The sequence below is a fragment of the Helianthus annuus genome, chromosome 6, assembly GCF_002127325.2.
Source record: "Helianthus annuus cultivar XRQ/B chromosome 6, HanXRQr2.0-SUNRISE, whole genome shotgun sequence".
Classification (NCBI taxonomy): Eukaryota; Viridiplantae; Streptophyta; class Magnoliopsida; order Asterales; family Asteraceae; genus Helianthus; species Helianthus annuus.
Window position 1 is genome coordinate 94,933,713 of NC_035438.2, and position 72,089 is coordinate 95,005,801.

Here is a 72,089-nt window from a genome sequence, read left to right on the forward strand (position 1 = left end):
GCAAACCCCTTCGGCCCACACGAACATGATATCCTAGACTGAATTTACATGGGCCCAACCTATAGTTAAAGCACAAAACTAAACACACCTCACACACTGAATTTACGAGTGGACTTGGTTGAACCCTTATTTGATTGGGGCCGGCTATGGGTAATAATTGGCACATGTGGGCCGATATTCACAACTGGGAGCCCAAGTAAATTCTGAATCTTGCATTTGGAACCGGCCTTTTTGGCTTAGCTTATGCACACACAAGTTACGTATTATGTGTAACCCCAATCATATCCCTGAACCCTAGATTTCTCAAGATCACGCATGGCAGTAGACCTACCCCCCCCCTCGAGTTATCATCTTATTCAGATCAAATCCGGTTAGTGGTTATTGTCTATGGTTGTTCATATTTGCATAATATTACTCATATGTGTTATTGAATAAGATTGATGAGTAGTTATTTGTGATCATATGTAATGATATTATACTGTTATATGATTATTACGGTTTTGTAGTTGTTTGGTAGCGATCAAATTGTATACATATATAGTGACAAGATCCATATGGTTAGTTGTAGTCATGCGAACTGTAAATGGAACCATGTCTATATTGATCCCTATTTAACAACCTTGTTTATGTGCTGTCTGATGTAGAAACTACATATGTATGTGCATACATCATGGAAATAATGTTGGTAGTAAATGGAAAGCATGATGATCACGTATAAGTGTATAACTACTGATTTTATTGAACCACGCAATCTCTTTAATTGAACATATGACCAGATGGTGCAAACTATGTGTGAACAGATTGTATTATTAGGAGCATGTTGATGAATTATTCGTTTGATATTAGAATGTCCATATTATGTGATGTTTTGATAATGTCATGGATAAAACTTGTGGAATAGAACAATGATCAGGTCTTGGCAATTCAAAAGGGATAATGATTGAAATCATTACTATACTAGGTTGCTTGAATTGATGGGTTATGAGCCACATGGAATTGTCAGAATATGTTGGGATTGTGGCATAGGAATAAGCAATAAATTGATTGGATAAGGATGAGTATGTGTGTTGATAATTATGTTAATTGAGTAACTGATTGTTTGAAATCTTTGGGAGTTACGGAAACTTGGGATGGTTACGGGTCATGGTTGGATCGCACAAACATGTGGGCCCGTTACTTGGGGAGGACTTTGCTTGTTATTAATTCACGCTAATTGGGCTTTACACAACATTATACCTTGGGCCACACACACAGATGAATAACTAGTTAATGTTACTGGGCCGGACAGCCCAAGACCTCACTCGCACAAGGCTTATTAGTCGCACAAGGTTAACCGGATCGCACAAGATATTTTATGTTGTTATTTGGGCCGATTACCATTAGACTTATCTATTCGCACATTGTTTGATTGTTAAAGTGTTGCCATGACCTATACGTGTTTGTAACGTGTTGACTCTGTGTGCTTTACTTGAACCAAACCTGACTCGTATGGTAACCCTGTTAGGACGTGGTTGACCATCTTTAATTCAAGAACCTTTTGTGTATCTTACCGAGCAAACCAAGGTGAGTTCATTGCATTTTCTCAAGCATGCGTCCCGGTGGTTTGGGACAACTGGTAAACATTTGGAAGGGAAACTTGGGGTAAACAACTGGAACATAGAAACAATCATCTACCGGATTGCCTGTAAGGCAATGGGGTAATTAGTTGATAGCGCTATTAGGTTTGGCACCCTCACACCGGGCCGTAAGGACGGGCGTGAACTAATTACTGGGACAACTTGTGAATACATCGCGGATATAAGACCTCCTATAGCTTGTCAAGGTTGTTTGATACCTTGACTTTGACCAATGCCTGGTTACGGGCATTGGGGTTAGGCATTCCCATCATTGACGCTGCATACGGTACAATAATCAAATCGGTCGTTAAGGGGTACCCACTCCCCGGATACATATGGGCACACTCCCTAGGGTATCTAACGTGAACGACATCGTAACGCAACATTGAATCGCATTAACATACATCTGGTAACAAAACACGTTAACAAAACCTTGAACTCACCAGCGTAGTCTGACACACTTGTTTGCATGCTTGTAGGTCATTAACGTTCGGAACATGGACTTGCTATCTGGGAGTGCTGGAGTGGTCATGGATCGAGGCTCTTGGATTAACTTACATTTGATACATTGGTTTTAAGTATTATTATGAAACATTTGCTAAACGATATTTATATGCTTCCGCTACACAACACTTTGGGATTTGATATTATGTTTTATTTAAGTATTTACCATTGGTTCAATGTGATTGGTGGCTCGAACTCTGATGCGTAACACGCCTCGCGGGATTTCCGCAGGTGGGATTTTGGGGGTGTTACATGCAAGGAAAAGATAGTTCGCATTCCTCGTTCTGGCTAGGAACCTCTCGAAATTCAGGGCGACAAGAGTGGTGCTGTGGTTGGCATCATCTCTTTCTTGAAGGCTCGGAAATGTTTACGAAAGGGGCACAATGCCATCTTGGCACTTGTTACTGATGCATCAGCGAAAGAAAAGAAGTTGGAGGATATTCCAGTAGTACGCGACTTTCCTCAAGTGTTTCCTGAAGAATTACCTGGTCTACCGCCTCATCACCAGGTCGAGTTTCAAATCGAGCTAGCACCAGGAGCAGCACCAATAGCTCGCGCACCATATCGTTTAGCTCCAACAGAACTGGAAGAACTGTCAAAGCAGCTACAAGAGCTCTTGGAAAAGGGCTTTATTCGACCTAGCTCTTCGCCTTGGGGAGCTCCAGTACTATTCGTAAAGAAGAAGGATGGTACCTTCAGGATGTGCATTGATTACCGTGAATTGAACAAAGTGACAATGAAGAACCGCTACCCTCTTCCACGTATTGACGACTTATTCGACCAGTTGCAAGGGTCGAGTTACTACTCCAAGATTGATCTGAGGTCAGGGTATCAACAGCTGAGAGTCCGGGATGAGGACGTCTCAAAGACAGCATTCAGAACTCGCTACGGCCACTACGAGTTTCTAGTCATGCCATTCGGGCTAACGAACGCGCCTGCAGTTTTCATGGATCTCATGAACAGGGTGTGCAAGCCTTATCTAGACAAGTTCGTGATTGTTTTTATCGACGACATTCTGATCTACTCCAAGAGTCAGGAGGAACACGAGCAGCATTTACGATTGATTTTGGAACTCCTTCGAACAGAGCAGTTGTACGCTAAGTTTTCAAAATGTGACTTCTGGCTTTGTGAATTCCACTTTCTAGGCCATGTGGTAAACAAGGATGGGATTCATGTTGATCCATCCAAGGTAGATTCGATCAGGAATTGGCCTGCACCGCGTACACCAACGGAAATACGCGAATTCTTGGGTTTGGCGGGTTACTACAGACGGTTCATAAAAGACTTCTCCAAGATCGCACAGCCACTTACGTTATTGACACAGAAAGGTGTCACCTACCGTTGGGTAGATTCCCAGGAAACCGCTTTTCAGTACTTAAAGGATAGGCTTTGCAGCGCACCTATTCTCTCATTGCCGGAGGGCACGGATGATTTTGTGGTTTATTGTGACGCGTCGATACAGGGTTTGGGTTCTGTATTGATGCAACGGGATAAAGTTATTGCCTACGCTTCTCGTCAACTCAAGGTTCATGAACGAAACTATACGACGCACGATTTAGAGCTGGGAGTTGTTGTTTTTGCGCTTAAGATATGGCGACACTACCTGTATGGTACCAAGTGCACAATTTACACCGATCACAGGAGTCTCGAGCATACCCTTAAGCAAAAGGATTTGAACATGCGTCAACGAAGATGGGTCGAACTTTTGAACGATTACGAATGCGCTATCAAGTACCATCCAGGCAAAGCCAATGTTGTGGCTGACGCCCTCAGTCGGAAAGACACTACACCTAAGCGCGTACGAGCATTGCAACTCACCATTCAGTCTAGTCTTCCAGCACAGATACGAGATGCTCAGGTGGAAGCATTAAAACCAGAAAACGTTAGGGCTGAAGCGCTACGCGGCTCAAGGCAACGATTAGAACAGAAGGAAGACGGCGCCTACTATGTAACGGGGCGTATTTGGGTCCCACTTTTTGGAGACTTGCGCGAGCTGGTAATGGATGAAGCTCACAAGTCTCGCTATTCGGTACATCCAGGGTCGGATAAAATGTACCACGACCTCAGAACAACTTATTGGTGGCCTAGCATGAAGGCCCACATCGCTACCTATGTCAGCAAGTGCTTGACCTGTGCAAGAGTTAAGGCAGAGTATCAGAAACCAGCAGGCTTACTTCGGCAACCAAAGATACCACAATGGGAAATGGGAGGAAATTTCCATGGATTTTGTTACAAGCCTACCTAGATCCCAGCGTGGGAACGATACTATTTGGGTGATCGTGGATCGACTCACCAAGTCTGCTCACTTCTTGGCAATCAAAGAAATAGACAAGTTTTCCACATTAGCAGACATATACTTGAAAGAAGTAGTCTCAAGGCACGGGGTGCCCACCTCTATCATTTCGGATCGCGATGCACGATTCACATCAGAACTATGGCAAGCAATGCATAAGGCTTTTGGCTCGCGGCTAGACATGAGCACGGCATATCACCCTCAGACGGATGGGCAGTCTGAGCGCACGATTCAAACACTAGAAGACATGCTTCGGGCATGTGTTATTGATTTCGGCAACAACTGGGAAAAGCATCTCCCTTTGGTGGAGTTCTCGTATAATAATAGTTATCACACCAGCATTCAAGCCGCTCCATTCGAGGCATTGTACGGGCGTAAATGCCGGTCACCTCTCTGTTGGGCAGAGGTGGGGGATAGTCAGATCACGGGTCCAGAACTTATAGTGGACACCATGGAAAAGATTGCACAAATACGACAACGCATGGCGGCAGCTCGCGACCGTCAGAAAAGCTACGCGGATAAGCGTAGGAAGCCATTGGAATTTCAGGTCGGGGACCGGGTTTTACTTAAAGTCTCACCCTGGAAGGGTGTGGTTCGTTTTGGCAAACGAGGCAAACTCAATCCGCGGTATGTCGGACCATTCGAAATTGCAGAAAGAATAGGCAAAGTGGCCTACAGACTAAACTTACCAGCTGAACTCGGTGCAGTTAACAATGTTTTTCACGTGTCGAATCTGAAGAAGTGCCTGTCAGATGAGACCCTCATAGTTCCCTTGAAGGAGCTCACTATCGACGAGCGGTTGCAGTTCGTCGAGGAACCTGTTGAAATCACGGACCAGGATGTTAAGGTCCTCAAGAACACGAGAATCCCTCTTGTTCGAGTTCGTTGGAACTCCTGTCGTGGCCCAGAGTTCACCTGGGAGCGTGAAGATCAAATGAAACTCAAGTATCCCCAGTTATTCGAAACCAATGCAACCACTACTGAGGCTGAAGCTACTACTGCAGAATTTCGGGACGAAATTCCAAATCAACGGGGGAATGATGTGACACCCCAGGAAAACCAGTGAACGATACAACTCATCTAGCTTCCTCAGTAACCGCATGCTAAATTTCGGGACGAAATTTCTTTCAAGTTGGGGATAATGTGACAACTCGAGTTTCCGACTTTCACTTTCGCATTTATTGCACGTTGACTTTGACTATTAGCTGTTGACTTGTTTGACTTGTAACAATACACGTGTTATAATGAAACGTATTATGATTGTTGGATATGTTATGTTCTATATGATAAAACGTATTGTGATGGTTATATGTATATGTGTTAACGATATAGTGTGAATCTGTTAGTAAACACTTGAACTGGTTAAGTCCTGGATAACCTTCACAACGAAACAAGTGTGTCTCGCCAAGTTCACCTCGACGAAACAGAGTTTCGTTTCGTCAACAACCTACTCTACGAAACAGGATTTGTTTCGCCGGCCCAACCGTTTCGCCAAAGCCCATCTCGGGCCCAGAACATTAATTTGTAGATATTAACGTGTAACGACTTTTATTTCACATCTTTGGCAAAAGTTTCAACCCTAGAACTCTCTGTGACGGCAGCAACTATTTTCACCATCACTTTCCTGTCTCGAATCCTTATTCATCCCGAATCGGTTAGTGTAAACCCTACTGTGTGTATACCCACTAATTGATGCCTTTGTGTGTCTTTAGACTAGGGTTTGTTATATATATGAATCCAGAATCATGGTGTTGTATTGTATGTGGTGTTGTTCTAGAGTGCTTGATGATTTCTATGAATTAGTTACTGTTGATTATGTATGCTTTCGGTAGTATTTCGATTAAAGGAGCATGATTATCGGGTCTGCGTGTGTCATGAGTTAGGGTCATCTCATGATCTAGGGTTCATGTTAGAGATGAGCTATTATAATATGAAATGGTTAACGATGTTCACATGAATGATAATGACTAAGTGATTATTGTCTTGTATCAGTAATTGGATAATGATGTTATTCTAAATGATTTCCGTATGATTGCTACTCGATGATGACGGCGATTAGGGTTTTAGTGTAGTGTTTATAACTGACATGTGCGACGTAACTGATGGGTTCACGAAACGGGATTTTTGGCGAAACAGAAGGGGTGTTTCGCCAAGGGTAGTTGACGAAACAGAAGGGGTGTTTCGCCAAGGGTAGTTGACGAAACAGAATGTGTTTCGCCAATTTGTGTTTCGCCGATTTGGATAATTTTGCACAGTAACCTGAGTTAACTCTGTTAGAGGTTAACTGGATTTGATTAACTGCTGTTAAGTGATATGCATGACTTATATGATATTGGATACATGTTAGTACTTCTGTGGTTATACCTATACGTGAATAACTTGGATATAAACTGATCATGTATACGTGCGTACCTTAGGACGCGATTGATTAACTGTGAGCACATACTTAGCATACCGAGCAAACCAAGGTGAGTTCACACAGCCAAGGCATGGGGTTCCCATGGTGGGAATGGGTTTGGATTATTTACTTGTACTTACCTAGCTTATGGAACTTAGTTATATGGTCCTCGGGTGAGGAAGGGTTATTGATAAGATACGACTAGACTAGTGATACTTATAGAACTGATCTTCGCACACACGCCGGGGTTGGCCGCGATAATATGACTAATCTTCGCACACATGCCTAGGAAGGCCGCGAACTATACACTAAACTTCGCACACATGTCGGGTGGCCGCGATACAAATATACCTAGTCTAGAATACTTGGGGAATTTTCCCTAATCTTCGCATACATGCCTAGAGGGCCGCGATACGAACTAATACGATACATGACTTAATGAACGAACACAAGGCTTATTATACTATTACAATTACTGAACTATTAACTGTGAACTCGCTCAACTAGTTGTTGACTCTCTGCTGCATGCCTTACAGGACCTTAGGTACTTATGGAGCTTGCACAGGAAGGAGCATGTCGTTGTGGAGCATGGATCGTGGATGTTATGTTAAACTTTTTAACGCTTGAACTTATTACATACATGGGGTTTTCATATTATGCTTCCGCTACTTAAACTATGTTTGTTTTGAACATCAATTGTATTGAATTGGGTTTTTACGAACTACTTCGATTATTATATACTATGTTCAATATGATTGATGGCTTGATCCTGGTCATGTCACGCCTCCAAGCGGTGTTACTCCGCGTGTGGATTTTGGGGATGTGACAAGAATGGTGGAACACTATCCTCCAATCTAGGGGAAGTGACAGGGTTTATAATATGGAATGGGAGGAATTTAAGAACATGGTGGAGAGGAAATTCTGCCCTCCTAATGAAAAAGAACAGATAGCAAATAAGTTCTTAAACCTTAGAATGACTGGAGTGGATAGTAAAGGTTACACCATTACATTCTTTGAATATGCTAGAACCGTGCCAACCCTTGCATCCCTAGAACCAATATTAATCTCCCGTTACATATGGGGATTAATCAGTGAAATTAGGCATGTAGTCAAGGCAGCTAGACCACAAACCATAGAGGAAGCTGTAGAACTAGCAAATACCTTGACTGATGAATTAGTGCGTACACGAGAAAAGGACTAGAGGAGAAACCTAGCTCAAAGGTTTACCCGGGAATTTCGCTACGGTAATTCCAACCGTGGGAAGAACGTAGGTTCTACCTCTGCACCTTATTGTAAGGCCTCCAAGAAGAAGCATTCAGGAAGACGCTCCACTTATTGCAATTTTTGCAAAATCTCTTGACACAAGGAAGAAGACTATAGGAAGAAACCTAACAATAGGATATGCTACAACTGCGGAGAACAAGGTTATATCAAGCCGAACTGTCCGAAATTAGCTCCAACCATGAACAACAAGACTACCAAAAATGCTAGAGCATTTGTTCTGACTACAGAAGAAGCCAAGATGATTCCGGACGTGATTGCTGGTACGTTTTTAGTTAATGATGTTTTTGCTAAAGTATTATTTGACTCTTGTGCAAACCAAAGTTTTACTAATACTTCGTTTTGCAAACTTCTCAACCAACCATTAACTAAAATCCCACAAGAATGTCTAGCAGAGACAGCAAATGGGGAAACCATTAAGATTACTGAAATCTTGCAGGGAGCAAGAATAGAATTTTTAAAACAAAAGTTTATTGCAAACCTTTATCCAATGAAACTGGCAGGATTTGATGTTGTATTAGGAATAGATTGGTTAATAGCCAATAAAGCTAGTATTTTATGTGATCAAAAGTCAATCCAAGTAAATTCACCAAAGGGTGAAAAGATCACAATTAAAGGAGATAAGCCGTCTAGATCCATAAAATTCATCTCTGTGATGAAAACGGCCAGTTATGTAAGAAAAGGATCATTAGTGTATTTGATTTCCATAATCATTAACACTAAAGGAAAAGAACTGAAAGATATTCCAGTAGCATCTCAGTTTCTAGATGTATTTCCAGAAGAGCTACCAGGACTACCGCCAGACAGGGAAGTTGAATTTAGAATCAACCTGCTACTAGGGACAACACCAATCGCCAAAGCCCCTTACCATTTGGCACCAGTAGAAATGCAAGAGTTAAAGAAGCAACTGGATGAACTGTTGGAGAAAGGATTCATACAGCCATGTTCATCGCCATGGGGAGCACCAATATTGTTTGTCAAAAAGAAAGACGGGTCAATGCGTATGTGCATTGATTACCGTGAATTGAACAAGATCACGATTAAAAATCGGTATCCATTACCAAGAATCGATGATCTATTCGATCAATTACAAGGAGCTCGATTTTTCTCTAAAACAGATTTACGTTCAGGATATTATCAATTAAAGATACATGAAGAGGACATTCCTAAGACCGCATTTAGAACAAGGTATGGCCACTATGAATTTACTGTCATGCCATTTGGTTTAACCAATGCCCCAGCCGCATTTATGGACATGATGAACCGAATATGTAAGCCATATTTGGATAAATTCATAATTGTCTTTATAGATGTAGGATCGTTTGGTGACCCGAACGAGTCGTTCAGAGGTGTTTTCGTCAATTACAGGTGCGGAAAACAAGTAAATGACGTAGGAATAGCTTGTATAACACTTTAAACTACGTTTCTATTGATTTGACAATGAATACAACCTGTTTTCGATCCGGCAGCACTTCGGTACGAAAATCAGGAACCGTTACAAATGAACTCGCTCTAGAGGTATATATAGGACTTTGGGACCGCTTATTGGACAGGCCCAATAAGCGGCCCAACATGACATATAAGCGATCCATCATGTTGTCACAAGAGCGGCCCAAGATAGTGTCATATGAGCAGTCCACTATCACCATGTACCTATGAGCGATCCAAACACTATAAACCTATACAATCTCATAATTTCTCGTATTACGTGCCTAGATCTAACGTTCTAAGATAATGACTCGATACAAGACGTAATCAGCAGATGTAGTGCACTAACAGACTCCCCCTCAGATGTTGATGGAGTCGACTATCGAGTCACATCATGCTGTATCTTCACATCTTCAGTCTTGATCAGTCTTCGAGCTTTTCTTTCGCTATCTACAGACTCCCCCTCTCGATTTACTGGTATTCTCATCTTCAGTAACATCTTCAGGATCAACGTCTGGCTTTCCTGCATAGACTCTACCTCAAAGTAAATTTCTTTTACAAATTGATTTCAACAACTAAGCATCAGCATTTTACTCCCCTCAAAAACAATCTATGATGAACCACTTGAAGAAGGCTCGATTTAACGAAAACAGTTAGATTTACATAAACACTCCCCCTCAAATTCTGTTCATCATGTTTAGCACACGGAATTTTGAAAATCAGTTTTCCAACATCAGTTGTCGAAAATCTTTTTGACTTTTTCAAAAATTTATGCTAAAACACACTAAAATCTTTTTGGATTTTGAAATAAAGAAACTAAAATGCAGAAATAAACTATTTACAAACAATATTTTTGTGAGTTCGTGCAAGAGGATCATATCAGTTTATGAGACAAATCACCAACACCGTTAAGTTTGATTTCATATTCAGTTATAAACAATTTACCTAGATTGTCAGTATGTTTGTCCACTTAAATCTTCACACAAATTTCAATCGATTCGAGATACGATATTAATGTTTTAGAAACTTAAACTTAATTGTGTATCACTCCACTTGAATATACTCCCGTATCCAGATCCCAAATATTCAGTCTTACAGGTGAATATACCACAGCTGATATCTGTAAAAGGGTTAGATGCGAAACCGTGAGAGCTCAGGTCAGAACTTCCGTTCAGCAGAGAGATGACGGCTCGACTTTTGGTGGGTCCCCTTTAGAGGATCTTTTTGCATTTCAACAGCAGCGACTATCAATTTTATTGTTTCATCAGCATGCTGAGGGCGAAGCTTATGTTTCAAAGCTTTAGCAGAAAGTATTATCCGGGGACTAGGTCAGAACTTCCATTCAGCAGAAGTCCCGGGATAATACCCCAGATATCACTGAGTATAAAGACCTAGTATCTCAGAATATGGGACCTTTCAAACAAGATTTCGGGGGTTACCCATATATCCAAGAATAGTTACCCACGAATTAAGCAAGTTTGAATTAGGTTTATATCTCGTTTCAATTTACTAAATGTGCGAAAATCTACTGACATATCCGCAGTAAGATTGTTTATCACATTTAAACATTCCAATTCTTTAGCGTGCCGTGAAAGTCCACTGATGTACTATCATTTCCTCTTTTTCGCAACAAAACTCATTTTTGAAGTTTATCATGTTTTTGGCTTTCTCAAATTTTCAAATGTTTTTGGATTTTCTGAAATTTCCCTACTCCCCCTAAAATGCAAACACATTTTAAAGAAAATTTGAAAACTTCTAGATATTTGACCTACTAAAAACATAAAAAGCAACAACAAACTGTACAGAAACTTGACAACTAACACTGAATCACATCAAATCGCCATTCACTAGACATAAACAATCTGAACTCCCCCTTTCACAAATCATTTTCTCATTTAGATTTCAAAACACTTAAGTTTGTTTTAATCGAAATGATTTTTCCGGAAAATGAATTTGTGTTGATAACAACCACTTGTAAGTTTATCATTTTTAAGTACGGGGATGTGGTTCATCATCTTGTCTATCTTTTGTCATAAATAGTAAATCAAGTACAAATTAATGTCCCTGATTTACCATTTGCATCTAAGAATCTTCTGTATCACTTGTAAATGTAATTAACTCAATGTATCCAAGCATCTCAAAAATTTAACCACAATTACCACTTGTGGGATCAAGATTACCACTTGTAGATACCCAAAAACTACCACGTGTAGGAATATTACGTCTACATCACCATTATATAAATCAAAATGCCGATTCCTGCTTCGCAATTAACCACCTGGAAGCTCCGGCATAGTCCTTTCACCTGCAAACATTCAAACATTAATCACAATCATTCAAACAAATACATCAAAAACTAGAATGATGCCGATTCCTGATCCACGATATAAACTTGGGATCTCCGGCGTAGTCCTTTGACTATTCTGGGAAGCAAACCTCCCTCCAAGTCTTCTCAGACTTGAGGACTTTCAACTCTTCAGCTGTAGGGTTGTATGTCGCCTTTTTAGTTGCGTAAAAATCTTTTACCCCTTTAGCTTTTCCACTCAACATTTTCCCAAATATCTTCTTAACATTCCCGTTAAATGTTTTCTCGACATCAAATTCTTTTTCATCATCATAAAATTGATTTGAAATTTCAATTTTTCCAATTTTCTTTTTAACCTCCTCAAACTTCAATGATGGAAGAACATCATCATTTTCTGAAATTTTCTCCATAACTTGTGGCTCTTCTGGCTTTGTGGAACCAGATTCATCACCGACTTTTTCTTCTACCTTTTTAGCAACCCACACTTGGTTGTCATTTCCTTGTCTTTTGTAAAAATTTGTCCTTTTCTTTGAACATTCTCCAACTTCATTTTTCGAATTTTTAAAAATTTTTGATTTCTCAGATTTTTCTTCAACTTTGTCTTTCATCTTCTGAGAAGCTCCCTGTTTTGCTTTGATATCTTTCGAACAATCCGATGCAATGTGACCAGCTTCATTGCATTTCAAACAGGTTTGAGTATTTCTTGGATGAAATACTCCAGTTCCATTCTTTCTCTTTTCAGCAAGAAACTCTTTGTTAGTTTGTTTCCAAAATGGTTTCTGCTGTTCATCTTCCGAGCTTCCACCTGTCACAAATTCAGTGTTTGAATTAGAATTTTTCTCATTTTTATGATTTTCTTGTAGAACAAAACCTAAACCTTTCTTTTTGTAGCTACGATTTTGGTTAGGTTTCTTTGGAAAACCAGGACCAGAATTGTAACCTTTTTTCTTGTTTAGACGTTGTTGAACTCTGGAGGTATATTTTTTAGGTTTATCAAAATTTTTCAAAACTTTTAATTCAGGAATATTAACCTCTATTAGTTTAAAAGTTTTGTTGATTAATTCCGGTTTGATACTCATTATCGGAAACTCTTTGTTGTAATATAATTTGTCAGAACCATTCAAAGTATAAACAACTTCGAAAGTTTCATCATCCAAATCTGCTTTCGATAACAAAAATTCTTTACTGTAAGACCGTTTAACCGAAGAATTTTGACTTTTGACAGACGAATTTGGCTTTTCAGACTCCGATTTTATTCTGTCTCCTCATCAGTATCCAACACTTGATCGACCATCTTTTTGATTATTTCAGACTCATGATCAGTATCGGATGAGGTAAACGTCACATCAATGTTTTCTGGTAAGACATCAGTTGTATCTGTTTTAAGCTGTATATTGACTGCTTTTGTAAGTTGTTCCTCATTTGGTTTCCTAGGTGAATACCCATCCCAAATTGGAGGCGGACACTTGTTATAGCTAACGGTCGGTTTCTTACCACAATCTTTCTTTTCTTTTGGCTTCTCAGCTTGAAAAGCTTCCATACCTGCAACAGTTGGGTAAACACGATCAATAACATAATCAGAGGTAGAATAGCTCAACAATAACCTCCTAATTCTCTCATTTTCAATCTTTCAGTTTCCAACTCTTGCTTCCATTTGGCACTTTCTTCAATGTAAAAATTTATAGCTTTTTGCTTCGACATTAAAGTTGCATTCATAATCGTCAGCGCCTGTTCTCTTTCTGTATTTGTCTTTTGAAGACCAGTTACTGTTTTGTTCAACACGTCGTACGATTCCTTCACATAATTGAGATTGAACAGTAACTGCTCTTTCTTTTTCTCGTACTCAGAGATGATGTCATCTTTTGCTGCACACTCTTTGCAGGCTTTCAAACACTTCTCACAGGGCTTGATGACTTCAACAATTTTTTCAACTTCGACTGTTTTCACAACTTCAATCACTTTTTCTACTTCAATCACCTTTTCTTCTTCTTTCACAACCTCACCAATCTTCTCAGCCACATTTTCAGAATTCTGAACATCACTTTCAGATTCAGATTGTTGTTCTTTAGCAGCTTGTTTCTCTTTTAGCTTCTCCATTTTTTCTGCAAAATAAAAATGAAAACTTTCAGGAGACATATGAGATTTTGCAATATTTATATGTTTCTCTTCCTCATCATCATTGCTGCTGTGATCAGGTGATTGATCAAAATGTATAGATTTTTCAGAATCATCATCAGATATACTAGAATCAGATGGTGTTTTATCAAATACAACATCCTGTTCTTGAACAGTTTAATCTGAATTATCTGAAACATCCCCAGAGTGTTCTGAGAGTCTATCAGTACTATCTGAACTTTCATCAGATGACACAGATTTTTCATCTCTACTTGATACATTCTCTCCAATAGATCTCATCCAAGTAGCAAACAAATTTGGCTCTCGGACGATCTTTGCAATGAAAGCTTTAAAACCTCCCTTTTCATCCACAAACATATCCCAACTGAAACCTTCTGGTAGTTTCTCATCATCTTGAACGATAACTCGTTCTGCTGTAGCTTCAGATGATATGTAATCACTCCAGCTGAAATCTACAACACAAGCTCTTTTGGAATCTTCAATCTTTCTCCCATGAGCTGTCTGAGGTTCTTGGGATTGACCAACTTGTTGATAGATTGCTTTGCGGTAGTAATCATCTTTCCCGAATGGATTCTGTGCTCCGCTAGCTTCTCTTCCTTTGCACTCCCGCTTGAAATGGCCTTTTTCCCTGCATCGAAAACAAGTAACTTTAGATTTATCAAAACCTAAAGTTGAAACATGAGCATCTAAAAAGTCATTTCTCCCGGTAATGGTTTTGAATTTCTCAGCCCGGCGAAGAACACTTGCAAGACACCATTTGATATCCATAAGTTCCATTTCCTCAGCGTCTATTTGATCGTAATCCTCTTTGGTGAGCATAGGATTTCCGATCCGACCAGCAACTAGACCTTCATAAGATAACAGAACTGAACCCAGAAGTGCCATATGGTCTTTAGTAGTGTCTTCAGAGAAGCTTTGACCTTCTGGAAGATTGAGAGCTATGTTGCACTGAATTATGTATCCATTTCCGGTTTTTGTACTCTGAGACTGAAAGCTTGAGTTAGTCTCTTTCGGATTCACACTCGGAAATGATGAAAACCCGCTGCTACTCTTGTTCGAACCCTGATCAGCTTTCTCAGATGAATCACCAGCACTGAAAGCAGTTTGAATTTTCGGACTTCTTTCATTTTCAGAAACTGGAATACTACCTTTATAATACATTTTAACATCTTGTTGACCACTAGGATTATTCATCCTCGCGATCTTTTGCTGCTCAAGATCCTGACTCTCAATTTTCTCAATAAACTGACCAATTGTAAGTTTGTCATAAACACCCGTGTTTTTCAGTATCATCAAATACGTTCCCCACTCTTTCTGAGGTAACGCGTCAGCCAATTTATCAACCCATTCCTCACGACCTTTTTCAACTCCCAACATCGATAACGAACGCACTAAGTGGCAGTATCTCTCAATCAGTTTTTTAGTATCCTCTCCCGGCAAACTGCTAAACAAATCAAATTCCTTTTTAAGCAATGCCTTCTTGCTTTTGATCATACTTTCACTTCCCTCGAATTTCACTTTAAGAGCATCCCAAATTGACTTCGCAGTTTTGTCTTGTTGTAGCAGAATGAATATATCTTCTTTAATCGCCTGTTGTAACAAACTAATCATCATTTTCTCTGCTCTGAACATTGCACGTTCTTGTTCTGAGAATTCAGATATCTGTTTAATGACTTGCAATTCTGTTCGAGGTAATGTGTACTTTTCCAATATGCATTCCCACGATCTGAGATGATTTGCCTGAACCCAGTTTTCAAAACGATCTTTCCACCCATAGTATTCTTCAATACTCATCAGTTTCGGGGGTTTCTGAGTGGTTCCAGTCTCATTTTCCAGGTTCATAGCTTGAGCAATCGCGGCTGGAGTACTCGGTGTTGCAAAGGCGTTGTAAAATTCAGAATTCATGATGATTTAACACAATATACAATGCAACTGACAGAAAAACGGTCCAAATATAGTTCCTTGGAGCGGTCCAAGATATGTCGTTCGAGCGATTCAAGATGTGTTGTTCGAGCGGTTCACAAGTGTGCTGTTCGAGCGGTTCAAGATAGTCCAAATAGGCGATCCAGGTAATTGTTCGTACGAGCGGTTCAGGGTGTGTTGTTCGAGCGGTTCACACTTGTTTTTGGGGCGGTCCAAGTCACTCGACCGAATAAGCGGTCCTAAACACGTACGGATGAGCGGTTCACAGAAATTAATTTCGAGCGGTTCAAGTCAGAACGATCGAATGAGCGGTCCTAAACACGTACGGATAAGCGGTTCAAGCTAGGTCCAATAAACGATCCAGAGTTGTTCCAGAAAAGCGATCCAACTTCGGACAACGATTTGACCCACTATTTCTTCGAATTTCAACCCCAAACTTTCAAGGGTTTGTCTTTATACCATCGCGCACAATCCCTGAGATTTTGAGCAAGTTTCGACCGGGAAAAATATCTGAAACTGAAAAAGAATGAGTAGAAGACAAAATTTTCGACAATTTTCAGCTATTTCCTGTAGAACTCCTCCTCCTGAAGCTCTGATACCACTTGTAGGATCGTTTGGTGACCCGAACGAGTCGTTCAGAGGTGTTTTCGTCAATTACAGGTGCGGAAAACAAGTAAATGACGTAGGAATAGCTTGTATAACACTTTAAACTACGTTTCTATTGATTTGACAATGAATACAACCTGTTTTCGATCCGGCAACACTTCGGTACGAAAATCAGGAACCGTTACAAATGAACTCGCTCTAGAGGTATATATAGGACTTTGGGACCGCTTATTGGACAGGCCCAATAAGCGGCCCAACATGACATATAAGCGATCCATCATGTTGTCACAAGAGCGGCCCAAGATAGTGTCATATGAGCGGTCCACTATCACCATGTACCTATGAGCGATCCAAACACTATAAACCTATACAATCTCATAATTTCTCGTATTACGTGCCTAGATCTAACGTTCTAAGATAATGACTCGATACAAGACGTAATCAGCAGATGTAGTGCACCAACAATAGATGATATTCTTATTTATTCGAAGAGTAAAGAGGAACATGCAGCGCATCTGCATGCACTCCTAAATTTGCTGAGAAAAGAAAAGCTTTATGCTAAATTTTCGAAATGCGAATTTTGGTTAGAACAGGTACAGTTTCTTGGACACTTAGTTAATCAAGAAGGAATTCATGTAGATTCCACAAAGATTGACGCAATTACCTAATGGAAAACCCCTGAGTCACCAACCGAGGTTAGAAGTTTCTTCGGATTAGCCGGTTATTATAGAAGATTTATTCGAGATTTTTCTAGGATAGCAATTCCCTTAAATAAGTTAACCTGTAAATCTGTTAAGTTTGAATGGGGACCAAAACAAGAAGAAGCATTTAGAATTCTTAAGCAAAGATTAACCAACGCACCCATACTCGCGTTACCAGAAGGAACTGAAGACTTTGTAGTCTATTGTGACGCTTCTTAGTAAGGTTATGGATGTGTGTTGATGCAACGTCAAAAGGTTATAGCCTATGCATCTAGACAACTAAAGAATCATGAAGAAAATTATTCAACCCATGATCTGGAATTAGGAGCCATAATTTTTGCCCTTAACATTTGGAGACATTATCTTTACAGTAGTAAGTTTACCATTTTCACAGATCATAAGAGTTTAAGGTATGTTTTTGGGCAAAAGGAGTTAAATATGAGACAAAGACGCTGGATGGAGATACTTAGTGATTATGATTGTAATATCCAGTATCATGCGGGAAAAACTAATGTAGTAGCCGATGCTTTAAGTTGAAAGTATCACGAAAAGCCAAAAAGAGTGCGTTCTCTTAAATTAAATATACAAGTAGATTTAAATGAACAGATCAGGAAAGCACAAGAATCAGTAATCAAGAATGATACTGAGAAGTTGAAAGGAATGATTAAGGAATTAGAACAATGAACAAATGAAATTTGGAGATTCCATAAGAAAAGAATGTGGATACCTAAATTAGGAAACCTACGCCACCGTATATTAGAAGAAGGCCATAAGTCTAAGTACACGATGCATCCTGGAAGTGATAAGATATATCAGGATTTAAGAAAGAATTTTTGGTGGATAGGAATGAAGAAAGATATAGCAGCTTATGTTTCTAAGTGTTTAACATGTTCATAAGTTAAAGCTGAACATCAAAAACCTTCAAGTTTGTTGCAGTAGTTAGAAATGCCAGTATGGAAGTGGGAATTGATAACAATGGATTTTGTTACCAAATTACCCAAAACAAGAAAAGGTAATGGTACAATCTGGGTGATTGTAGACAGGCTAACCAAGTCAGCTCATTTCTTGCCGATGAAGAAAACTTTCAGTATGGAACAGTTTGCTAAGTTGTATGTAAATGAAATAGTTTCATTGCATGGAATTCCTTTATCAATTGCTTCTGATAGAGATAGTCGTTTTACCTCTCATTTTTGGACAAGTTTCCAAAAATCCATGGGAACCAAGTTGAATTTGAGCACTGCTTACCATCCTCAAATGGACGGACAAAGCGAAAGGACAATTCAGAGAATGGAAGATATGCTTAGAGCTTGTGTAATTGATTTCGGAGGTAATTTGGACGATCATTTACCATTAATAGAATTTTCTTACAATAACTGCTATCACACAAGTATCAATGCTGCACCATTCGAAGCACTTTATGGACGAAAGTGCCGAACTCCAGTCTGTTGGGCAGAGATTGGAGAAAAGCAACTATCTTGGACCAGAAATAGTACAAGAAACCACAGACAAAAGCAACTATCTGGACCAGAAAAGCAAATATCTGGACCAGAAAGCAGCACGTGATTGTCAAAAGAGTTATGCTGATAAGAGGCGAAAACCGTTGGAGTTTCAAGTAGAAGACAAGGTGTTATTGAAAGTTTCTCCTTGGAAAGGAATGGTGAGATTCATCAAAAGGGGAAAGCTAAGTCCCAGGTATGCTGGACCTTTTGAGATTCTTAGAAGAATAGGACTTGTAGCTTATCAGCTACAACTGCCAGAGGAAATGGTAGGAATACATGATGTATTTCATGTATGTAACCTCAAAAAGTGCTTAGCCGATGAATCACTGGTAGTGCCTCTTAAGGATATAGAGGTAAATGAAAAGTTAAAGTTTGTTGAGAAACCGCTACAGATTGAAGACAGAAAAGTCAAGAATCTCAAACACAAGAGATTGATTCTAGTCAAGGTAAAATGGGACTCCAAAAGAGGACCAGAATACACTTGGGAGCTTGAATCAGAGATGCAAATGAAATATCCATACTTATTTCAGTAGACCTCGAGAACAAGTTCAAAAACAAGGTGGGGAGGATATAACAACCCTCCAAAATTTTTTCAGACACCCCTAATATGTTTAAAGTTTCCGTATACGTCCTAAAATACGCCCCGAATACAAGAAATGAACCTAAATACCTTTAATTTTATAAAAATAAAATAAAAACAAATTATGTGGGTCGCTCGCGGGCCGCAAAGCCTTTGCCTACAGGCTACGCGGGGCGCGACAGCTGGTCACCAAAGCGCAGCCCGGTGCTGCCACGTGTCGCAACACTTGTCGACCCTACGTCGCGGGCCGCGAGGAACCATAGATAAGCTCCAATAAATTGGGAGCATCGGCAGTTCATTCCAATTGCTCACACGCAACTTTCTCTCTCAGTTTCTCTATAGCCTAAGTAATACCCGGGCATTATACCCACTAAAATAACGAAGTTCTGCCTCGTTGTAAGTATTTGAACCCCCGGTTACGTATTACATACGCTGCCCAATTGATTTAGGATTCCGTAATGGCTGTCGGGGTACTGTCGGGGTTCTGCCCGACGTAGTCATTGGAATTCTGTCTCGGGGAGGGTATTACTAATGTAAATATTCGGTTATTCTACTAACGCGTGTGCATTGTGTAATTAATAGATAATCACCAGGAAATCACAAAGGAAAACCCTAAGATAGCAATGTGAGTAATCCTCCTTTTTGCAAACTGTTTTTACAAAACCTCAAATGATTTACATTATATTAAACAGTGATTGAGTATTTGTATTCTACAATTACCATCGTTATGTTGGGGTTTTGTATACAGAATTTGTTACTACACTGTGAGTAGTAACATGACCACAAGTCGGGTTGACAGTACCGTGGGTGGTAATTAAAGTAGAAAATAAACAAATGTAATTGCGCGACCGCCCTCAATGCCGTAAACGGTTTTACCTGTCTTGATTAAACTGGGATTCACTCACCAGTATTTCCCACTGACAAAATGTTTTTAAACGCGTTTCAGGTAACAAAATGTGAAAGCCAAATAGAAGCCAGTTGGACAGCACTGAAGGCTTGGAAAAGCGGCTCTAAAAGTTACCTAAATAAAGAGATGTTTTTATTTAAATAAAATAGGGTTTATCCCTATGAAAATGTGTATACTGGAAACTTGGGATTTTCCCATGTGTTTAATATTATAAAAGTATGGTATTTTACTCTGATAAAATATTTCCTAACTACGGTCCTAATGTAAATTCCGCTGCCAAATTGATAAACACCGATACCACCGAAACTGGCCGCGGCCGCCCGTTCCCGGGTAATTAGGGGACGGGGGTTGCGACATTGGACATGGCGGAATGTGCTCTCAAGGCTCTCAAACCATTGCAGGAGCCCAGTTGCTCCATCAGAACCACTGAACTTGAGTGGTTTAGCTGAGTTAAATTGTTTATAGCTGCACGAAGCAGGTGCATTGTTGTTGTTGTTGGCTTGGTTTATTTGAGTTATGAGATTAGGTAGCACAACAGCAATTTGCTTAGCTATTATGGCAGCCATTTCGTTGTCCTGGGCAGCATTTCGACTTGACCTTGTGAGAAGTGATTGAAAAATTACAAGAAAATGGTTGTCATAGGTGGATTTAAAATGTTTAACAAATCATTGCCATTATTATTCACTTTAAATGTCAAACTAGTGGTTGGAGAAAGATTTGGTGTTTCTTGTGACCCAGGTTCGACTCTCACCCTTTCCATTATTTTCTGCGGCATCCAGGTGATTGGCGAATACGGGTGGCGCCGATTCGTCTTGGATGGGAGCCGAGGTTTTACCGATTATTCCACTGTCGTTCCTTCAGGCGGGTGGAGGTTGGGTTTCCACGCATCTGGGAGAGCCAAGGGACTAGCGGTGGTCGAGTAGTCGACCTTAGCCACAATGCCCGGTGTCACGGTGGTTGGCACGTCGTTCCTTGCCGTAAAAAAAAACTCTATTAAAAGGATCATTTGTTCCTAAAAGCTTTAAACATATAGTGTTCATTAATATAGAAAGGAATGAATATTCACACACCCCTCCACTCTATCTCTCTATACATACATAGATATTTATAATACATAGATATATATAAAGAGAGGGGTTAGGATCAAATACAAAGGATAAAATAAATAAGAATGGTAAGAAGGATTCTAGTCCATTGATATTAGACTTGGAGGGTTGAGATTAGTTATAGGGAAAAGAAGATAATAGAAGGGCATAAAGGGAATCCTATATTTATGGATTTTCTCTCTTCACATGCAAGGCACATGCCAATTCCCCCATCGATTTAAAACGTCCATAACTTTTTTATACGACATTTAAAAAAAAATCACCATAATAACAAGCGTTTTTTTATCTTTAATATGAGTACCATATTATCATATAAAAATAAAATAAAAAAATTCATTTTTACTGGTTTATTTTTTGCATTGTGTTAAAGGTTTAGGTCATTGTGTCTTTTAACTGGGTTTTGGTTAGTAGAGTTTCTATACATTGTGTTATTATCAAACCCTATAACACAATGTTAATTTGGGTTCTATCCATTACGTTTTTATAAGAACCTATAACACAATAAATGACACAATGAAGATGGTGTTATATCTGGGTTTTCTATAAGTTGTGTTATTAGTTCAGGTCATTGTGTTTAATATGCTATTCATTGTGTTTTAATCTGTTGTCCATTGTGTTTTAATAATTTGTTCAATTTTTTTTATTATCTTTGTTCATTGTGTTTTAGTTTGTTGTGTATTGTGTTTTTAGTTTTTTTCCATTGTGTCTTCATCTGCTCTTCATTGTGTCTTTTATCTGTTGTCATCAATTGTCTTTTTATTTAGTCTGATACTTATTGTGTTATATGTTATCGCCATTGTGTTATACGTTATGGTCGTTGTGCTTTAGTATGTTGTCCATTGTGTCTTTATCTGTTGTCATTGATTGTGTTTTTGATATACTTTACATTGTGTTTTACATCATGTCCATTGTGTTATTATCAAAACCTATAACACAATGTTAATTTGGATTCTATCCATTGGGTTACCTATAACACAATATAGACACAATGAAGATGGTGTTATATCTGGGTTTTCTATAAATTGTGTTATTAGTTCAGGTTATTGTGTTTAATATGTTATTTATTATGTTTTAATATGTTGTCCATTGTGTTTTAATAATTTGTTCAATTTTTTTATTATCTTTGTTCATTGTGTTTTAGTTTGTTGTGTATTATGTTTGTAGTTTGTTTTACATTGTGTCTTAATCTGCTCTCCATTGTGTCTTTTATCTGCTGTCATTAATTGTGTCTTTTATCTGTTGTCATCAATTGTATTTTTATTTAGTCTAATACTTATTGTGTTATATGTTATCGCCATTGTGTTATACGTTATGGTCATTGTGTTTTAGTATGTTGTCCATTGTGTCTTTATCTGTTGTCATTGATTGTGTTTTTGATCTACTTTACATTGTGTTTTACATCATGTCCGTTGTGTAATAATATGCAACAGGTTTTTGAATTTTTTTTTGAAAAATATAACAATATGGTACTTATATTAAAGATAAAAAAACGCTCGATTTTATGGTATATTTTTTTTTAAAAACAAATGACGTATAAAAAAGTTACAGACATTTAAAAATTGGGGGGGGGGGGGGGAGGGGGGATAACATTTGACTTGCATGTGCATATTCTCTTTCATCTTGTAGACAAAATTATCTTTTACATTTAATTCCTCCTAGGACACTTGTTACTCTCTGGTGACTTCGTACCCTTCTTATTTTAAAATACGTTGTATTATAACTTAACCCGAGAGTGATAAAGTAAAAAGGGTTGTGAAAATAAAATTTAGAGGTGTGAAAATAATGAAATCCATATAGAATTAAATATGAAAATAAAACAAAAGTTACTCCAGAACAATAAAACTTTTTAAATGTGGCGGAAACGGATCATGACTATACGTGTGAAAGTCTTACCTTGTCAAGATGGGGTACTTTTTTTTTCAACTAAACATTTTTAAAATGGAATAGTCAAGATAAATCAACATAAAGACAAGGACAAGCTTGGAGTATCCAACGTATTATTGGGATCCAAGCTAAAGTAAAAGAGAAGATAACCAAATATTACAATTGTCACCATTATGATCAAATTAGTCATTGAAGGCAAAAGTGCCCATCCTGTAAAAATAGAACCGCGAATTTCTTGAATTGTATCATCTTTGAGACTTGAATTCAAGACTTCTACACATAAGTGTTCTTAAAGGTTTTGCCTTTGACAATAGGGCACCAATTCCATTTTTGGTAAACGAAAGAATATAAAAGTAAGGTCCGTTTTAAACAAGGATAGTCATATAGACATAAAAAATGTTGAGTCTGAGTATAACTAGCTCTATTGTATTGGTAACCAATATCGTAGATGATGTTGCAAATTTACTAAAGAAGTTTTGAATGCTTAACCAGACGTTAATAGGCGTTATCACTATAGAAAATTCGGTCCTTCCAACCATTTTTCTAGTTATTCCTTCTGCATGTTTTCCAATATAGCTAATATTTTCTTATTAATTATAATGGGTTGGCCTGTTATCAGAGAAGATCTTGGTGTCAGCTGAAATTGTGTATTGCTGCTGAAACCTGTTTGATGAGTTTTATAGAAAATCTAAACTGTGTGAAAGCTATATAGTGAACCTAGCTAGCAGCAGTTTTGGAAAGGTTTTGGGCAAATAAGTTCTTCCTTGGAACATACCCAAGAATATTAGCAACTCACTCTACCTAAAAGCATAACTTCAACTTTCTCTTGGCAAGAAAGAATATAAATATTTCTTATCCAAGTAAACCCTTTGCTTCAACCACAAACATTCTATTAAACTATTTTTTTCATTTTGTCACAATATAAATGTGTGTTTTTCTTTTCAAACTTTGCATTACCAATTAATCTGTCACCATGACACTCCCAACATTTCTTGTTTTTTCTCTCATTTTCTCACCCTTGATCATGCTAGTTTCCTCTCAAAACCAAAACTATCAAGAACAAATCATGGAAAACCCATTGATTCTTCAAGCTTGTAGCAATATAAAAGATAGAAACGCGTGTCTCTCAAACCTGAAATCCTTTCTTGACAACCATAATTCGGTTAACCAAAAGCCTGAGTCAATCTTGAGAGCTGCCCTAAAGGCGACACTCAACGAGACACAACTTGCCATGCAAACGTTCACCAGGTTCACCTCGTTGTCTTCAAGTTCGCGGGAGCAAATCGCGATTGAGGATTGCAAGGAACTCCTAGACTTCTCAGTTTCTGAGCTTGCATGGTCCTTAGCCGAGATGAGGGAGATTCGAGCCGGTTCTCAAAACCCTCATTCCCAAGGGAACCTAAAGGCATGGCTAAGTGCTGCTTTAAGCAATCAAGATACTTGTCTTGAAGGATTTGAAGGCACAGATAGACACCTTGAGAGCTTTATAAGGGGAAGTCTAACACAAGTAACACAACTCATTAGTAATGTATTGACTTTATATACACAACTACATACCTTACCTTTCAAACCACCAAGAAACTATGGTGCTAAAACTAATACCTTCTTTCCACATTGGATGACGAAAGGTGATAAAGATTTGATGGTTGCGAGTCCGAATGGGATGCATATGGACGCGGTGGTGGCGTTGGATGGGTCCGGACGTTATCGCTCCATTTCTGAAGCGATTAGTGATGCGCCTGATCATAGTGACAGGAGATATGTTATATATGTGAAAAGGGGAGTTTATAAGGAGAATGTGGACATGAAAAAGAAGAAGACCAACATAATGCTTGTAGGGGATGGCATTGGAGCCACCGTGGTGACGGGAGATCGGAACTTCTTGCAAGGATGGACTACATTTCGCACAGCCACTGTTGGTAAGAAGCTTTAACCCACTGTTCATAGCATGTAGTATTTCAGGGTTTTTTTTTTTTTTTTTTTTTTTTGCAATAAATTGTGCTTTAATAGACATCTTGCATGAATCCCTTAATATGAGTGTTTAGCAATTCAAGCATTGTAAATAGAAATTGTAAAGTTGAGTGATTTAATCATTACTTTTTATACTAATGGCCTCTTTTTCATCTTTTGTGTTTTAAAGCCGTCTCCGGCAGGGGCTTCATAGCAAGGGACATCACATTCCGCAACACAGCCGGTCCACAGAGCCACCAAGGCGTCGCACTGCGAGTGGATTCTGATCAGTCCGCCTTTTATCGGTGTAGCATGGAAGGCTACCAAGACACCCTCTACGCCCATTCCCTCCGCCAATTCTACCGCGAATGCACCATTTCAGGCACCATCGATTTCATATTTGGCAACGGTGCAGCCGTCCTCCAAAACTGCAAGATCTACACTAGAGAGCCTCTTCCACTACAAAAAGTCACAATCACGGCTCAAGGCCGCAAGAACCCAAATCAGAACACAGGGTTTTCAATCCAAGATAGCTTTGTTTACGCCACGAAACCGACTTATTTGGGGAGGCCATGGAAAGAATATTCAAGGACAGTGTTCATGAACACGTACATGAGTGCAATGGTGCAGCCACGAGGGTGGCTAGAATGGTATGGGAACTTTGCATTGAGCACATTGTGGTATGGGGAGTACAGGAATTATGGTCCGGGTGCAGGGTTGTCCGGGCGGGTTCGATGGCCAGGCTACCACATGGCTATGGATGCATCGACCGCGGATTCTTTCACTGTCCGCCGGTTTATAGAAGGTTTGGCATGGTTACCGGCTACTGGAGTAACATTCTCAGCTGGTTTATCTAATTAACTGAAATTTTTAATGGCTGGTGTTGGATCTTGGCAAGCTGTTAAGGTGATTATTTGTTAGATCAACTCGTGGTTATATACTGTGATACATATTCAATTTAATCATACTAGTTAGGTACATATATAAATTCATATGTGTTTTTCAATAATGAAATGATGTAGATTGCTTATGTGAATAAGAAAATATGTTATAAATGTTTTGCATTTCTTAGAGCATCTCTATATCTTTGATTGTTATGAAATTAGGATAAAGTTACATTAGAAAGTCTACTGAATTTAAGAAATGTATAAAGACACAATGGATCATAAAATATAATATAATGTTGAGTAAAATATAACACAAATGTTGAGTTCAAAAGACACAATGAGTCGCAAAAAATACAATATGATGCAAATATAGAAAAGACACAATGCTAAACAAAAAGAGACGGTGATATAAACAAAAATTAATCTACAAGATATATAAATTCAAAAGTGAAAACTTAAAATCTTATATCGTAGAGTTCGATAAAAGGGTTACAATATCGCTTGAATTAGCTTATTAGAGTCTATTTGATACCCTTTTTAAGACTTCTTATTTTTAGGAGACTCTGTATTTGATCTGAGCCCTAGGAAATTAATATCATTCCTTACAAGCATCTATTTATATTTTGATAAGTTGAATACGATTTTAATTTATACGGGTTGATCCAAATAGCCATTAGTCCAGAGTTTAATTCTAACTTTTTTTAGTATTATACTTGATTTTCTTATCAATTAAAGTTTGGCCTACTAGCCCTATCCAAATTTTCAGTTACCTTTTTAATAAAGACTAAATATACTTTTTTATAACTAAAAAAAAACACACACACACATGGCTGGATCAAATACAAAGCGGAAAAGTATGCAAATGATAAGAAGCAATATAAAGCATTGAACTAGCAATCCAAAGATTGAGATTAAGTGCTCTCTAAGAATTTTACAATCGCGTAATAAAAACAAGTGTTAAAAGAGCAAAATAAGAATAACCATAATGGTTAATTTTTAAAATAACTTCTCTCATTTACTTTTAATGTTCATAACTTTTCATGCATTAACAATTTTAAATAAAAATCATGTCATAAAAATAAAAACGAACATTTTATTATCTTTAGGTTGAGTATGGTAATGCAATAGTTTTTTTCTTATTAACAAAATCAACATGCTAAGTGATTACGCAATTGCATACCATTATGTGATTGCGTAATATATTGTAGGGATGAGCAAAATGGACCCGGTACTGGTACCAAACTGGTACCGGTACCGAATTTACCTTTTCGGTACCGATTCGGTACAGACTTTTGACATTTTCGGTACCGGTTCGGTACCGGTCCGGTACCGGTTTTTACCCTAAAATACCGGTACCAAACCGTACCGTACCGGGTATATTCGGTACCGGTACCCACTTTTGAAGATTTTCGGTACCGGTTGTTTCGGTTCCGGTACCGGTTCGGTACCGGTCGATACCGAGCTCATCCCTAATATATTGTATTTTCAAAACAGTTGTAGGATCGGATTACTACGCTAGAAATGTGTAGAAATATGAAAGTCGATTGTACGGATATCTAACGGATCATAAAATATGTGGAATCCATAACATGATAGTATAAAGCACTTGATTTATTAACTCAAAGCTTCATTAATAAACGAACAACATAATGATACAAAATGATCAAAATCTATCAAAGCTCCAAGTGTGAAAGATTACTTCACGCGCATGAGGCCTATGTATTTATAGGCACAACCTTGAGTATGAGCCTCATGCGCACGTATATACCAAGCTTCATACGCACATATGTGCTCATATGTGCGTATGAGCTTGGTTTTCAACAAAATCATTTCCAAACTCACAAAACACACTGTTATACTACCCAATACATTAATCTGGACACAACTAAGACATAGGCATTAGAAATTCTATATCAACAAACTCCCCCTTGGATGATGTCGCAGTCTTATCTTCATTGGTCTCAATCCTTTGCTGCCGAAGAACCTCTTCTTATAGTCCTGTTTGCGCCTTTCGAATCTTTAAATCGACGTTTATTATGTTCTTGGAGGTTTCTTCATGCATTGATATCTTGTAAAAGCAGCTTTCTGCATTCGATCAACAACATATCAATCTCTTCTTTTCTCTCGTATCCTCTTTCTTCTCGATCGTTCTCCACTTAGTATCCCACATCCTTCCAGAATGTATATCATATGTCTAACAAACCTTCACAACTCTCTGATATTGCAACGCTTTATCACGATCCACCTTTGAAAAATATACCTTGTTATACAACAGCATCTCGATATCTTTCTCCGGCATATTAACTATGCACATTGGATCCTATACTCTGATCGATCTCTAGTTTCCATCTTTACATAACACGATCATTGCTTCACCAGTTTTTCATCATAATGCCACCATACGAATTCAACAAGAAAATCCTACTCCATCATATTTAATCTTTTCAGATTCAGCATATTCTGCTATAAGACTAGCATTCTCTGTTTCTAAACCTTTCATTAATTCAACTTCATTGTCAAAGTTAATCTTCAACTTTTTCTACAACACTTTTAAATAATTTATAAACTTGATTAGCAGACTCGCATGATGACCTCTTTATGATCAATCTGAGCTTGTTGTCTCTCGTTTTGAGTTTGTAGATTCACATTCTCAGTTCTCAACCTCTTGTTTTCTTCAACCAACTCACCACTTTAACATTTAACTCTTCCTCTTGTTTCTCCAACTCTATTATCTTCTCGTTGTTCGACTCATTGAAATAATCGTAATCAATATCAATGTCGTAAAGCCTCAGTGTTTGTTGGTGTGTAGTAGAAGGTCCACCATGTTCAGCTTTCTTTGGTGTTTTCTTTGGAGTTTGTTGCGACGGCACTGATGCAGGAGTTTTGATATGAATACTCTCTATTGTTCGAATATCAATAACCTCTTCAGCCATGCCACTAGAGTTCCTTTCTTAACAACCACAAGCACTTCTTCATGTGGTTTATCTTTAACTGCTTCTTCTGTTTCTAGTTCATCTACAAGCCTTAACCCAACAATTTTTCTTTTCTTAGCAGCTAGTGATCATGTCGTCTTAAATTCAGTCTCGCTTTACTCTTCTTGCGACCACCATTCTTCTTGTCAACAACTGGAACTTCAGGTACATAATCCACATATTTTTCCTCTTCGGCTTTCTTTTTGTTAACTTGTTCAACTTCATGAGGAAAATCTGATTCTTCATCATCTGACATCTTATCTTCCTTTTCTTTGTCAGATCATTTTCATCTTTTCTGTCTCTTTCACTGCTTCACCATCAGAAACACTATTATCATGCCTCCATTTTCCGTTTTCTGGAACTATATAATATTTGTTATTTGCACGTGCAAACAAACCACGATACTTAGGAATCTGACGTTCAGCTTTTCCTCTATATGCACCCAAATGTTCAAACATAGCATTATTCATGTGTTCCAATTTCATAACTTCTCCATTTTCTTTCTCAAGATCGAGTACTTGATAATCAATCAGAAGTTGTAGAAAACTTGGATACATAATCCACTTTTATCACCCAAATTTCCTTTCATATTGTTGTAGATTATAGCTGAGAAGTTAAACTTTAGGTTTAATATCAACGCGACAATTGCACTCATTTGATAATCGGTAGCTACGTCATGTCCACCTTATCTGTGCCCCAAATATTGAACTACCACGTGCGTTAAGAATTTATACGGCTTTAGTGTACAACTTTTAGCGTAGCTCATAGCATTCAGATAGTCGTCGTATCCCATTCGAACAAAACATCCTTTAACTTGTTTTTCGTCTAACAATTCAGCATCTGTAGGTGCATCTTTGTATTCCAACACTTCAGGGACTAACGCTTCTGTAATCACAATCTTTTTCTTTTGAACTTCTGAATGTAATTTTGTGCCTTCCAATCATGCATTCTTCCATAATTCACAGATTATCATTTTGCATGGTGCACGTACTTCCATAATAGGCTTGAAGATTCTTGACTCCTTTATGAAATGCATTATTGGTGCGAATGGGTTTGCTTTTTCAAGTGTTTCGTCAATCAATGCAACGATATTGTGTTTCAATTCATGATCCTTCTCCTTCCCAGGTTTCAACATCTGCCCAATAACAGACAAGCGTAAATCCGACAAATTTTAAAATTTTAAATACAAAGGATCTAACACATTAATCATTCCACACGTATGAACACTAACGCAAGGATGAGTATAACCATGGATGAACATCAGCGTATGAGCATTTAACACAGATGAAGACATATGAAAGTATGACCATCTAAGCGTATAAAGACCAAAACCATACGTATGAACCAAACAACATGGATGTGGACTTGTGAACGTATGAATCAGATACACGTATGAACTATCTCAAGCGTATGAACGAGTTTCAAGTGCATGAGCTCATACGTACGTATAAGCTTCATACGTTGAACTTGACCTAGTCAACTAATCAAACAATCAAACATTCAAAACTTGATGTTTTTCACAATCAAAACATGTACAATCAAATAAAACAGATAGACAAAACCCCTATGTCTATTTCAATTTTTATCCGTGTTTTATACCGTAGATCTAAACGTTAGGGTTTAAATTCATTCAAACGTCGATTTGTTATGATATAGTATGTTTTATACCTTGTATGATATACCATACTTATCACAAGTACAGTCTTAACAAATTTAAATCAAAAATCAAAAGACCTCCTTAGTGTTCAAAATTTCTCCAAATCAGTACAAGTTTAACGAATGAGCCAAACAGCGTATGAAGACAGGGGTTTTATATAGAACGAATGGCTCGTACGTGCGTGTGAGTATATGCGTGCGTATGAGTCTCATCCATTTCAGAAACACCCTCATGCTCATGAAAATGACACATGCGATTAGACTATACTTCATACGTTTAAAGTGTCACATGTGCTTGTAAATATTCATGCTTTTGATTTTCAATTTCAATTTTGTCAGTCAATTTCACACGTTTGTTCAACCAAGTCCAAGTTAATGACCTTGGTTTAACATTATGGTCCTTCCACTTTCTAATTTTCATGAAAAACTTCAATTTCCAAGTCCAAATTAATGACCTTGGCTGTGACAACCGACAAATCCAGGCTAACATCCGTACCAACCCGAATTTGGCGCACATTGTGATCTTACATTTTAGACTTAGTTTTATTAATTTGGTCGTCATATGCATAGCGATGTCTATCCGGGTTAAATTTTGCATTTGATATTTTTTATATATTACCGGGTAACACACGAGTTAACCCGACACGCACGAAGATTGGTGATAACTGTCTAAATACATGGGAAACCACTCTATAGTATTACTGTAACAACCCGCGTCTTCGAAGTCAATGTACAAGTCAAAGTCAAAGTCAAAGGAAGAAAAGATTGCTAAATGCGATCTGTCACTCCTTGCTTAATAATTGATTGTACTCTTTGACGTTGTAATCGATACTTTATTTTATGCTACTTTAGTTGTATTATGTGGAGTAAATGTAATAATCGTAGTTTATCACTAATCGGCCTATCGATATCTCATCGCTGTCGCATCGCAACTCGAATTATGCGTTCTGGATATTGTTTTACGTGTGTGTGTCATTTATGTTTTACTTGTGCACGCTTACCTTTGGTTGAATTCTCGTACAATAACAGTTATCATTCAAGCATACAAATGGCACCATTTGAGGCATTATACGGAAGAAAATTTCGATCGCCGATTGTGTGGCATGAGATCGGAGATGCGCAAATAACCGGTCCTGAGCTGCTGCAAGAAACGACTGACAAGATCTCCAAATTCGAGAGAATCTTCTAAAAGATCGGAGCCGTCAGAAATGTTACGCCGATAGACGCCACAAGCCCCTTGAATTTGACGCTGGCGATCACGTACTCCTAAAGGTTTCACCTTGGAAGGGGTGATCAGATTCGGCAAGAAAGGGAAACTCGCGCCTCGATATGTTGCACCCTTTAAAATCCTAGAAAGGATTGGGAAGGTGGCTTACTATGACACCCCAGGAAAACCACGCAACTTAACTAGCTTCCTCAGTAACCACGTGCTAAATTTCGAGACGAAATTCTCTTACCAGGGGGAGAATGTGACCACCCTCATAATTACATGTATCCGTACGGTTTATTAATGATAGTGAAAGTGCTTGATGACTGTGCTGAATTACTTAACTGCTTTCTGATTACTGTGTCATACTTACATGTGCTTTTTAACATACTAGTCTTGTGTAGAAAATTGACAAAATAGTCCTGTATGCTTTCCTAAGTGTTGGGAATCAAAAATGTTACAAAAAGATATATATATATATATATATATATATATATATATATATATATATATATAGGACACTATATGGAATAACTTAGCACTTTAACGGAACGGTATCTAACCGGACATTACCCGGGACACCAAAATATTGCAAGAAACATTGTTTAATTATTTCTTGGCTAGTTATGATCCCCGAACACCATAACACCCACTAGATATCTACTAACTAGAATATGTAAGTATATACTTGGATTCTAACTTATGATTACCAACTATTATCAAAAATTTACATCCAACCCCCCCCCCCCAAACCCGAATTCGGTCACCAAAGGACCCACAAAATATCCACACCATACTTCACATCTTACTTCTAGATTTTATCTTATATTTTAATTAGATTGTTGCTTGTTGGTGTTGCCAAAATATTGAAGACATCCTTACAAGCATGGCTCATAGATCACTACATCACTTCAAATCTTCACACTACTCCCTCACTCTCCTCTCCCTCCCTCTCGGCTCACATAACCGCCACCACCATCACCACCTTAACACCATCATCTTCTTCCATTTCAAGCTTCATTTAAGACTATAAGGTGATTCAAGGGAGCTTGCAACTTGTGGAACTTCAAGGAGCTTTATTTCTTGCTTTTCACCATCATTTTATCTTTTTAACTAGAGATCATCCCTAGCCTTTGTGCTAGTAGTAAGTTCTTGTTTTACTCTTGATCATCTTATTTTTATGATTAAAAGTTGTAGTATGATAGGTATGTTTAAAACACTAAAGAACAAGAACACTAAAAAGGTTAAACAAGAAACATGAACATAAAAGTTTACATAAGGTTGAAATGTTGTTAGTAGGATGTTGTAGTGAATAAGTTGTTGATTGCATGATGATTCTTGGTTATGTGATGTTAATCACCATATGGATCTTGTTAAATGATGTTTAGAAATAAGATTTAATAAGATTAGAAGATGATTAGGGGATTATATGAAATAATCACCTTCTAGTTTAAACATGAACTTGAAAGAAAATGATTTTCTTGAAATATAATTAAACAAGTAGGTTGATGATCATGTAGATCCGAGTTTTACAAAAGACTTTTCTAAATAAACCAAGTTCGGGAATCGATCTTTGGAAAATCATGGCTTTTACATACACTTACACCATTTTGGAAATAAAATAAGTGTGAAGATATTTTATTTACAAGAAGTGTTGGTGCACTACGTCTGTCGACTACGTCTTACATCGAGTCTTAGTGTTGTATAGGTTAGACGTGGCACGAAATCCTAGAAACATGTGTTTGTATAGGTTTCGCTTATAGGGCATAGTCTAGGTTTCGCTTATATGTCAGTCAAATAGGTCCGCTTGTATGGTCATCATGGTTCCGTTTATATGGCATGGTTGTAGTTCCGCTTATACGTACATGTACGTTTAAGCGAAACCTCTTCAACTATATATAGGGGTTATTACAAGCGGAACTAGACATATAGTTAAGGATGTTTTCTTCCGGTGAGCCACGAAGTGCTGCCGAAGTGCTGTCAGAACGTGTACTCGTGTTATTGATCAATACAACAGCAATATTAAAGTGAATGTGACTGAAATAGCACCAAATCATTAGTTTCCGCCTCTTGATTTGGATAGGAATTCTTCTGATCGACTCAAACAGGGCCGAAACACGATCCTACAATTGGTATCAGAGCTTAGGAGGAGGATTTCTTGCCATTTCAGCTGCATTTCATCTATTTTTCTACACTTTCTTCATATTTTCAAAATTTTTCACGGTAAAATCAGCTCAAAATCACACACTACACTCGGAATCATGTATTAGTAAACCCTTGAAAATTTCAGATCTAAAATCAACCTAGAACTTAAGATTTTAGAGGTTTCGCTTATTCGTGCATGTTCAAAAATGACATCGGCAGGTAGTTCCGCTTCAGTGACAGAGTAGGTCTGCTTCAAAGTACATACTTCCGCTTCAAAATACCAGCTAGTTCCGCTTCGTTGAACATATTTGAACCAGGTCCGCTTCAAATTACCAATTAGGTTCACTTCAAGGGACAGGTTCCGCTTGAAAGGTCCGCTTGAATGAACAACTTGAGGTTCCGCTCATCCGGTCCGCTTCAGTGAACATAATAGTTCCGCTTGAACAGACATCGATAGTTCCGCTTGAACTGACAACTTAGTGGTCCGCTTATTTGAACAATTGAGGTTCCGCTTGTCCTGGTCCGCTTATTGTGACAGTTGTAGTTTCGCTTATTGGACAGCAAGTGTTTCGCTTTGTGAACCATTTTACCTAAGCTTGAAAACTTTGTGAACTTTGGACAATCGATCAATGGACAACGAATTTTATAACGCCTGCGCTAGTCCGATCACAATGACACAAAATGCTTTGATTGAAAATGAAACCGGAACGTCTCAGAAGCCGCCTAAACTCATGGATATTGATGATTATAATGTGTGGTCTGAACGTTTTGGAAATTGGGTTGAAGCTTATCACCTAGATGCATGGGAACACACTGAAGAGCCATATGTTAGACCCGTTACAAATGGTGTGCAGCAAACAATTCGAGAAATGAGTACGGATGATAAAAAGAAATATCGAGATGAGAAACTGATGGTGAGTCTGCTTCAACAAGCGATAAAAGAAGATATCCTGATACTGCTTCAACATGATGGTACTGCTTATTCAATCTGGACGGAATTGGAAGCAAAATTTATTGGAAGTGATGATATGCTTAAAAATAAGATGTCTCTCATGAAGAAAGAATTCGATTTATTTCGTGGTTTGAAAACTGAAAACACCAAGCAGATAATTGATAGATATTGTAACTTGGTGAGAAACATGACAAAACTTGGTATTAAGAAAGATACTGATGAATTGATTGAAAAACTTGCAGATGCGCTACCACATGAAACATGGGGAACGTTTCTAATGATGCTGAGATCCAATAGAAAAGATTACAAGAATATGACATTGGGAGATTTCATCAAACACCTGGAAGCTCAAGAGATGGAGCAAAGAAAGATTGCCCGGATGAAGAATTACGATGGAGAACAGGATATCAGCTTGTACTACAAGAGTGGTGCTACTGGATCAACCAATCATTCTCCAAAAATCGAAATTGCTTTTAGTGTTAAAGATTCTTCTGAAAAGAAATCTTCCCAGGGATCTAGCAGCTCAAGATTTTCATCATTCGATCCAAACATTTCTGTAACAAAGAATGGAAGAAAACTTCAGTGCAATATTGTTCTTAGTATTGAAAATGATCAAGATTACACTGAAGAGATTGCTAAAAATCAAATGTCTTTGTTAGGAATGGTTCTTGAGTCTTATAGTAGTTTTGTGGCCGGAAAGATCGGTAATCCAATGCTCACGAAAGAGGATTACGATCAAATTGATGCCGAGGAGATGGAATTAATGGACATCAAATGGTGCATGGCTAGTGTGATGCGAAGAGCTGAAAAGTTTAAACAAATCACGGGAAGAGATGATTTACGTGATGCAAATGTTTCAACTTTAGGCTTTGATAAATCTAAAGTTACGTGTTTTCGTTGCAGGGAAAAGGGGCATTTCAAGAGGGAGTGCAAAAACCGCAAAGCTACTGGAGCCCAAAATCCTTTCGGAAACAACGATTATCACAAAAAGGCGATTTATCATCAAGTCACACCACCAGCACAGCATCAGGCACAAACTGCACACGGAAGAGATGTGATTGATGGATCAAAAAGAGCATGTCTAAGCAAATATGAAAACTTTTCTTGGGATAAATATATTCCAACAAACAACAAAGTGTGTTTGGCAGAACAAGAAGATGAAAAGTTGGCTGAAGGTTTTTGTTGGGATGATTTTTGCCCAGATAAAGATCTCATGGCCAAAGAGATGTCCAAAAAACACTTCAAATGTTAATGCTTTCGTTGCTAATGCCTATGATTTGAAATGTGCAGAAAGAAGCAGGAAAGTCATGGAAGCTGCTGAAGCAAGACGGAAAAAGCTTGAAGAAGAGGAAGAGAGATTAAAAGCTGAAGCTGAAGCTGAGAGAATAAGAAGAGCTGAATTTTTAAGATCAAACAGAACAGTCAAAGAGGTTCCTGAATTTGAATTAAAAGTTGATGCTGAACCAGTTGAAGTTCCAGAAAAATGCATGAACTGTGATTCTTTAATCAAGCAGAACAATGAGTTGCTGCATAACATAAACAGATTAAAAGAATCATATGATACAATGAACAGAGAAATCAACAAGTATACTGATTCAAGCGGTGAACAAGCTGTGGCAATGAATACACTGAAGATAGCGTACCTGAGACAGCTTGATGATGCTAATTTTCATATAAAGAAGTGTGCAGATCTGGAGTTGGAATTAGCAACACAAAAGATAGAAACTGAGAAAGTGAAAAAGTTATTAGAAAGTTACTCATGTTCTACTTTTGTTGTTGACAGGATTTATCCGGTTATGGAAAATTTGAAGACGTTTGGAGAAGTGAAGACGTCCGAAGAAAAGAAATTTGTGACAAAAGACGAAGAAAAAGTGAAGACCTCTGGTAAGAAATCAAGTGTGGTCTACAATAGATGTCCGCCCCCGGTCGAAAATGGATATTCACCTCGAAATCCAAATTCTGAGAGAGTCGAAAAAGCAATAAACTTAGAATGGGAGTCTGGGCCATCGGATAACTTGCCAGAAAATATTGATGTTACGTACACGTCATCCGACACTGATCATGAGTCAAAGTTGATAAAAAGTATGGTCGATCAGGTGTTAGATAAAGATGACAGTGAGGAGTCAAACATGGAGTCCAAACCCGAGTCAAAGTCAGGGTCCAATACGTCAAAGCCAACATTCAAAAAGGACAAACGGGTTTATGATAAAGAGTTTTTGATGTCAAAATCTAATTTGAATGATGAATCATTCAAAGTTGCATGTACTTTGAAGGATTCTGACAAATTATATTCTGATGAAGCTTTTCCAATAAGAAGTGTCAGATTTGAAATGATTCAAAAGGTTTTCAAAATAACAGAAATTAACATTTCTGAAATAAAAGATTTACATCTTTCCGGAAAACCTAAACAATACACTTCAAGAGATCAACAAAGAATTAACAAGAAAATGGGTTACAATTGTGGTTATAGTTTCCAAAAGAAACCAAACCATAATCGTAATTTCAAAAAGAAAGGATTAGGTTTTGTTCCACCAAAAAACTATAAAAATGAAAAAAAATGTATAAACCAAAAACTGTGTTTGTTTCAGGGAAAACAACAGAAGCTAAAAAAGAACAATCATTCAGAAAGCATTCTAATCGGGAATTCCTTGCCAAGAAGTAAGAAGAACTGAAGAAGAATGAAGTTTCGAAGAAGATTGAAAAGAGAACCTATTTTCAGTGCAAGATTGCTGCTCATGTGGCGAAGGATTGTCCGAAGACATTCAAGCCAAAACAGGAAGTCTCTGGTAAAATGAAAGAAAAGGTTGTCGAGAAGACTGAACTGTCAACCCGGAAGTTTACTGGCTTTGAAAATTCAACTTTTGAGAAAGGAGAATGTTCAAAGAGTGCTTCAAGAAGAAAAGATAATGTGCCAAATCAAAAATGGGTTGTGAAAGGTTCAGGTAATAGTTCTGGTGATGAATCTGATTCCATAAAATCAGAGGAGCCACGTGTTGAGAAGAAGGTTGAAAGAAAAGTTCCAACTATGAATGATGAAAATTTTCCACCGTTGCGTGCTGAAAATTTTATGAAGAAAGTTGGAAAGGTTGGAATTTCAAATCAATTTTATTCTGACAAGAAAAAATTTGATGTTGAAAAGACTTTCAACGGAAATGTGAAACACATTTTTGGCAAAATGGTCAATGGTAAGGCTAAAGGTGTTAAAGAATTTTATGCTGCCAAAAGAGGGGTTCACAAGTCTGTTAAAAGTAAAGATGATGAGGTTGTTTCACCCAAGGAAGGTCAGGCTTGGGTGGATATATTTTTCAAAGAGTAAAAACCTGACTTGCCGGAGATCCCAAGTTGGTAATCGTGGATCATGAATCAGCATCCTTCTTAATATGTGTTTGAGTAATTGCAGGACTTGCCGGAACTCCCAGGTTTGTAAGCGAGGAGTAGGAATCGGCATCTTCAGAATTCAACCAACAAATGATAATTGGTTGAAAAACAGGTTTGAAGTTTGGTTTGTGCATATCTGAATATGGTAATTCAAGGACATTAATTTGTACTTGAATTTTTCCTACAAGTGGTTGAAAGTCAATGTGATGAGTTAATCCCCAATTTTACAAATGGTAAAATCAACAAAACTTATTTTCCGGAAAAACCATTCTGATTAAAACAAACATAAGTGTTTTGAAATCATTATGGGAAAATAGTTTGTTGTGAGGGGGAGTTCTGACTGTTTAAGCCAAACGGATGGAGAATTGAGGCATTTCGATATCAGTTATCATGTTCTGTATAGTTTGTTTTCAATTTTCTTTAGATGTATTTGAATTTTAGGGGGAGTAAGAAATTTTTAGAAAATCCAAAAACATCAGAAATTTTGAAAAATCAAAAACATGATAAAACTGAAAAATGAGTTTTTGTTGCATAAAAGAGGAGATGATAGTACATCAGTGGACTATCGCGACATGCTAAATAAATGTAAAGTCAAAATGTGATAAACAATCTTACTGTGGATGTGTTAGTAGATTTTCGCACATTTAGTAAACTGTAAAGAGATATAAACCTAAAATCAAACTTGCTTATTCTGTGGGTTAACAAAACTGCTTGGATATATAGGTAACCCCTGAAATCTTGTTTGAAAGGTCCCTTATTCTGAGATACTAGGTCTTTATGCTCAGTGATATCTGGGGTATTATCCCGGGACTTCTACTGTATGGAAATACTGACCTAGTCCCCGGATAATGCTTTCTGCAAAATGCTTTGAAATATAAGCTCGCCCTCAGCATGCTGATGAAACAATAAAATTGATAGCCGCTGCTGTTGTAATTAAAAGATCCTCTAAAGGGGACCCACCGAAAGTCTAAGCCATCATCTCTCTGCGTATACGGAAGTATCGACCTGAGCTCTCACGGCCCTCGCACATAACCCCTTTTACAGATATCATCTGTGGTATACTCACCTGTAAGACTGAATATTGGGATCTGGATACGGGAGTATATTCAAATAGTGGGACACACGGATAAGTTTAAGTCTCTAAGACACTAATTGCGTATCTCAAAACAGTTGAAATCTGTGTGAAAATTTAAGAGGACAAACATACTGACAATCTAGGTAAATTGTTTAGAACTTAAAATGAAATCAAGCTTAACGGTGTTGATGATATGTCTCAAAAACTGATATGATCCTCTTGCACGAACTCACAAAAATATTGTTTGTAAATATTTCTTTTCTGCATTCTCAAGTTTTACAAGTGGGGTTAGTTACTATTTCTCTGAAAAATCCAAAAGGATTTTGACATCTGGTGTTGAAAAGCTGATTTTCGAAGTTCAATGTGCTAAACATGAAGAACAGATTTGGGAGAGAGTTTGCATTGTAAAGTTTGTTTGAAAAAGAGCCAGTAAAAGATCATGAATGCAAAATCATTTTTGTAGTTTACCAACATTGTTTCTTAATTGTTGAAAAGATTTAATCTTTGAAGAAACTTATGTTTGGGTAGAGATTGTGCAGGTATATATGTGCCAGGAGATGATCCTGAGATAGTATAGAGTCAGGTAACGATCTTGAACCTGATGGAATCCTGTCCACGAACTTAGAATGAAGTTGTGAATTCCAGACTACGATCCCAGTAGTTTGAAAGGGGGAGTCTGAAGACAAAAGTTGAGGAAGCAGTTAGAGCCAGTACTGATCCTGGAACATGCTATAAAAAATGAGAAGCTTGTTAGTGATGAAGATAGTGTTTGCGGATTCTTGCAATGATATATTCTTCTGAGGATAATTGAAGACTGTTAAAGACTGTAGATTGACAGTTGAGAAGACTCGAAGACTCCGTCAACATCCGAGGGGGAGTCTGTTGGTGCACTACGTCTGTCGACTACGTCTTACATTGAGTCTTAGTGTTGTATAGGTTAGACGTGGCACGAAATCCTACAAACATGTGTTTATATAGGTTTCGCTTATAGGGCATAGTCTAGGTTTCGCTTATATGTCAGTCAAATAGGTCCGCTTGTATGGTCATCATGGTTCCGTTTATATGGCATGGTTGTAGTTCCGCTTATACGTACATGTATGTATAAGCGAAACCTCTTCAACTATATATAGGGATTATTACAAGTGCAACTAGACATATAGTTAAGGATGTTTTCTTCCGGTGAGCCACGAAGTGCTGCCGAAGTGCTGCCGAAGTGCTGTCAGAACGTGTACTCGTGTTATTGATCAATACAACAACAATATTAAAGTGAATGTGACTGAATAGCACCAAATCATTAGTTTCCGCCTCTTGATTTGGATAGGAATTCTTCTGATCGACTCAAACAGGGCCGAAACACGATCCTACAAGAAGAGTTCAAAAAGGTTAATTTTTGTAAAAATTGTTTACAAGTTGTAAACACTAAACTCTTTTAAGGAAACGATTTTTAAAGAAATAAATACCCTTTGAAAGGTAACTAAGTCCACTAAACGCCATACCAAGTTACTACGCGTTTTTATGAAACATCAAGTTCATGTTGGTTTGTTAATAGAATAGTTTGCTCTTGGTAAATTATTGTTGATTGTTGAATAATGGTTGTAAAAGAAAATGATATGCTTATTAGCATGGACACCTCCATTTACAAAGGAAACTCTGGCGAAATTTTCTAAAAATTCCAACACTTAGAAATTATTTTTCTAACAAGTGTTCACATATACGTTTTAACCTTGCTTTTCAAAATAAACTTCGCCATGAGTTTTGTTACAAAAACACAAAGTATCGGAGGTTGATTTTTACAAGTAAAATGGATAAATATATATGTCTAGAATATATATTTTATACTAGAACACTTGTGTGGATACTTGTTTATTTTGTGAAATAGTTATATTATTTTAGGGTAAAATAATATAACTTAACAATGTAGATCTATTATACATCCGGCACAGTCAAAGACCTTGCAACTAAGGGCTTCAACCGATGCCTTCAAGCTCACCTAACTTGGATGCGTGACACTAGAATTATGTGGTATGTGATAGAAGTAGTGAGTAGATAAACCGTACGTAGGATACGTGTTATGCATGAGAAATTGATTTTTATCTGTACCTTATTAGGACGTTCTTGATTTCCTGATATTTGAGTAATTAATCTAACCGAGCAAACCGAGGTGAGTTCACACACTTTCTAAGGCATGGGATTCCCGGTGGTTGGGAATGGGTTAAAGAATTAAAACGACACCTACATATCCTCCTTGGGTAGGATATGTACCGCCATCCTCCATAGGTAGGATGCCAATATTAATCCTGCGTATTCTCCTTGGGTAGAATACGTACGTTCGTCCTCCTTGGGTAGGACAACAACCTTAAAACTTACTAGACAAAAACTCTATCATGAAGTCCCTCATTTTATATCGACTTAATCGCCGAGGCCAATGGCGAGCGGGTCATTAGTTAATAGCGCTATTAGGTTTAACAAACCTCACACCGTGCCAGTCGGACGGGCGTGTACTAATGGACTATGGCAAACTGTCAATGATGATAGACATTGACGTAGGGCACAACTATTGTTCATAAGTTGTCGATATGGTAACGGTCTAGTGGTTCACATGGGGAAGCCCCCACTGATTATGGATATGGTTTGGGTAATAAAGAAGGAACTGGTTAATCATACTTTCAACTATGGGGTAACCCCCATGGCAATTAAGCCAACGAAAGACAAACCATGTTTTCAGAAACAACTTAAAACTAAACAACCAACCGTGAACTCACTCAACTTTGTCGTTGACTCGTTGTTACATGCCTTACAGGTCGTTAGATGCTTATGGAGCTTGCGCGAGGAGGAGGTCGTTGTGGAATATGGACTGATATGTCCCGTGCTTAATATTTGAACTTTATGAACTTATTGAACTAATGTTTTGAACTTTAAACTTATGAACTATGAGACTTATGCTTGGTTTCACGTTTTATGCTTCCGTTGTTTAATTTGAACTTGGTTAACTTTCTTTTGGTCACCAATTATATTGTGGTTGGTTTTATTTACTTAATTATGTTGTTTAATATGATTGGTGGCTTGATCCTGGTCATGTCACGCCTCCAAGCAGTGATACTCCGCATGGTGGATTTTGGGGGTGTGACAGATTGGTATCAGAGCCATTGGTTATAGTAAACTTGGTTTTAAAAAGGGAAAAGCTTTTTGACAAAACCAGACTATAACCGGTACAGTGCTCAACGATCCACAACGACGCTTCGCTCCACGTGCAAGACTCGACACAATAGGTGGTATGATTTATGTTATATTGTCGGTAAGATAGTTCACTCTGTGCATTAGTTAACGTGATAACTGCTATTTGAACCTTGTGTGCTTACTCTCTCCTGTTACCCCGCGCTTACGCACTTTCGCGACACTTTCTCACTTACGTTGCTTCGTTGTGAAGATCATGAACGGACGCGGAGGACGTATCAACCTGACTCAAGCCCAGTTGACGGCTTTGATCAACGAACGAGTTGCTGAGGCGCTCGCAGTAGCTCCAGCAGGAGGTATAACCTGCTATTTCGACCTATCTTAGGACGTTTAGATCCTACCTTCGCGAACCAACCCTCGTGCTTAACCATGTCTTTTATTCTCGCGCAATGACGTGATGTCGTGGTCACAATCAAATTTAATCCAATTACTACTAAATAGTTAGTGGCAAGTGGGTATCGAACACAGAGAGTTTGTGGAATATGTGTTATTTAAAGTGTTATCCAAGTTAACTAAAATTAAACTAAATGCAAGTAAAGTAATTGTCAAGAGTTGATTTGAGTGAATTGGTTTCAAAACTAAAATTACTATTATGATTGCAAAATGTAAGTGTTGGTTGTAAACAAATTAGAGACAAGTAATCATCTTTAGTTTCCAGTTTGCTTTGACATTTATGCTAACATTCCACTAGAAAGAACTACATAGACATAGTTCATGTGTGATCAAATGCAGTGATGAAAGGGAACTAAGTACTCAGATTCCTAGAACGTGAGGTTGTTACCCGATGATCAATCAACCCTTACCCAAGCCTAACTATACCCATGATATCTCGATTGCCAACGGCACCAAGAATGTATGGTTTCTAATTAGTTTAACATAAGAATCAATAATTTACTAACAATCAATCACACACCATAACAAACAATTCAATAAAGATCAAGATTGTTATTCTAGAAATAAGGAAATAAAGCATAAAGTCTTACAAAACCTTCCACCAAAGATGACCACAAAATGTTTAGCCACTCATGGCTTGAACAAAGATCATAAACCAAGTTTTAATATTCAAACAAGTTAAGAACATGAAAAACAATGATAGAGATAGTCTTCAGGCTCCAAAAGTTAGCCAAAATTCGTCCCCAAGTGTTGTGTAACCGATTAGGAATGATAAGTACTCAAAAGACATCATAAAATACCAATAAATGGGGCAGTTACAACTTTTACGCAGGTCAAAGCTGTAACCTACGGCTCCTGCCGTAGGCTACGGGGTCAATAAAACTCTTACGGTGAGCCAGAACTAAGCTACGGTGGACCAGAAGACCCAGTGAGGGCCGTAACCTATGGCCAGAGCCGTAGGCTACGACGGCGCCAGGTTTCGTTTTCTTGTTTTCTTCATAACTTTCTCGTTTCAACTCCGTTTTCTTCGCCGTTTTCGCCCACGTTCTCGTAATTTAATCCTCTATCTTGTGCTATTCTTAGTTCTTCAATTCCAAAATTTTATTTTTTCATTTATGCTCCAAATTCCTTCCCTTTTAAGCTCCATTTGCACCTGCACGTCCAAACAACTAGTAGTTACCAAGTTCAAACAATTAAACGTGTAAAGCATGGGATTTTAATCTTTTTAAGGCACTGAAGGATTGTCCTACGGACCACCCGTCACATCCCCACACTTACCCGTTGCTTGTCCCAAGCAACCCATTCAAAAACCATTTCAAAACCACAAGCGATCAACATGCAAACCAAGCTAAAATGTACCGTCCTTTTACTAACTTTTTATCATACCACAAGACACACCCCTCACAACAACTATCGGTAACAAGAAATATTAGCACATTATGCTAAAACACTCAATGCACGTGTGTGATTGTACGACAATAAGCTTGTATACAAATCAAATCTCCTCCTATCGAATATTTAGCATGCTTTCGAATCAAAAGGACATTCGGGTTCTAACGGGGCTATGTGTAAAGGTAGGAAATAGTGGGAGTGTGAAAGTAGCTCATTGATTCGACCCGGTTTTTTTTTTCTACTACTAAACAAAGCAAACATCAACTATATACACAGCTTCATCAACTTTCTCAACTACTATTGCAACTAAATACTTCTTTTTGTATTTTTCTCTTATTTTTCTTTTTTTTTTCTTTTTTTTTATAACACATAAAACTCAACAATATATACAAGAACATCAACAATCACAAACTAAACTCCTAAACCGGGTCATCTCGAATAGGTAAAGTTTTTTGTAAGAAGTAGGTTTGGGTCACAACCGAATAGTATAAGGCTCAAACATGGCTTTCTAAAGACCAAACCCCCACCCCTCACAATACCAAGCTCATATATGTAACGTATGAGGTCCAACCCCCAATTCCCAGACTCTCACACATCAAGACGAGGCTACCTAGTTGCCCTTATCCTATTTGCATTCACATTCAACTAAACACTCAAACCATATCAAGGCACAAGTTCTAATGCACCCCCACTCGTTGCCACTCTCATCAAAGATAAGCATTATTTATATACAAGTGTGGCTTCAACTCTCACCAAGAACAAAAGGGTATTAAGGGTTGCCGGTGTATCATTTGGGGTTAGACTAAGGTGTTCAAATTTTTCCATGTTTTGCTTGATTTAAATTTTTTTTTTCAAAAACCTCAAAATTTCTCCCCATCCCCACACTTGGGATACATTGACCCCAATGTATGGTTTTGAGGAAACTTGATCGCTAAACCTTTCAACATTAACAAAAGCTTACATCTCAAACCCCAAACTTCTTTTTTTGTATTTTTTTTTTTATATATTTTTCTTCTTTAAAAAAACATGACACCACCAACTTTCACAACCCAACAAACACATCAACATCAAAACACCACCCTACCTCCCAACCATAAACATAACATACTAAATGAAACACATACACAAATGTACAAAGGAGCAAGATACGACCTGGCTAGTAGTACTTCGGCTGTCGAGGCCCGAAGATAGATGTCATCATATCATTCCACTCACCAAAGCCAAATGCTCCGCTGCTACTGCTCCTTCCTTGATCACCACTTGGATTCGCCTGCTGATAACTCATAGCGTGTGGATCCACCCACTGAGAATGATGCAGTGGTGGGGTGGGGTATGACACACTACCTCATATGGTGGCAATGTGGTATAGTCCACAATAGGTGGATCCGCTTCAATTGATTCGCCCGCATACCACTGATCATGCATGCGTCTCTGACGATCATCTAAGTAGCGATTGTTCACTTCTTCTTCATGGGCATACATATGAGCACGGTTCCATTGCTCGTTTCTATCATAGCTCCGTTTGATAGCTCTTTCCATGCTAGCACCCATAAAAGTTTGTTGATCAAATAGCATCTGGTTTGGTTTACTCCATTCACAGAAAGTGGGAGGCCACCTCTGTTCAATAATTTGGCCCATATTCCCCGAATGGGCCCAATAAGGATCATAGGCCTGTTGTGCATAATCAAACGCACTCCCCACGTAACTAGATTGTACACCAGCTCCCTGAACTCCCGCCTGACCAGCGTCCCCTATCTGAGCATCCACCATGAATGTGTCTTCACGGTAGTCGTCGTCTCCACTGACTTCTTCATCCGATGTTTCGGGCTCCTCGGCCTCTCCCGGTCGTAAACGTCTCGCATCCACCTTCAATGCTCTCCACCTTCTCCCATCTGTTTTCAACTTATGAAACCTCTCCGATTCTGTGTAAGTCCATCCTGGCCCCAGATTCTTAAGGTCAAATGGTCTAAACCTCTTGTAATAACCTTTTTCATCGCCTTTAATTGCCCCATATTTTTTCAACAATGCCGTGATCAACCGACAATGAGGTATAATCTTTCTTTCTCCACTATTTTTGCTCAACCAGATGTTATTCAGCACTAGAAATCGGAAAGAGACCTTGGAGATCCATGCATCATCATATATAGGATCGGCACCTCTTGGAACCGAACCTCCATCTTGTCACCTGTAACACGTTGAAAATTTAGGTCCAATAATGTATGTACACGTGTCATAAGCTCTGAAAGTGAGAAAGAATACTTTAGAGGGACTAATGTTGACAAACGGGGAAACTATGTAAATATAAGGGTCCAAAGTGTCAACGATGGATAATTATATTTAAAAAAATATCCCCACAAGATGTTTATACCTTCAAACGAATAAATCATGGATCACACGAAGCTAAATATGAAAGAAAGTGAGGAATTACAAACTACAGGGGCTAAATGTGTAAACATGTGCAAAGTATACCTCTGAGTGACCTTTTGGCAGACCCGATGCTTTGTAACAATAAAATATACTCACTAGAATATGTGGTTAAAATTTCATAAAGTTTCGTTATAGTATGAGAAAGTTATGATCAAATTCGTGTACGAGGGGTTAAAAGCGTCAATGTTGAATTCTAAGGCCTTATGAGTGGTTACAAGGTTAGTCAAGGACTTAACCAAGTTAGTAAAAGTCCCAAGGCCCTTAAAAATCAAGTTAAAAGGTGGGAAATGCAATTTAAGGGCTTAAAACCACGTTACAAAGGACCAGGGACCAAAAATGCAAATTGTAAAACTTGTTTGGCAGGTTTTGCAGGTCCAGGCGACCCGCGTAAAGGTCCCCTATGACCTTACACGGGCCGCGTCAGAGTGTCAGTAACAGAAAAACGTGCATAGCTGCCAGTCAGACCTGTTAACCGGCTTTAAAGGCTTGTTTTGCATACCAGGGGCTGCCCCAACCAGTTTTCATGCACTAGGGACAGTTGTGATGATCCGGGGACATGCATAGACTTGTTTGGCATCATCTAAGGGACTTGAATTCACTATATAAGAGAAGGGAAGTTGTAACCATTCTCACTTGCATTCACAACTTCTCTCAAGTTCACTCCTGGAGCCTTCTGGACACCAAGCAACATTCTTAGTGATCCCTAATCCTAATTAGGACTCTTGTAAGTGTCCTTAACCCTTCTAAATTCGTTTTAGCTTAGTTAATTAGCTAAAAGTCAAACCATCGTAATTAAGGTTTGACTTCGAGATTAGTCTATAATTACTCACTAATATCTCGAATTAAAAATACCTATAAGTAGGTAATTATGTGAGTAACAAACCGTTAAAAGGGTATTTCCAGAATCCCACTCTAACTATGTTAATTGTCGAGTCAAAGATGATTATAAAAAGTCAACAGAATGCTTATTTTCAAATTAATACATAATTAGCAATGTAGGATACATGCAACCTGTTTGATCATTAAAATAACTTGGTAATTAATGTAAGAACATGTCTCAACATGTTCAACTCGACAATTTTCAGTTTAGGCTCGGTTTGGAACCGAAAGTCGCAAAGTTTGACTATTGCTTTGACTATCAGTTCTGACTCGTTTAAGCCAAGTTTAGGATTACCTTAGAGCTTCTTTTGGACCTAATTGCATGTTAGTATAACTCTCTGAGATTATACAACTTGGTTCATTAGATATCCTATTCACATGCATGTTTCCGTTAATCGCTTATATGTTGACCATTATGCCCATTTGACCTTAAAAAGTGATTTTTAAAAAATGTAAAAGGGTAGACACCTTAGCTACTGATTTATAAACTTGCACCTAAAATTTGAGATCAGTTTGAGGTGTAGAATAAGAGTTATGCTCATTAGCGTAAATTAAAGCTTCTTTAGTAATTAAATGGCGTAAATTGCATATAGCCTATCTAAACCTAAATTGTTATACAAAACTTTATACCTACTGTTATAAAATAATATTTTGGGATTTTTGAAGATTTTTATTTAATTTTAGGCTGATCATAACTTAATGTTCTAAGATTAATTCGGTGTATGCCGGTTTTGCCCTTTTAAGCCATAAAATGAGTTTTATAAATCCTTTTGACCCCAAACCTTTTTCTACTGATTTATTATGTTAAATAAATTATTTTGAGCCTGCTGGAATATTAAAAATATCATCTTTTTACAGAAAACCTGGAAATGGCTCCAAATCGCCTTTTTAAGCGTTTTTAGCACCAAGTATGCACTAGAACCTTGTTAAGCATAAGGGGTTGAAACTTACTGATATAATCAGTAAATTTTTATATTTTGAACAGTAGGAAAATAATTTAAACTCAGATTTCTAGTTTTGACCTTTTAAGCCTAGGTGAAATTACCAAAATGCCCCTTCGGTGCATAGAATGGTTAGAAGTAATAAATTTCACATATATTTAATACCCTACTATTATAACTTGATAAAATGAGTATACTTATTGATTTATTCAGACCTGTAACTCAGAATACTATGTAAACTCTTTTACACCCTTTAAAATGACCAAAATGCCCTTATGAGGCATAGTTTTGGTTTAAAACCATTTGGGGCATAATGGAAGGTATCATTCTGATATCACAACATATTTTAGGCATATTAACTTCAGGAACTTGTATTTGACTCTTATGGTTACTCGTTACGCACTTTACGCGTTCAGATCGGCTTATGTAACTAGTTTACTCATTTTAGCCGAAACGGGTCAAACCATATCATTTTGGTCTCAAAATCCAGAATGTGATTATGTTACCCATATTAAACAAGCATGCAAGCTGGTTGGGTCAAAACCACATTCTAAAACAGTCTTCGCATTATCGTGCGTTTAAACCGTAATCTTTATATAAAACTAACCGGTCTAAGCTTAAGACCCGTTAGAATTGTAAGAGGTTATTAAAACCTTAATTTCCAGATCTAGGAGCCCAGTAAAAGCTACGTGCACTCACTATATTTGATTTATACTTTGCTCAGGTAAATACATTTAACTTATTTTCCCTATACGGGCTTGGGGTACGGTATATAAAATACCGCTTGGTCGGGGAATTGACCTTAACCAGTCGGTGGCTAAGTGTTGTCAAATTAACCCGTTTAAAAATGATGTTTTGTTTGTTTAACGCCTTTGGGGGTTTAATGACCATGTCCCGGATATCCTTGGCATCATTCAAAGAATGGCCACGACCTTAGCACACGGGTATAGGCGTACACCCGTAGTGCATTTCAATAAAGTATAATCGTCGGTCGAGAGAAGTCTCGCGGCGGAATTATATTAAGTGGTGTGTCTATTAATCTTTAACCCGGCACGACTCGGGCAACTGAACGCATAACAGACATGTAATTATTTTACAAGATTATTAAGCAAATAATTATCCCAAGTTATAAAAAGTTTTGTGCCACGGGCATTTAAATCAATTTTCAAACATTTTCAAAATTAGTCAGTTAAATTGTATTTACCAGTGTAAACTAACGTATTTTCCAAAAAGGCTAAGTGCAGGTACTACGCGTAATAGGCTGGCCACTTCTTAGCATCCGTAGAAGTCTCGCAAGCTTAGGATGCATGAAGTCTGTTGAAATAAAGTTTCCTGTTTGTTTGGATCCGCCTGTGAATCTATTTTGACTATTTTGTGATACTTGGATATTACAATATTATTAAGTTGAAATAAATCTTTCTTTGCTTCCGCTGTGCATTTATATATTGTATGTTTGACTATGACGATATCAACTACGTCACGGAACCCCCACCGGGCCCACCGGTGATACGTGGAAATTAGGGGTGTGACAGGTTGGTATCAGAGCCAACGCTGAGTGAATTAAATACTAGCCTTCTGTGTTTAATATCAGATAAATAAATGCACATTCCTCGAGTTCCGAGTCTAGACAAAGAACATAGGACAAACTCTACTTTGTTTTATTTCATTTTGTCTTCATTTTATTATATATATATATATATATATATATATATGTTGTTGTATCATTTTGTTGACAGGTTTAATCATGCCACCACGAATGAGACGCGGACGGGGAAAGGCTCCTTTCACGAGCCATGATCATGAAGCCGGGCCCTCACACCGGCGAACACCTTCCATCACGATGAGTACAAGCCCACAAGAGCCGTGGAGGCTCTACGTTGAGCCCGGGAGGCGATCGGTCTCCCTCGGCTCCTCACCTTCATACTTACATTCCTCTGGGCCCCAATCAGAGAATGAGCCCAATAATCAACCACCCTCTTTCATACCGTTGCAAAGGTCCAATTCTCACCTTTCATATGACGACCCAACCCTAGTCTTTCAAAGCCGATTCAACCCGGCCAACATCTTTCCAGAACCCGTGGGATTCAACCCACTAGGACCTGAGGATCATTTCTCAGGAGACCATGCTGACGATATGGATGAAGACACGGACCCCGTGGAACCAGCATCCGGAACACCAAACCACCCCATCGGAATCTCCGATGGGTCATCCTTTCACGGATCGCCTTATCGCGGTCCGGACAGCTACGTGGAGAGATTCCGGAATATAGACTGGTATTTTACCCCCTCTCACCACTCGTCTCCTTATCAGCAGCAGCAGCAACAGCAACAGGATCCTTCTTAGGATTCTCGTTTCGTGGCAGTCACTCCGCCACCACCACCACCAGTGGAGCAACAACCACCTCCAGAGCCACCGAAGCGAAGAAGGTCAAACGCACGGATGTCCGTGCGAGGGGGAGTCCGCATCAGCACTCCCCAACCATCGAGTGGCAGTCATTATCCGCCACTCCAGAAAGAAGAAGAAGAAGCGCAAATGGGGGGTCCATCAAACCCCATTATAGAGGTCAACTTAGTGCCTATGGCACCTCCGTTGGGTTTTGACAACCCAATACCTGCTTACACCGGCTCAGCGGCGTACAACCCTTTTGAGCAGCCGGCTCATACCCAGTTCGACTATGCAAACGTAGACCCATATCAGGAGGCATGGGACTACAATGCCCGTCATCCAAAGGGACCCTATGGTGGTCTTTGGACCACTAGTTACCCGACTTATGGGTACCAGCGTCCACCACCTCCTCAACCTCTGTACAAGCCGCCGCAGCTGCAGCTAATCCCGCCGGAGCGCCAGCAGGAGGTTCTCGACCGGTTGAACCGAGTCGAACAGGTGGTCCGTGAAGACCGCGAATGCAACCGAGGCTTCCTCAAAGGTCTGTCAGACTTGCTTAAGGGGAAGTCCAAGAGAAGGGGTCATTAAAGACCTTGTTGTTTATTTTATTTAGTTGTAATCAAGTCCCTGCGTGGACTTTTTGTTTCTGTACTCAGCCCCTGCGTGGGCTTGTCTTTCAGTATTCTGCCCCTGCGTGGGCATGTCTTTTAGTTAACCCCTGCGTGGGTTTGTTGTTTATTTTTGCCCCTGCGTGGGCATGTTATTTTGTAGAAGTCACATTTAGGGCAAGTATTGTACTGTTTAATCTTTATTAATGGAATGGTTGAAATTAAATTTTCATGATTGTTTATTATTAATAAGTATATGCAGAAACTTAAAATAAAAAGTAAAATGAAAATAACATTCCTAAATAAAGGAGATCTACCATTAATATAAATTGGCAAAAATCTAAAAAGGGACAAGACCTAGCCATGTGTTATTTTAAGACAAGGCCAAGATGGTACCTCCATAATTAGATTCAGATCCATAATTAACGTCTCAACTTAGGATTGATCTGCGTTTAAAATTAAGAGAATCTTAGGGGTAAAACCTAGCCACGTGTCATTGTAGACATGGCCAAGATGGTAGAACCTGTCTAAAAGATTCCAAAACTTTGTTAACATCTGTAGGTATGTTAGCATGTTGGGCAAACTGTGAAGCAGTATAAATCACATAGGCCATCTTTAAACTGGGTTAATTTAAAATTCCCTGTAATTATATTCTCACACCCCGGCCGCGTTAAAACAACAAACCGCGGCGGAAACGCCGGGGAGTGAGGCGACAGAATTATTGTTCCACAACCATGGTAGTTAAAGGTTTTGTTTTATTGAAATATTATGAAATGTTCATTGTCATTAAACCAAATAAACAAACTACATATTGTTTATAATTGTTTTTAAGTCACTAAGGCCTTGTCCAGATCCTAAGTGAACTCGCTTCCTAGCAAGCAACATCAAGCAATACCACCTGAAACATATGTAAAAATAAAGTCAGCAAAGAAATGCTGGCGAGTACATAGGTTTTATGGGAGTATCGGATTCATGGCTCGTTTATATGATGCAGTATCTCGTTAGACTACAAGAGTCAAAATACAAACCTTGTTTTGAAAAGTGTATTGCAACATAAATAACCAACACAAATCTAATTGGTTATAGTTTATAAAATCTCGTAGCCATGACTCTTAACCCAAAAACATTTGCTTTAGTATAATAACTTGTAAACATCTCGTAAAAACTCGTTAATAAAACTCGTATGGTTTATATCGTTTCGAAAACCTCGTTGTGTGACATCGTTTCAAAATCGTTTCCCCAGTGAACTAAATAATGACACGCAATGTAACATGATAGAAGCACTTATATATAAGATGTACCAGCGGCGTATCTACCATGATTCTATCATACTACACCCGTCCCATTATCTAATCACTACCCAAAACCAATCGTTTAATTCGTTTAACTCGTTTCAAATCGTGTATCTCGTTTCAAATCGTTTAACTCGTCCCAAAATCGTATTCGTTTTAATAGTGAAACTACTTTTTGGTCGTCTCGTTAACAACATTCAAACCTTCGTGACTCGTCTAACTCGTTTCTCGTTTCGTATTAACAAACCACCAAAGGGTAAGTTAACAATCATCAGGTTCGGTCGTTACCTACATAACCCCCACACATAACCATGGGTGTAGTCTGATAACGGGATTTGTCAGATCCTATGGTACCATAACCTAATACTGGTCGGCTCGGCCAAAGCTAATGAATGTCATTCGTTATGTAATCACAACCAACAAGTCTTGTTCACCTTATTGAAATCGTTATTAGTTTAGTATAAACCATCTTAATCGTTTTTTGAAATCATCGTTTAAACCATGTAATTCGTTTTGTACATATGAATCACCCCAAAACAATTGAAAATAGTAAAATAGGGGAACTATGTACTCACTTGGGATTGCTAATTAGTCTTGAGAATGAGACCAATTTAAGCTCCAAGGGTTACGGAATCAACCGGCACCTAGTATAGTAACTATGTTAATAAATCGGCTCCTAAATCGGGAGATAGGATAGAATGAGGTTCTATAAATCAAATGAGTAATTGAACTCATATGGTATGATTTAATAGTCCCAACATTCTGATTGGAAAGCCTACCTAAGTGCTTTTGACCCGTTTCGACCCATTACGGTAACATAAGTCACTATAATGTGTCGTTAGCGTAAAACTAGGTTCGGATGGTTAACTATGTGCTATGTCAAGTCTTACATGCCCAATAAACCCTAAACATGTTACTAAATCAGATTACATGTCAAAAAATATGTTCACATAATCAAAATACGGATTCTAGCTTCAAAAGGGCATTTTGGTCATTTTCTATGGGCACACAAGCTAACTAGCAAATGACTAACCAATCCTAGGTGATCATAAGGTTATAACCTCAGAGGTTATTCCCTATGCAACTATGATCACTAACTAAGCTTGGTCGGATCCTAAAGATCGACCAAACGGGTCGGGTTCGGAAGTATAAGCGGTTGTTTAGACCGCTTACCTTACGACCCTAAACAAGCATAAACTAATAGTGTCGAGTTAGACATGTCAAAACATGTCTAACCTACTGATTTGATATCAAAACAAAGTGTTTTGATACCCTAAAGTAGTTCCGAGGCAAAATGCGTGCTAAAACGCATCTTGACCGAAACTTTGACTCGACACTATAACTAGCTAACATGGTAATCAGCGGCTATAATCACGAAGGATTATAACTATCGTGATTACAATCACGTTTCAAAGTTCAATTGAACTTTGACTTGACCAATTGATGGTCAAAACCGAAAGTCAAACTGTTGGCCAAACTGTTTGACTTTCTGCTTAAACATAAAGAACAAGCATGAAAGAAGACTTACAAAGGGTCCTAGCTATCTTTTCTACAAAGAATAAAGTTCCAAGCAGATTAGAAAGCTCTCAAATCAGATAAGAGATGTGAAGAATGAGGAATGAGCAATGAACAAGTGAATGGAGTGGCCTATTTATACTTGTTGGTGATCAACAAGATCATGACAAGTGGTTTGTTTAGCCATTAAGCAATGAATCACAACCATACAAGTGTTAGGAGCAGGTGCAAAGCCTTGGAGAGGTGGTAACTTGGCTACCACACAAAGAAATTGCAAGATTGGCCCCTGAATTTACAAACTGATGCTGAAAACAATGTTTCTGCCCAGATGTGATCGTCGCGTAGCGCGACGGCATAGGCAGGGGTTGGTCGCGCTACGCTACCATGTGTCTGATTCAGCAAGTTTCAAATAATTACAGTTTTGGTCCCTGCACGTGTTTAAAGCCTTTTTCGATGCGTTTAAACCCCGTTAACCTCATTTCAAGGCTCTAAAATGAAGTTAAAGTATAGGGGACTCAAAACATGCTCGAAAACATCTCAGATGTCGGTTCGTTTGGTCGTACGATCGCGTTGTTCGGTTAATTACGACGGAACTCAAACGGACGCGTGTACGATCCAAAATGCGCGACGAATGGCGTTTTCGCATCCGAATCACTAAAATAAAAATATTTTAGTGTGTACAAAAATTTTGGATGTCCAGATGTGTCCAGAACGTAAGATATGCGTGAAAATGCAAACTTACGCCGTTTTTGACACTTTTAGTCCCTGTAAGATCATGTAAGCATGTTTTCGCACACCGAACCTATCAAAGCTTATTTCTAAGCCATGTTTAGGTTATATATGGTATGTTTAACTTATGATCAAGTTCCGGACTGTTCGTTACCTTACGAATCGGTAGACTTTTGCAAGTTGACGCAATAGTCCCTGAGAGCGAATAAACTTGTTTTTGTCATACCAAAGCCTTTAAAACTTATTTCTAAGTTATATAAAGGTTATTTAAGGTATGTTAAGTCTATGATGATGTTCCGGAGTGTTTGTCGTGTTAAACTGACTGTGTTTACGCATCAGTTCGCGTATAACTTTCCAGAAACGATATAGAGTTTGAAATCGATCAAAAATCAACATGGGCACAAAACCAAACATAAATGACAAACATTGGGATCAAAACACACTGTATTATTGATAATTGACTTTGTTTCGCATTGTTCATCGATTAAAGAGCACAGTTGTCACAGTCTCCCCTACTTTAGGAAATTTCGTCCCGAAATTTTTACTAGAGGAAACTTGTGAGAACAATTGCGGATATTTCGCCTTCATTTGGTCCTCACGTTCCCAAGTAAACTCTGGGCCACGTTTCGACTCCCAATAAACATTGACTAATTTAATCCGTTTGTTCATCAACTGTTTGAGTGTACGGTCTACGATCTCCACAGGTTTCTCGACAAAGTGCATCGTTTCATCGATTCGGATCTCGTCGAGAGGAATGTGAAGATCAGCGTCAGATAAACACTTTCGCAAATTGGACATGTGAAAAGTCGGATGGATATAGCCAAGCTCTGAAGGTAGCTCTAGTCGATAGGCAACCTTTTCAACTCTTTTCAACAATCTTAAATGGTCCAACGTATCGAGGTGCAAGTTTTCCTTACTTTCCAAATCTCACCACTCCCTTCCAAGGTGACACCTTGAGTAGGACATGGTTTCTGAATTGAAATTCTAAGCGCTTGTGTCGTAAATCCGCATAATTCTTTTGACGGCTTCTAGCTGTCACAAGATTATCGCGAATTTTCTTGATTTTGTCTGCCATTTCTAGAACGAGCTCAGGTCCAGTAAGCTGAACCTCACCGAGCTCATTCCAACAGACAGGTGAACGACATTTTTGACCGTAAAGAGCTTCGAATGGTGCCATATTGATGCTAGCATGATAACTATTGTTGTAAGAGAACTCGATCAAATGGCAGATGAGAATCCCAATTACCACCAAAGTCTATCACGCATGCTCTAAGCATATCCTTCAAAGTTTAAATCGTTTCTCTCAAATTGTCCATCTATTTGGGGATGATAAGCAGTGCTTAGATTTAGTTGGGTTCCCATAGCAGATTGTATGGTTCTCCAAAAATGGGATGAAAGTCGAGCATCACGATCGGAAATGATATCCAAAGGAATACCATGTTGTGATACAATCTCATTAACGTAAATCTTTGCAAGTTTATCAGCAGATAGATCCTCGCGAATCGCAATCTTAGAGAAGTTCGTAATGAAACGATGATAATAACCAGCGAGACCAAGAAAAGAACGAACTTCTGTGGGTGTCAAAGATGTATTCCAATCCTTAATTGTAACAATTTTGGATGGATCCATATGAATACCCTGCTCGTTGACTATATGTCCCAAGAACTGAACTTTTTAAAGCCAAAATTCACACTTGGAGAATTTAGCAAAAAGTTGTTCCTTCTTTAGGAGTTCGAGAGTCAAACGAAGGTGTTGCTCATGCTCGGCTCGAGACTTGAATAATTAAGAATGTCGTCATTGAACACAATAATGAACTTGTCTAAATAAGGTTTACATACCCTATTCATTAAGTCCATAAAGATAGCTGGAGCATTTGTCAAACCAAAGGCATGACAGTAAACTCATAGTGTCCATATCTCATGCGGAAAGCAGTTTTGGGAATATCTTCTTCGAATACACGAAGCTGATGATACCCAGAACGCAGGTCGATCTTGGAAAAACAGGTAGCACCTTGCAGCTGATCAAAGAGATCATCGATTCGGGGTAGGGGATATCGATTCTTGATGGTAAGCTTATCAAGCTCACGGTAATCGATACACATTCGAAAAGATCGTTTAAGGTTTTTAGGGAAGACCACAAGTGATCATGGAAATGACAGAACCACACGAGTAGTTTGTCTTTGCGTTGACATCATAAGGTTGCATTAAACATTCATACAATTGCAGTAGTTTAAAATAAAAACCACAAATTTTTATTTATATAACAACCGCATTGTCTTTAAATGTTAAAAGATAACAACCATAGGAATTACAAAGTACTAATTGTTTATAGCTGCATCATCGATCGCCTCGTTGATGTTAAACACTCGTCCACGAGCGGGATTCACATTCACGTTCGTGTTCGGATTTGGGTTAACATTCGCATTCGCGCTTACCAATCTCGGGCAATTGTTGCGGAAATGACCCATTTCTCCGCAATTGAAACACGAACCAGGTGGGAATCTCACAGCATTCCCTTGAGCTTGCGCTGGAACCTGGGCAGCCTGATTTTGACCAAAACGACAAGTATTGGCCAAATGCCCAAGCCTACCACACGTAGCACACTGTTTACAGGCCTGTTGGGCAACATGGTGACCATTACATCGAGTGCAGTGAGGTGCGGTACCAGCATATGCTTTCTTCGCAGGAGGTTGAGTTGGTGGGTTCTGAGCAGTTTGATTGGTGACAGCAAAGTTTTGGGAAGCCTTGCGCTTCCTTGACTTTTTCGAAGACTCACCCTGCTGCTTACCCTTACCCTTTTCCTTATCAGAATCAGTTGACTCCTTTTTATCACCCTTGTGGGTGAGTTTACCCTTCCTGACTTGGGACTCAGTCAGGGTAGCAGACAACTCGATTGCTTGACGAACTGTAGTAGGATTAACGCCAGTCAGGATGTCCTGAATGGAATCGGGTAAACCATCGATATACCTCTCGATTGCCTTATCCAACGGGGTAACCATCGTGGGACACAACAAACTAAGCTCCTCAAATCGATCCGTATAAGCACGGTGTTCTCCCTCGACTTGTTTCAAATCGTCAAATTCTCGTTCCAACACTCGAATCTCGTGTCGAGGACAGAACTCTATCATCATGAGAGCTCGGAGTTCTTCCCAAGTTTGTGCTAGTGCCACTTCGGCACCCCTATCACGCATCACTCCGTTCCACCATGTAAGAGCTCGCTTCTCAAACACGCTAGATGCAAACTCAACTTTGCGCGCATTCGGACACTGCACATGTCTGAATGTGCTCTCGATACTCTCAAACCATTGCAGGAGCGCGGTTTCTCCTTGTGACCCAGAAAACTTAAGCGGTTTCGCAGAATTGAAATTCTTGAAATTACACGGTGCATTGTTGTAGTTATTATTGTTATTGTTGTATAACTCGTGGATTTGGGTCACGATGCCTGGAAGTACAGCAGCCATTTGCTGAGAGACAAGGGCTGCGACTTCCTCAGCAGTAAAAGTTTGAGCATCACGTCGAGGAGGCATTGTCTAACAAGGAAACATGGGAAACGAGTGAGGTTGACAATTGGAGGAACAAAAGAGGCAATGAAAACACCGACAAAACACAAGGAAGGCGATCATTCGTTCGTTACCTCGAACAAACAAATGACACGCAGTGACAAATCAAAGTAAATAGGTTATAATAATGTATCACCGAAGACATGCTCGCCTATAAGTGAACACTCACCCCAAGAGTTCCTAGGTAAGAGTGACTGGTCCGATAATGCGGATTTGTACAAACACTCTAGCCTTAGACAGAAAACTCAGGGTACAGGCATTCACTCTTCCAGTTTGCACATGTTCACATTATTTAGACCCAAACTTTGACGGGATTTGGAAAACTCAAAAGGCACTAAGCCAAAGATGGATCAAACCAGAAGGGTTCAAAACCACATAACAAAGGGTTCAAAACCTCATAACAGAAGGTTCAAAACCTAGTAATCAATCATCCAAGGATAGATGATTAATTTTCGAAGCGGATTCGTTATTGTGTTCTCGTTGTGGTTATCACCTAAGGATAGGTGACGGTATTGTTTTAAAATCTAAACACAAGTAAACTTGTGTTGGGGTCCTAGAAAGTTATAGTCTAGGTCAAAGCATTGCTAATAACCTAATTCCCTATAACCATTGGCTCTGATACCAACTCTTCTGTCACACCCCGGCCGCGTTAAAACAATAAACCGCGGCGGAAACGCCGGGGAGTGAGGCGACAGAATTATTGTTCCATAACCATGGTAGTTAAAGGTTTTGTTTTATTGAAATATTATGAAATGTTCATTGTCATTAAACCAAATAAACAAACTACATATTGTTTATAATTGTTTTTAAGTCACTAAGGCCTTGTCCAGATCCTAAGTGAATTCGCTTCCTAGCAAGCAACATCAAGCAATACCACCTGAAACATATGTAAAAATAAAGTCAGCAAAGAAATGCTGGCGAGTACATAGGTTTTATGGGAGTATCGGATTCATGGCTCGTTTATATGATGCAGTATCTCGTTAGACTACAAGAGTCAAAATACAAACCTTGTTTTGAAAAGTGTATTGCAACATAAATAACCAACACAAATCTAATTGGTTATAGTTTATAAAATCTCGTAGCCATGACTCTTAACCCAAAAACATTTGCTTTAGTATAATAACTTGTAAACATCTCGTAAAAACTCGTTAATAAAACTCGTATGGTTTATATCGTTTCGAAAACCTCGTTGTGTGACATCGTTTCAAAATCGTTTCCCCAGTGAACTAAATAATGACACGCAATGTAACATGATAGAAGCACTTATATATAAGATGTACCAGCGGCGTATCTACCATGATTCTATCATACTACACCCGTCCCATTATCTAATCACTACCCAAAACCAATCGTTTAATTCGTTTAACTCGTTTCAAATCGTGTATCTCGTTTCAAATCGTTTAACTCGTCCCAAAATCGTATTCGTTTTAATAGTGAAACTACTTTTTGGTCGTCTCGTTAACAACATTCAAACCTTCGTGACTCGTCTAACTCGTTTCTCGTTTCGTATTAACAAACCACCAAAGGGTAAGTTAACAATCATCTGGTTCGGTCGTTACCTACATAACCCCCACACATAACCATGGGTGTAGTCTGATAACGGGATTTGTCAGATCCTATGGTACCATAACCTAATACTGGTCGGCTCGGCCAAAGCTAATGAATGTCATTCGTTATGTAATCACAACCAACAAGTCTTGTTCACCTTATTGAAATCGTTATTAGTTTAGTATAAACCATCTTAATCGTTTTTTGAAATCATCGTTTAAACCATGTAATTCGTTTTGTACATATGAATCACCCCAAAACAATTGAAAATAGTAAAATAGGGGAACTATGTACTCACTTGGGATTGCTAATTAGTCTTGAGAATAAGACCAATTTAAGCTCCAAGGGTCACGGAATCAACCGGCACCTAGTATAGTAACTATGTTAATAAATCGGCTCCTAAATCGGGAGATAGGATAGAATGAGGTTCTATAAATCAAATGAGTAATTGAACTCATATGGTATGATTTAATAGTCCCAACATTCTGATTGGAAAGCCTACCTAAGTGCTTTTGACCCGTTTCGACCCATTACGGTAACATAAGTCACTATAATGTGTCGTTAGCGTAAAACTATGTTCGGATGGTTAACTATGTGCTATGTCAAGTCTTACATTCCCAATAAACCCTAAACATGTTACTAAATCAGATTACATGTCAAAAAATATGTTCACATAATCAAAATACGGATTTTAGCTTCAAAAGGGCATTTTGGTCATTTTCTATGGGCACACAAGCTAACTAGCAAATGACTAACCAATCCTAGGTGATCATAAGGTTATAACCTCAGAGGTTATTCCCTATGCAACTATGATCACTAACTAAGCTTGGTCGGATCCTAAAGATCGACCAAACGGGTCGGGTTCGGAAGTATAAGCGGTTGTTTAGACCGCTTACCTTACGACCCTAAACAAGCACAAACTAATAGTGTCGAGTTAGACATGTCAAAACATGTCTAACCTACTGATTTGGTATCAAAACAAAGTGTTTTGATACCCTAAAGTAGTTCAGAGGCAAAATGCGTGCTAAAACGCATCTTGACCGAAACTTTGACTCGACACTATAACTAGCTAACGTGGTAATCAGCGGCTATAATCACGAAGGATTATAACTATCGTGATTACAATCACGTTTCAAAGTTCAATTGAACTTTGACTTGACCAATTGATGGTCAAAACCGAAAGTCAAACTGTTGGCCAAACTGTTTGACTTTCTGCTTAAACATAAAGAACAAGCATGAAAGAAGACTTACAAAGGGTCCTAGCTATCTTTTCTACAAAGAATAAAGTTCCAAGCAGATTAGAAAGCTCCCAAATCAGATAAGAGATGTGAAGAATGAGGAATGAGCAATGAACAAGTGAATGGAGTGGCCTATTTATACTTGTTGGTGATCAACAAGATCATGACAAGTGGTTTTTTTAGCCATTAAGCAATGAATCACAACCATACAAGTGTTAGGAGCAGGTGCAAAGCCTTGGAGAGGTGGTAACTTGGCTACCACACAAAGAAATTGCAAGATTGGCCCCTGAATTTACAAACTGATGCTGAAAACAATGTTTCTGCCCAGATGTGATCGTCGCGGAGCGCGACGGCATAGGCAGGGGTTGGTCGCGCTACGCTACCATGTGTCTGATTCAGCAAGTTTCAAATAATTACAGTTTTGGTCCCTGCACGTGTTTAAAGCCTTTTTCGATGCGTTTAAACCCCGTTAACCTCATTTCAAGGCTCTAAAATGAAGTTAAAGTATAGGGGACTCAAAACATGCTCGAAAACATCTCAGATGTCGGTTCGTTTGGTCGTACGATCGCGTTGTTCGGTTAATTACGACGGAACTCAAACGGACGCGTGTACGATCCAAAATGCGCGACGAATGGCGTTTTCGCATCCGAATCACTAAAATAAAAATATTTTAGTGTGTACAAAAATTTTGGATGTCCAGATGTGTCCAGAACGTAAGATATGCGCGAAAATGCAAACTTACGCCGTTTTTGACACTTTTAGTCCCTTTAAGATAATGTAAGCATGTTTTCGCACACCGAACCTATCAAAGCTTATTTCTAAGCCATGTTTAGGTTATATATGGTATGTTTAACTTATGATCCAAGTTCCGGACTGTTCGTTACCTTACGAATCGGTAGACTTTTGCAAGTTGACGCAAATAGTCCCTTAGAGCGAATAAACTTGTTTTTGTCATACCAAAGCCTTTAAAACTTATTTCTAAGTTATATAAAGGTTATTTAAGGTATGTTAAGTCTATGATGATGTTCCGGAGTGTTTGTCGTGTTAAATTGACTGTGTTTACGCATCAGTTCGCGTATAACTTTCCAGAAACGATATAGAGTTTGAAATCGATCAAAAATCAACATGGGCACAAAACCAAACATAAATGACAAACATTGGGATCAAAACACACTGTATTATTGATAATTGACTTTGTTTCGCATTGTTCATCGATTAAAGAGCACAGTTGTCACATATATAACCATCCTTTGAGGATGAAGTGCCTACGGGTAATAATTAATGTCCTCTGGGACTAAGAGACAGTAGAAGTCTACAACTCACTGTCTAGAATAGGGTAATGAACTGTGGTTCAGACCCTAATACCTTGATTCTGTAAGAATCCGGATTACAAATTAACTCTTTCATTATGACTAAGTTATATGTTAATTCTTAATTGTAATATAGGATTATAATAAAGGTCCTGAATAAATACTCGATTAATAAATTAACCAGCAATGGCTATTTAAAACCATGGTTAATAAAAATATAAAATGCTATATTAGCTTCTAAATAAAACCTTGCCTATTATCTCTTTATGTAGCAATTGAAGCTACATGGCTAGGTCGGACGAGGTGAACAGTCGTCCGGTGGAAAATCACGAGAATGCAAAGATACAGTTAACTGGCGCAGAGCTGAAAGCGCTTGTTGATGATGCGGTTACAAGGGCCTTAGAGCGGCAGTACAGTGAGTACAGTGGGACCCATAGTAGGACCCTGTCTACACCGCATAATAAGTCTAAGACTCACTCGGAGTCTCACAGCAAGCCACCCTCTGTCCAACCCAAGTCTAAGAAGGAGGAGACCAAGAAGGATGATGATAGACATTCTTCAAATGAAAATGATGATCACCCCAAGAAGATTGTGTTTGATGATGCCCCACGTGCCAAAGGTTGCACGTATAAATATTTTGGGTCTTGTAAACCCTGGGATTTTAATGGGGAAAAGGGGGCAGTGGATTGTATGACTTGGCTGGATGAGATGGACACTGTTGTGGACATCAGTGGTTGTGCTGAGAAAGATATTGTAAAGTTTGTATCCCAGTCATTCAATAGAGAAGCCTTGGCCTGGTGGAGGTCGTTAATTCAGGCTACTGGAAAGGTTCTGTTGTATAACATGTCATGGGATCAGTTTGTCGCTCTCATCAAAGAGAACTACTGTCCCCAACACGAGGTAGAAAAGATAGAATCTGATTTTCTGTCATTGGTCATGAAGAACCTGGATTGCCAGGCTTATCTCACGAGTTTCAATACTCTGTCAAGGTTAGTTCCTTACCTGGTGACGCCTGAACTGAAAAGGATAGCCCGTTTCATTGGGGGTCTGGCCCCAGAAATCAAAGCAAGTGTCAAAGCCTCTCGACCCACTACATTTCGATTGGTAGCTGACATATCTCTGTCCCTCACACTAGACGCAGTTAGACAGAGGTCACTAAGAGCTGCTGATGCCGAGAAGAGAAAACGCGAAGATGATGGTTCGCGGCGCTCAGACAAGAAGCGAAAGGGAAATGACGACCACAAGAAAGGGTCGGGTTCCAAGAAGGGAGATCAACAGACGGGTGATAAACCCAAGTGCAAGGTTTGTAAGAAACACCATTTTGGGAAATGCAGGTATGAGTCCAGATCCCAATCCCAGCCGAAGGCGTGTGGAATTTGCAAGCCCCAGATCACAAGGCATTAGATTGTAAGAAACTCAAGGATGCCACATGCTTCAATTGTAATGAGAAGGGGCATCTTAGGCCCAACTGCCCGAAACTTGAAAAGAAGGCTGAGGAGGGAAAGAAGACCAATGCAAGGGTCTTCCGCATGGATGCGAAGGAAGCTATTCAGGATGACAATGTCATAACAGGTACTTTTCTCATTAATGATGTCTTCGCGAGAGTATTATTTGATTTTGGGGCGGATAAATCTTTTGTAGATAATAAGTTCTGTGAATTATTGAAATTGCCTGTTAAAACCCTAAGTATGAAATATGAAGTGGAATTAGCTGATGGAACAATAGAAACAGTTTCGACTGTATTAGATGGATGTGTCCTATCCATTAGGAACCACTTTTTTCCTTTATCCTTGTTACCCTTTAAGCTAGCAGGCTTTGATATAGTGATAGGTATGGATTGGTTATCGCATAACCAAGCCCAGATAATGTGCAACAAGAAGCAGATAGTGATCAAGACTCCATCTGGTGAGCCACTCACCATTCAGGGAGACACTCAACATGGATTGCCTGAGCAAGTGGCTATGCTCAAGGCATCCAGATGCCTGAAAAAGGGTTGTGTCATTTATATGGCACAGGTAACCATTGACGAGAAAAAGCCTAGGATTGAAGATATTTCGGTCATTTGTGAATATCCCGAAGTTTTCCCGGAAGAACTACCTGGTTTGCCACCAGATAGACAAGTGGAATTCAGGATTGACATCATCCCCGGAGCTGCACCTGTTGCTAGAGCACCTTATAGGCTAGCACCAACAGAGATGAAGGAATTAAGGACACAGCTAGATGACTTGCTAGCTAAAGGTTTTATTAGACCTAGTTCGTCTCCATGGGGAGCACCAATTCTGTTCGTCAAGAAGAAATATGGCTCGATGCGTTTATCCATCGACTACCGTGAGCTTAATAAGGTTACTATCAAGAACATATATCCTTTGCCCAGGATCGATGATCTGTTTGACCAGTTGCAAGGAGCAAGTTATTTTTCTAAGATAGATCTCAGGTCAGACTATCATCAATTGAAGGTCAAGGATGAAGATGTACACAAGACCGCGTTTAGGACTCGTTATGGTCATTACGACTTCCTAGTGATGCCTTTGAGGCTCACTAACGCACCTGCCGCATTCATGGATCTCATGAATCGCGTATGCAAGCCTTATCTAGATAAATTTGTCATTGTCTTCATCGATGACATCCTCATTTACTCGAAGAGCCAAGCTGACCACGAGAAGCATCTTCGATGCATTCTTAAGCTGCTTCATCAAGAGAAGCTCTATGCCAAGTTTTCAAAGTGTGAATTTTGGCTTCGCGAAGTCCAGTTCCTTGGACATGTTGTGAGTGAACGTGGAATTCAAGTGGATCCCGCAAAGATAGAAGCTATTATGAACTGGCAAGAGCCAAAGACGCCTTCAGAGATTCGTAGCTTCCTAGGTTTGGCTGGATACTATAGGCGATTTATTGAAAATTTCTCACGGATTGCTGCGCCCTTAACTTCGTTAACACGTAAGTATATTAAGTTTAACTGGGGGCCTAAGCAGCAAGAATCTTTTGACATCTTGAAGGAGAAGTTGAGTAACGCTCCAGTGCTGACTCTACCTGAAGGTATTGAAGAATTTGTGGTGTATTGCGATGCATCACACACCGGAATGGGATGTGTATTAATGCAAAAAGGCAAGGTCATTGCCTATGCTTCACGTCAACTAAAGGTGCACGAAAAGAATTACACCACTCATGACTTGGAATTGGGCGCCGTTGTATTTGCACTTAAGCTTTGGAGGCATTATCTATATGGGACTAAGTGTGTGATTTACTCTGATCACAAGAGTCTTCAGCACTTGTTCAATCAGAAGGATTTGAATATGAGGCAGCGACAATGGATGGAAACTATGAACGATTATGACTGTGAAATAAGATACCATCCAGGAAAAACAAACGTAGTCGCTGATGCCTTAAGTAGAAAGGAGAGAGTGAAGCCGATAAGAATTAATGCCAAGAGCATTGAAATCAAGAACAGTTTGAATGAAAGGTTGTTAGCTGCACAAAAGGAAGCTGTGTTGGAAGCTAACTATCCTGAGGAAAAATTAGGAGTAACTGAAGAGCAGTTGTCCTACGATAAGGATGGAATGTTGAGATTGAATGGTCGAATATGGGTTCCTGTATATGGAGGACTTCAGGATGTTATCCTCAAGGAAGCCCACAGTTCCAAGTATTCCGTTCATCCTGGAGCTGATTTAAAGGCAAATTATTGGTGGATAGGCTTGAAAAAGTCTATAGCTGCTTATGTAGCTAAATGTCTGACGTGTGCTCAAGTTAAAGTTGAACATCAGAAGCCGTCAGGTTTGCTACAACATCCTGAAATTCCCACTTGGAAATGGGAAATGGTGACTATGGATTTCATCACCAAGTTGCCAAAGACGAAGAAAGGAAATGATACCATATGGGTCATAGTCGATAGACTGACTAAGTCAGCACATTTCCTACCCATTAAAGAGACCTTCAGCTCTGACATGTTAGCCCAACTATACGTGGACAAGATTGTATCCTTACATGGCGTACCAGTATCTATTATCTCAGATCGGGATACTAGGTATACGTCTCATTTTTGGAAGAGTTTCCAACAGTCTCTGGGCACTCAATTGAATTTTAGTACGGCTTACCATCCTCAGACGGATGGGCAGAGTGAGCGTACTATTCAAACGTTGGAAGACATGCTGCGTGCATGTGTAATTGATCTAGGTGGTAGTTGGGACAGGCATCTACCATTGGTCGAGTTCTCCTACAACAATAGCTACCATACCAGCATTCAGGCTGCACCTTTTGAGGCACTATATGGTAGGAAGTGCAGAACGCCCATCTGTTGGGCAGAAGTAGGGGATACTCAATTATCAAATAGTCTTCGAGACAACGGACAAAATTGTCCAGATTCGCGATCGCCTAAAAGCTGCTCGAGATAGACAGAAGAGCTATGCGGATAAAAGGCGAAAACCTCTCAAGTTTGAGGTTAGCGATAAAGTTTTACTCAATGTGTCACCCTGGAAAGGGGTGATGCGATTCGGTAAGAAAGGCAAGTTAAGCCCAAGGTATATAGGACCATTCGAGATCATCGAATGTGTAGGATCAGTGGCTTATAAATTAAACTTACCTGAAGAGCTCAATGGTATTCATAACGTATTTCACGTCTGCAATCTGAAGAAATGTCTAGCTGATGAATCGCTAGTCTTACCACACACAGGAGACGAGAGCTTATAATTTGTGGAGAAACCAGTGTCGATTGAGGATCGACAGGTGAAAAGGCTTCGAAGGAAGCTTGTGCCTATTGTCAAGGTGAAATGGGATGCCCGCAGAGGTCCTGAATATACGTGGGAGTTAGAGTCCATAATGAAAGAGAAGTACCCTCAATTATTTCCATAAATCTCGAGGTCGAGATTTCTTTTAAGGGGGTGAGGATGTAACACCTTGAAAATTTAGGTCCAATAATGTATGTACACGTGTCATAAGCTCTAAACGTGAGAAAGAATACTTTAGAGGGACTAATGTTGACAAACGGGGAAACTATGTAAATATAAGGGTCCAAAGTGTCAACGATGGATAATTATATTTAAAAAAATAGCCCCACAAGATGTTTATACCTTCAAACGAATAAATCATGGATCATACGAAGCTAAATATGAAAGAAAGTGAGGAATTACAAACTACAGGGGCTAAATGTGTCAACATGTGCAAAGTATACCTCTGAGTGACCTTTTGGAAGACCCGATGCTTTGTAACAATAAAATATACTCACTATAATATGTGGTTAAAATTTCATAAAGTTTCATTATTGTATGAGAAAGTTATGATCAAATTCGTGTACGAGGGGTTAAAAGCGTCAACGTTGAATTCTAAGGCCTTATGAGTGGTTACAAGGTTAGTCAAGGACTTAACCAAGTTCGTAAAAGTCGCAAGGCCCTTAAAAATCAAGTTAAAAGGTGGGAAATGCAATTTAAGGGCTTAAAACCACGTTACAAAGGACTAGGGACCAAAAATGTAAATTGTAAAACTTGTTTGGCAGGTTTTGCAGGTCCAGGCGACCCGCGTAAAGGTCCCCTATGACCTTACACGGGCCGCGTCAGAGTGCCAGTAACAGAAAAATGTGCACAGCTGCCAGTCAGACCTGTTAACCGACTTTAAAGGCTTGTTTTGCATACCAGGGGCTGCCCCAACCAGTTTTCATGCACTAGGGACAGTTGTGATGATCAGGGGACATGCATAGACTTGTTTGGCATCATCTAAGGGACTTGAATTCACTATATAAGAGAAGGGAAGTTGTAACCATTCTCACTTGCATTCACAACTTCTCTCAAGTTCACTCCTGGAGCCTTTTAGACAGCAAGCAACATTCTTAGTGATCCCTAATCCTAATTAGGACTCTTGTAAGTGTCCTTAACCCTTCTAAATTCGTTTTAGCTTAGTTAATTAGCTAAAAGTCAAACCGTCGTAATTAAGGTTTGACTTCGGGATTAGTCTATAATTACTCACTAATATCTCGGATTAAAAATACCTATAAGTAGGTAATTATGTGGGTAACAAACCCTTAAAAGGGTATTTCCAGAATCCCACTCTAACAATGTTAATTGTCGAGTCAAAGATGATTATAAAAAGTCAACAGAATGCTTATTTTCAAATTAATGCATAATTAGCAATGTAGGATACATGCAACCTTTTTGATCATTAAAATAACTTGGTAATTGATGTAGGAACATGTCTCAACATGTTCAACTCAACAATTTTCAGTTTAGGCTCGGTTTGGAACCGAAAGTCGCAAAGTTTGACTATTGCTTTGACTATCAGTTCTGGCCCGTTTAAGCCTAGTTTAGGATTACCTTAGAGCTTCTTTTGGACCTAATTGCATGTTAGTATAACTCTCTGAGATTATACAACTTGGTTCATTAGATATCCTATTCACATGCATGTTTCCGTTAATCGCTTATATGTTGACCATTATGCCCATTTGACCTTAAAAAGTGATTTTTAAAAAATGTAAAAGGGTAGACACCTTAGCTACTGATTTATAAACTTGCACCTAAAATTTGAGATCAGTTTGAGGTGTAGAATAAGAGTTATGCTCATTAGCGTAAATTAAAGCTTTTTTAGTAATTAAATGGCGTAAATTGCATATAGCCTATCTAAACCTAAATTTCTATACAAAACCTTATACCTACTGTTATAAAATAATATTTTGGGATTTTTGAAGATTTTTATTTAATTTTAGGCTGAGCATAACTTAATGTTCTAAGATTAATTCGGTGTATGCCGGTTTTGCCCTTTTAAGCCATAAAATGAGTTCTATAAATCCTTTTGACCCCAAACCTTTTTCTACTGATTTGTTATGTTAAATAAATTATTTTGAGCCTGCTGGAATATTAAAAATATCATCTTTTTACAGAAAACCCGGAAATGGCTCCAAATCGCCTTTTTAAGCGTTTTTAGCACCAAGTATGCACTAGAACCTTGTTAAGCATAAGGGGTTGAAACTTACTAATATAATCAGTAAATTTTTATATTTTGAACAGTAGGAAAATAATTTAAACTCAGATTTCCAGTTTTGACCTTTTAGGCCTAGGTGAAATTACCAAAATGCCCCTTCGGTGCATAGAATGGTTAGAAGTAATAAATTTCACACATATTTAATACCCTACTGTTATAACTTGATAAAATGAGTATACTTACTAATTTATTCAGACCTGTAACTCAGAATACTAATTAAACTCTTTTACACCCTTTAAAATGACCAAAATGCCCTTATGAGGCATAGTTTTGGTTTAAAACCTTTTGGGGCATAATGGAAGGTATCATTCTGATATCACAACATATTTTAGGCATATTAACTTTAGGAACTTGTATTTGACTCTTATGGTTACTCGTTACGCACTTTCCGCGTTCGGATCGGCTTATGTAACTAGTTTACTCATTTTAGCCGAAACGGGTCAAACCATATCATTTTGGTCTCAAAATCGAGAATGTGATTATGTTACCCATATTAAACAAGCATGCAAGCTGGTTGGGTCAAAACCACATTCTAAAACGGTCTTCGCCTTATCGTGCGTTTAAAACCGTAATCTTTATATAAAACTAACCGGTCTAAGCTTAAGACCCGTTAGAATTGTAAGAGGTTATTAAAACCTTAATTTCCAGATCTAGGAGCCTAGTAAAAGCTACGTGCACTCGCTATATTTGATTTATACTTTGCTCAGGTAAATACATTTAACTTATTTTCCCTATACGGGCTTGGGGTACGGTATATAAAATACCGCTTGGTCGGGGAATTGACCTTAACCAGTCGGTGGCTAAGTGTTGTCAAATTAACCCGTTTAAAAATGATGTTTTGTTTGTTTAACGCCTTTGGGGGTTTAATGACCATGTCCCGGATATCCTTGGCATCATTCAAAGAATGGCCACGACCTTAGCACACGGGTGTAGGCGTACACCCGTAGTGCATTTCAATATAATCGTCGGTCGAGAGAAGTCTCGCGGCAGAATTATATTAAGTGGTGTGTCTATTAATCTTTAACCCGGCACGACCCGGGCAACTGAACGCATAGCAGACATGTAATTCTTTTACAAGATTATTAAGCAAATAATTATCCCAAGTTATAAAAAGTTTTGTGCCAAGGGCATTTAAATCAATTTTCAAACATTTTCAAAATGAGTCAGTTAAATTGTATTTACCAGTGTAAACTGACATATTTTCCAAAAAGGCTAAGTGCAGGTACTACGCGTAATAGGCTGGCCACTCCTTAGCATCTGTATAAGTCTCGCAAGCTTAGGATGCATGAAGTCTGTTGAAATAAAGTTTCATGTTTGTTTGGATCCGCCTATGAATCTATTTCGACTATTTTGTGATACTTGGATATTACAATATTATTAAGTTGAAATAAATCTTTCTTTGCTTCCGTTGTGCATTTATATATTGTATGTTTGACTATGACGATATCAACTACGTCACGGAACCCCCACCGGGCCCACCGGTGATACGTGGAAATTAGGGGTGTGACACCCCGCCTCGGAACAACATTGTACATGCACAATGTCAACAACAACTTTTCTTCCATTCTCAAGTTGCGTCTATATAACTTCCCATGTGTCGTACCCGGAAGGAAGAGGTAGTCAAGCATATTTTGCCATTGCGGATGCTGGTTGGGCTCGTGGTAGAGATCTTTGAGACTCGGGTAGATGTATTCATTGGCTGGTCTGTCGTCAAACTTCACTATTCGGTGCAAAGAATCATAAGACATCTCAACTTTTACCCCGTTACACCATCCAACAAGCCTCATCTTACTTGGGGCCTTAAACGGGGGACATTCGAGTGAGGCCACCCACTCTTGAATCTGCGTGTCATACATCTTCTTCACCTCGCCATCATAACACTTCAAAGCTGCACCCCAACCCAATTCCTTGAACTTTGCCGTTATCCCAAACGTCCCGAAATCGACCTCCCGAATCTCCTTTTCACAAATAAATGCTTCACCCCTTTGTTTTAAATTGTTCATTTGTTCGTGAAATAAATCCTCTCGCCATTCCGCGGGTTGGTCTAGCAATGAACCGGATGTCCAATCCGGCTTCGGACCCCTTGGAGGTGCATCCTCCTCCGAGTCCAGGTCACCTATCCGTGTCAATCTCCTCCTCTTTTGTTGTGCATCATCCCCTTGAGGCTCGTTAGACGGACTTGCAACCGCTTTTCCTTTTTTCGTCACCATACCTACACACATTCATAAACCACACAAACAATTTCAAATTAGTCCAACTCCTCAATCTTCCCCACACTTGTTTTATGTTATG

The 72,089-nt window shown here is 38.8% G+C and overlaps 1 protein-coding gene across 1 annotated transcript; it reads left to right on the forward strand.

The window, feature by feature from the left end:
* Positions 1-24,119: 24,119 nt before the first annotated feature.
* Positions 24,120-26,123, forward strand: LOC110865760 (putative pectinesterase/pectinesterase inhibitor 22). The gene is made up of 2 exons (XM_022115073.2): positions 24,120-25,086; positions 25,308-26,123. The coding sequence occupies exons 1-2, from the start codon at positions 24,141-24,143 to the stop codon at positions 25,976-25,978; spliced, it is 1,617 nt and encodes a 538-aa protein (XP_021970765.1). The 5' UTR covers positions 24,120-24,140; the 3' UTR covers positions 25,979-26,123.
* Positions 26,124-72,089: the final 45,966 nt, after the last annotated feature.

Excerpts from the sequence above, each read along its gene's own strand:
- LOC110865760 (XM_022115073.2), top strand. The coding sequence starts at position 24,141 with ATGACACTCCCAACATTTCTTGTTTTTTCTCTCATTTTCTCACCCTTG. Across the intron at positions 25,087-25,307 it reads ATTTCGCACAGCCACTGTTG|CCGTCTCCGGCAGGGGCTTC; the intron begins GTAAGAAGCTTT and ends TGTGTTTTAAAG.